This window comes from Brassica napus, chromosome C8 (assembly GCF_020379485.1).
Source record: "Brassica napus cultivar Da-Ae chromosome C8, Da-Ae, whole genome shotgun sequence".
In the NCBI taxonomy this organism is placed as follows: Eukaryota; Viridiplantae; Streptophyta; class Magnoliopsida; order Brassicales; family Brassicaceae; genus Brassica; species Brassica napus.
The window spans coordinates 4337863-4409951 of record NC_063451.1 but is presented as its reverse complement, the minus strand read 5'-3'; the positions used below and the strand labels follow the sequence as shown (position 1 = coordinate 4409951).

Here is a 72089-nt window from a genome sequence, read left to right as displayed (position 1 = left end):
GTAACACAACAGCTCCGTAGGGTCGAACTTCCTTAACAGTGAAGGGTCCGAACCATCTAGACTTCAGCTTGCCTGGGAACAACCTCAACCTTGAATTGAAAAGCAAGACCTTATCGTTTGGTTCGAAATGTCTGGCAATGATGCGCTTGTCATGGTAGGCCTTGGTCTTCTCCTTGTAAATTTTGGAGCTTTCATAGGCGAGGTGCCTTATCTCTTCCAGCTCATGGATTTGGATCATGCGTTGCTCGGTTGCTGGCTTGATGTCGAAATTCAGTAACTTGACTGCCCATGCAGCTTTGTATTCGAGCTCGACAGGGAGGTGACATGCTTTACCGTAAACCAGGTGATAGGGAGTTGTTCCCAGCGGCGTTTTGTAGGCTGTTCTGTAGGCCCATAATGCATCGTCCAGCTTAAGTGACCAATCCTTTCGTGAAGTGTTGACGGTTTTCTGGAGAATGCTCTTGATCTCCCTATTGGAAATCTCAACCTGTCCACTCGTATGCGGATGATAAGCGGTTGCCACCTTGTGCTTCACTCCATTCTTTTTCAAGAGGCCCTGAAATGCCTTGTTGATGAAGTGTGTTCCACCATCGCTAATGACGACTCGAGGCACTCCAAACCTCGGAAAGATGATGGAGCTGAACATCTTAGTCGCCACTTTTGCATCATTAGTAGGGCTTGCTATCGCTTCTACCCACTTAGATACATAGTCAACGGCGACGAGGATGTACTCGTTCTTGAAGGACGAAGGGAATGGTCCCATGAAATCGACTCCCCAACAGTCGAACACCTCAACCTCTAAAATGTAATTCTGAGGCATCTCATTCCTCTTGCTGATGTTCCCAAGTCGTTGGCATGCATCGCACCTGGCTATGTAGGCTTGAGCATCCCTGAACATAGTTGGCCACCAGAAACCTGCTTGAAGGATTTTGGAAACCGGTTTGAATGTAGCGAAGTGGCCTGCGTAAGATGAACCATGGCAGTGATGTAGGATTCCTGGAATATCTGCCTCTAGAACACACCTTCTGAACAAGCCATCCTTGCCATGTCTGTACAAAAATGGTTCATCCCAAACATAACGCCTCGCGTCACATTCTGTACTGTCGTTTCCAGTGAACTTAAGGGGTTGCTTTTCAGCAGCAAGAAAATTTGCAATCTCAACAAACCACGGGAGGTGAGAGTACTGCTTTTGGATCTCGGCGACTGGATGTTCCGCGACGTGATAACAATCGGATCTCCTTCCCAGAGGTTGTTCCGCGATGCTAGAGCAGTCAGATGTGATTCGCAGAGGTTGTTCCGTGAAACGCAGACCAATCGCATTGACGTGTTCCACTGGGTGTTCTTCATCAAGAGTTGTGTCATCATCGATCTTCATTCTGGACAGATGGTCTGCAACCCCATTCTCGACTCCTCTCTTATCCTTTATCTCAAGATCGAATTCTTGGAGGAGAAGAATCCACCTTAACAACCTCAGTTTCACATCTTTCTTTGTGAGCAGATACTTAAGAGCAGCATGGTCTGTGTGCACAATCACCTTAGATCCCACCAGGTAGGATCTGAACTTCTCGAATGCAAAAACAATAGCTAGGAGTTCTTTCTCTGTTGTGGCGTATCTACACTGAGCTTCATCCATAGTTTTACTCGCGTAATAGATCACATGAAGTTTCTTATCCTTGCGTTGCCCAAGTACTGCTCCAACTGCAAAGTCGCTTGCATCAGTCATGATTTCGAAGAGGAGATCCCAGTTTGGCGGTTGCACAACAGGTGCGCTGACTAGAGCTCCTTTGATGGTGTGGAACGCAGCTAGACACTCACTGTCGAAATCGAACTTGATCTCCTTGCAGAGCAGTCTGGTGAGTGGTCTCGCTATCCTTGAGAAGTCCTGGATAAACCGTCTGTAAAACCCAGCGTGACCCAAGAAACTCCTGATAGCTTTCACATTTGTTGGTGGTTGCAAACTTATCATCACCTCGATCTTTGCCTTATCCACCTCAATTCCTTTCTCGGAGATCTTTTGCCCCAGAACAATCCCATCTGTGACCATGAAGTGGCACTTCTCCCAGTTGAGCACGAGATGTTTCTCCTCACACCTTTTTAGTACCATGCACAAATTTGACAAACAGACATTAAAGGAGCTTCCATAGACGCTGAAATCGTCCATGAAAACTTCCATAATGTCTTCGATCAGGTCAGTAAAGACTGACATCATGCAACGCTGAAATATTGTTGGCGCATTGCACATGCCGAATGGCATTCTCCTGTAAGCGTACGTTCCGTAGGGGTAGGTGAACGTCGTCTTCTCCTGATCGTCTGGATGGATAGGGATCTGAAAGAAACCTGAATAACCATCTAAAAAGCAGTAATATGGGTGGTTAGCCAATCTCTCAAGCATTTGATCAATAAAAGGGAGTGGGAAGTGATCCTTTCTAGTTGCTGCATTTAATTTCCTGAAATCAATGCACATGCGATGTCCTGTCACTGTCCTAGTAGGGATCAATTCATTCTTTTCATTCGTGATAACAGTGATCCCACCTTTCTTAGGTACTACATGAACAGGGCTGACCCATTTACTATCAGATATGGTTTAGATTACACCTGCTTCAAGAAGTTTCATAATCTCTTTCGTAACGACAACTTTTAGATTCAGGTTTAACCTCCTCTGATGTTCGACAAAAGTCATTGATTCATCTTCTAGGTGTATTCTATGCATGCATAAATCAGGTGAAATGCCAGGTATGTCAGCTAGCGAATATCCTATTGCCTTACGATATTTCCTAAGCTCACACAAAAGCAATACAGTTTCCACATTATTTAGCTCAGCATTGACAATGACAGGATATGTGAAATTCGGACCTAAGAAAGCATACCTGAGCCCCTTGGGAAGGGGTTTTAGCTCAACCTTGGGAGCTTTAAGCTCGTTCCAGGGATCCTCTGGTTGGTTCGACAGAACAGGCGAGTCAGGTGTAGGGGTCGCTCTAGATGGAGTGGTTTCGACCCTGTTGCTTGCCTCCTCCAGACTTAGACTCGCTACCATTCTTCCCATACTCCTTGCGGAATCAAGCATCTTGGCATACCAGTCTGCATCAATGTTTACGACACTCTGCTCGGCCTCAGCTCTTACTAGTGCAAGCTCAAGTGGGTCTTCTGTAAGAATCTCCTCGATCATTCTTTCGCAAGGTTGCAGCGGGTCAATCCCTTCATCAACCTCAAAGGTCTGCCCATCTAACATCGACTTTTTTAGTAGTTCATCCATCTCGAATTGCATGACTATGTCCCCAAGATTCAGATCAATCTTCCCTTGTCGCACATCAATGATGGCTCCAACAGTACATAGGAATGGTCTTCCAAAGATGAGAGGATCCTTAGGCTCTTCTTCCAGCTCCAGAACAACGAAGTCTGCTGGAACAGAGGTGTTTCCGACTTTTACTTGGAGATCCTCTAGAATACCAACTGGGGATTTGATTGATCTATCCGCGAACACTAAGGACATCTTAGTTGGTTTGAAATGCGTGTATCCTAGACGTCGTGCTACAGAGTAAGGCATGAGGTTCACACTGGATCCAAGATCAACCAAGGAGCATGCAAAAACTGTCTTCCCTATCTGGATAGAGAGGAAGAACTTGCCAGGGTCTCCTCGCTTCTTTATCTGCCTGTTCTGAAGCACTGCGCTGCACTCCTGGGAAACTGTCATGAATTCGCTCTCCTCTGATATTTTTCCTGAGATCAATCCCTTCATAAAGCTGCGCATGGAGGGCTTCATCTGGATCGCATCCATCAAGGGGAGTCGGACGGTTAGGTCCTCCAGCATCTTCCTGCACTTCATCTCCTCTCTGTCCTTACGAGTGGCCTTTGCTGGAACAGGGTAAGGGACTTTAGGAATGTATTCGCGAGGAGGAACAACCTCTGGGATCAGGCGAACAGCTTCAGCTGGTTGTTCTGGCCCTGGCGAACTTGTTCCAACTGCAGGTTCCATATTCCTCTCACTGCCGGGGTATAGGCTGGTAGTTGTTCCGACTCTTCCAGCTTCCCTTTCTCAGCCGTGGTGAACCTCCTCTTCTCCGGCTCGGAAAGTTGTTTTCCGCTCCTCAGTTGAACTGCGTTGCACTCCTTAGGATTTTTGTCTGTTTTACCAGGTAGAGTACCTTGCTGCCTCTTGACGCTCTCAGCAGTCTGAGCTATCTGAATGTCCATCTGTCTCATATGGCTCGCGACATTATCGTACTTGGTGCTCAAATGTCCGAACATATGGTTCATTCTGGTATTGATCTCGGTAGTAACCTGGTTCAGAGCTTTCCCTTGGAGCTGTTGTCCTTGGAGCAGTTGCTGCAACATGACCTTTGTCTCATCTTGCGGAGCAACGATAGGTGAGGAGGTAGCTGGTTGAGGGTTCTGGTGTTTCTGCATCTGGGGTGTGGTGTTCTGCGGTTGGCTTAGAACATAAGCCTGGGGTTGGTAGTTCTTTTGATACCCGGCATACTGACCTTGGTTACTCTGTGCAGGATCAGTTGGTTTATCTTGCTTAGGCCAGAAAAGCTCTTGGTTGTTCCGCACGTTAGGGTTTGGGTGGTAGTTTTTGAGCTGCCATCCTTGCCCATTCACGTAGCTCACCTCTTGCTGATCGTCTCCTGATAATTCAGCTTCAAACGCCAGGTCACCGGCACTCTTCGCAGGAGTTGCTTCTTCCATTATGAACACTTGGCTTTAGTTTCCCTTAAGCAGTTGGTCCACCTTCGCTGCGAGATCATCTATGCTGTTCTCACTCTTCGAGCGGTCATGCTCCTTGTTCATGTTCAGTGAACTTGATGCCACGTTCTCAATCAACGCAAACGCACCAGGTGTGGTTTGAGTCTTGAAGTCTCCATTACTAGAAGAGTCAAGGGTGTTTCGGAACTCATAACTCACTCCATCGTAGACCACCTCCAATATATAATCATCATCAAACCCATGGTGTGGGCACTCTCTCTGGTATTCCTTATACCTTTCCCAAGCTTCATGAAAAGGTTCATAAGACTTCTGCTTGAAGTTGGAGATTCTGTGCCGTAGAGCCGCGGTTTTGGACTTTGTGTAGAAGTGGCTCAGGAATGCTGATTGAACCTGGTCCCATGAGGTGAGAGAACCGGTTGGGAGAGATTACAACCAGCGAGAAGCTTTCCCTTCAAGAGAGAATGGGAACAACGTGCATTTGACATAATCTGGTGGCACTCCATTAGAGCAAGAGAAATTGCAGATCCTCTCAAAGGCCTCTATGTGGTCCATTGGAATGTCTGAAGTGAGGCCGCTGAACGTGCTCTTCTGTACCAGACCTATTAGTCCAGGTTTGATCTCATAATCTTGTCGAGTACAAGGTGGAGGGTTGATGGGGGAGCGGTTAGTAGCGAAGTTCCGCTGAAGGTTTCGCTCCCCAATAAAAGCACCATGCTCTTCTCGTGCGGAATTCACGGCTGCTTGTTCCTGAGCAGCTTGTTGCTGATTTTGGATGGTCTGCTGCATCTGCAACATCTGCTGTTGCTGAGTCTGCATTTGTTGTTGAATGAGTGCCAATGCAGCCATGAGGTCATCCATATTTCCGTGATCACCCATGTTGGTGTCGGTTGTTCTTGGCTGTTGACGGTTCTGTCTTTCTAATCTTGCGAGTTCGTTGTTGGTCAATTGATGTAGTGGTCCATGTGCGTTGCTCCGAGTATGTCTACTGGTCATGCACTTGGATCATCTGTTCCAACAAAGAAATAAAGCAAGTTAGATATCTCAGACTAAATATTAAACCGGAAAATAAAGGTAAAAGCTTAGTCCCCGTCGCAACGGCGCCAAAACTTGATACACTAAAAATGAATCCTTGCTACTGTCAAGGTAACAATGGTAATTGTAATATTTGAAATTCAATCCAGAGGACCAGTTTACTCTTTACTCTTATGAGTTCAATAATAAGCTGAGAAACAAGTGGGGTTTTGAGAATTAATTGTGACGCAAGTAACTAGAATACCTAGATGGTTCAAATTCGATTTAAATGAAGCCGGCTTAGGGTTATTAATCGGGTGTCAATGCAAAACTGAACAACTATTCAAGTGCAATGAGGTGCAGTCTAGAACTCAGATCACTCGGCTAGAACAATCCACTATCGTGGTCTTGCTCCCTTTGCAGATTGGTCTTGAATCCTAAGTTCTCACTTGGAACAAGACGCGATAACAAGCCTTAGAGACAAGATCTGATTAGTTCACTTAATACCCTAATATCTACTCTCGCTGATTAGGGATACAAAGCTCATTCAATATATGTCAATTTATCTCCTAAGCGGTTAGCTAGGTGATCAAATCAGAAATCGAACATTAAGTTATCAATTCAATGTAAGCAGTAAGAATAATATGAATGAAGAACAGTTAAGATCACTTATTTGTGTTCAGTTCATGCGGCTAACACCCTACAACCCTAAGCAAGCTTAGCCTACTACTCAATCATAAAGCAGGATGACACAGACATGGTTTCTGAATAATACTGCATATAAAATAAAGTAGAAAGACAAGGGTTCAGGATGATCTTCTCGTGAGGATGAAGCCTTCTCCCTTACAAGTTGCTTAATCCAAAGAAAATAGTTCTAGGTCTCTTGCAAAAACTAGCGTAAGAAAAAGAAATGATAGCATAGGCCTTTTTATATGGAGGCGCTGGTGGTAAAGAGATAAGAGAGAGTGGAATCTAGGGCACACTTCCGGAATAGGAAGTTTCCTTAATGATCGGGAATAGTCAGACGCTTGTTCTCTTCGGGAACAACCTTCGGGTTGTTCTAGATGGCTGTTCCGCATCGTATCCTTCAAAACGACATCTGACTTCCTGAATCTCTCTTCTTTGCTCTTTCACCTGCTCCAAACCTGGAATGATATCTATTAAACACGAATTAGGACTGAGAATTAGCTCAAAGCACACATATAATGGTATTAAAAACACCGTATATCAAGGTGCAAACTCAAGGAACGCGAACGAGATGCTGGCTACTGCCTCCTCTTCGTCGAAAACCTTAAAGGATTCGCGCTCGAATGGTTTTCTCGCCTAAAACGAAATTCCATCGGAAGTTTCCACCAATTTGCGTCAGAGTTTCTCAAGCAGTATTCCATGTTCATGGACAGAGAAACCTCGGACGTCAATCTCTGGAGCCTGTCTCAAAGAGAAGACGAGCCACTTCGCGAGTTCATGAACAGATTCAAGCTAGTAATGGCAAGAGTCACCGGGATCAGCGACAAAGTGGCGATCGATGCTCTGAAGAAAACTCTCTGGTAGTCGAAATTCCGACAATGGGTATCCCTCGAAAAACCGAGAACGATTCAGGATGCTCTTGATAAGGCAACGGACTTCATCGTAATGGAAGAGGAGATGAAAATCCTCTCCCAGAAGTACAACCCGCAGAAGACGCCCACGAAAAAGAAAAGCTCTCGAAACGACAAGTATGTCCACCACGAGGGAGAAAACATCCAGGGCGAGCACAACTACACTATCAATTCCGAACAAGGGAAGACCTCCGGAAACACCTGGTCCTGGAACCAGTATAAGGATAACACCTACTGCGAGTTCCACCAGACCAAAGGTCATTCCACTACGAACTGCAAAGTTCTCGGTGCAAGGCTAGCCGCAAAACTCCTCGCTGGCGACCTATCGAAGGTCACTAGCATAAAATACCTCATCCTGGATTCCGACCGCCCTCCCAGGACTGATAAAGAGTCTCCCGAGAGGGACACACGCGCAAATCAGTCTGGCGAAAAACGCGGAAGAAGGCAGGATGACCTTGGAGACAATAGTACCCGCCGGAGGATAAACATGATCATTGGATAATCGCAATTCTACCGCGACTCTGTGTCATCCATCTAGGCCTACGGAAGAAAGGCGGAAACAAGTTCTAATTGGACGACTCGGCCCCTGACCGACAACGCTCCAAATGATACGATCGTTTTCGAGGAGGAGGAAACCGTCGGACTCGATAAACCTCACTGTGACCCGCTGGTAATCGACTTGGTGATTCGAGACCTCGAAGTGGGAAGAATCCTCATCGACACAGGCAGCACGGTCAACGTCATTTTCCGCGACACTCTCCGGAGAATGAACATCGAACTCAGGGAAATCATCCCGGAACCAAAACCACTGACCGGTTTTTCGGGCACAACATCAATGACCCTCAGATCGATCGAACTTCCGGTCATGGCAAGGGAAGTCACGAAAATCGTTGACTTCGCCATGGTCGATAACCCGGCCATCTATAATGTTGTCATGGAAATCCCATGGATCAACGCAATGAAGGCGGTACCGTCGAGTTACCACCTTAGCATCAAGTTCCCAACACCAAACGGAACATCAGTAATCTGGGGATGCCAGAAACAATCTAGGCTCTGCTTTTTGGCCGAGCATAAGCTACGACAAACTCGGAACACCCCTGCGGTTAGCCCGAAGCGAGTCAAGAAAACTTAAAGTACTCCCGAAGGTTCCACAAAGAGCGATTCAGAATCACTCACCCAGGCAACGGCTCCGGACAGCGACGCGGAAAACCCGACTCACGAAATGGCCGCTGATTTAACTAAAGCCTCAACGGCCGAAGTAACAAAAATGGCCCTATCCAACGAGTAGGAACGCCCGCAACAATAAAGCAGAACTACAAGATGGCTTGATCCTCGAAAGAGGTACGTAGGCAGCTTGTCCCATTGACAAGTTCAGCTACCCCCCTCTCCAAAAAGGGGGGGGGGGGGGGGGGGGCGAGTGGGTACGTATACTCGTATACTCCCACAAAGTTCGGAATATCCACACATGTACTCGATATTTTCGAAACATTTCCAATAAAACTCATTTTATTTTGGTCTCCCGATTCACTTGCAATAAGCCACAACAATCGGAGATTAACCTGAGAAACACCCAAGACAAGGGTCTCCAAACACGCATACCTTTCAAGTAGTCCTTGGAAGGGAACTAACTTAAACAACAATCACTGCGTATCAATGGTCAAGCAAGACCAAATACATCTTCTCTAAAAATGAAGATCGTAACTTTCTCACTACAAAGGATATACCTTTCGGAAAAAGCGAGACGTCGTAAATATTTTCGAGAGATATTATCCAAGTCCGTCCGCGACTCTAAAAATTGCCCGTCGATTGGCCCCGACAGACAAACCCAAAACGTTCTCAAAAAAGAACTCGTAGTCTAACCTTTCGTAAAAGTAAAGGTTCTCTTACATCCGAAGAGGATACCATAGCGCGCTATACAAGAAATCCAAAATTTTGGTCAGCACTCCAGACGGTCTCTGGAGAGTGCTCGGTTCGTTCCATACAAGTCATATAAGCCGACGCCAAGTTGCAGACTTTAAATCGGAAAGAACCAGGTGGAAATCGCCCACAGGCAAAACGAGAGCCGATCAGTCGTCACACAGCCTTAGGGCCGAGAGTAAACCTAGGTCTTGCCCTAAACCCAGTCCTACTGGTCCACTAACATCTCAAGACATGATACGAGATCTTAAAAACATGTCCCATCGTCTATATCTAATACGCTCACGAAATTTGGCAAAACTCCTAAACGTTTCCGAACGCCCTCGTTCAGTAAGAACAAACGAACAAGACGATATATTAAGAATTAAGATACGAAGTGACTACTCGTATCTTTCCCTCACACTTGGCAGAAGTATAAACTAAAACGCACAGAATGACAATCATTCATCATATATATAGAGGCCGCAAAAAAGGGCTAGGACCCAAAGCCACCAAACAGCCGGTCTCAAACACATAGTTCACATAGCCTCGCAAGGCCATAACACACAGAAATCAAATACGGGCACACTCGGCCTAGATACATCAAACCTCGAAATAATCCCAACAATCCTCAAAGCTCGAAGTCGAGGAACCCGGACATGGAGATCCCGAACGAGTTCACGGGCTGGTCCACCTCTCCATCCGCGACTCCGGCACCTTCATCACCGACACCGGTTCCCGCTTCCGCCGTGTCCTCCGAGACCTCGATGGAGTCCCAAAGCTGTTGGACCCTTCCTTTGATCGGAGGAACCAAGGATTCGGCATGGGCACACCCGTTCATAAGACCCGACATCTCGGCGACCTCGGCAGGAAAAGAGAAGTCCTCGTTCTGCGACTCGTAGAGGGTAGCAACCGAGCCACGGCACTCGCGAAATTCGCCCACGAATTTCTGAGCATCCTTAAAGCTATCGAATTCGGTGGCAAACAAAGCAGCCCTCCGCTTCATTTCGGCGACAATCGCTCTCTTTCCTCTCCTCGCCGCACGGACAAGGGCCCGAGAATGGAGCTCAGCCTGTCTCCGGTTCTGTTCTTCGACCTCCTTCCGAAACCGAAAGAGTTCTCTTTCAGCCTCCTCGGCTTTGAAGTGAGAGATACGCGACTCCCGGAAACTTCCGTCGAGCGCCGCATTGAACACCCTCATCCCCTGCACGAACTTAAGATCAGAAAGGGAAACAAAAAAAATATATAGATCAAAGTTCAAAGGATAAACCTCGTTGATTAAGCTGGATCCTTCGGCGACTACTTTCCTCCTCGACTCTTCGTCCAGCGATTTATGAGTAGTAAAACCGGGAGGGAGGTCGGCAAAAAAGTTGCTGGGAAGGGGAACCTAGTTGGTTCCACTCCTTTCCCCTGGGAAGAAACCATGGTTCCATTCTGGCAGCGGAAGGTTTCCCAAGACGTTCTCGGAGACAACTCCCTTGCCTTTCCGAGACCTAATTCTCTGCCTCTGAGCAGGCAAGACATCAATGACCGGTTCTACGCCACACGGAACGTACAGAGGCTGAGAGACGGCTCAAGATCGATGGAGCTCCACCACGCTTCAAATCCACTCGACGGTGAAGGAATTCCAGAAGAACGGCCTGCTGCGGAGAAGATCTCGCTTGGCAAAAAGATCGGCAGGAGTCGGCGGAAGGATCTTGTTCACTGCAAGATAAAAAAAAATCATCTTCGCATGTTTTCAAGGTATCAAAACGAAAAATATAGCTATTCGTATTACCACGGGTGAAGTTCCACTCCCGACGGAATAGGTGGAGGTAGCTCTCCTCGACTGACTCCCCATCTATCCGGACAAGAAAAAGTGTTCGAACCATGCCTTAGGATGTGAAGTGTGCCCTTGAATTATAGCCATACCCTTCTTTGGCGCCATGCAGTATTAGCCATCGATCCCCGTTCCTCTCGTAAACCGAAATCCCTCGAAGTCGCCAGGGTTAAGGTCCATTCCTAGCTCGTAACTAAAGATCAACACGCCGAGCCAATGCTGCAAGGCCGGAACGCTTAGCTGGCTGATTGAAAGCCCAAAGTGGCGAAGCGCGCGGACGATGGTACCAGGGATCGGAAACCACATACGGCAATACACCAGGAAGGCCTCGTAGCAAGTAAAGAAACCTTCCGGAGGGTTCTTCGCACTCTCGTTGCCACTCGGGATCCGAAATTTGACTCCACTTGGGATCTGGTAAAAGTCCCTAAGAGTCGTGAGGTAGTCGGGAGAGACCATGCTCGGTGTAAGGAGTGCGTTTGGCGACCTCACGGGCCTCTTATGAATCGGAATGTCTTGCGAAGGCGGAGGCGAGCCGCAAAGAGATTTGTAGTACGCATCCTTTGCTTCTTCCTCAACTTCGAACTCTTCTTTCGGGGCGATCACCTCATTGGCAGAAGAGTCACCCGAAGATGAGTGTGAGGAAGAATTCCTCTTTGAAGATCCTTTTCTTGAAGACATTTTCTTTGAGCAAAGAGAGATCTTGGAGAAAAAATTTATATCTTGGAGAAATCTTTTCTTAAGGGAAGAAGTGAGTAAAGAATTTGAAAAACTTACTTCCCTTACTTATATAATTTTTTTCTTTTTTACTATTCACCTTCGATCTTTCGAAAAACGATTACGTCTAGCTAGCTGGGGGCTAAATGTTGGGGTCAAAACTTCAAAAGCCGAGAAAACGAACAGCCGAAACGGATTTCCTGGCTCAGCCGCGACACGAGCCAGCTCGCCCGGCGAGCACGGCCGTGTTGCCGGTCGAGTCACCGGCGAGCTCGGCCGTGACACAGGCCAGCTCGCCCGGCGAGCACGGACGTGTTGCCGGACGACTCGCCGGCGAGCTCGGCCATGACACGGGCCAGCTCGCTCGGCGAGCACGACCGTGTTGCCGGTCGGCTCTCTGGCGAGCTCGATCGTGCCATGGATCGGCTCACCCGGCGAACGCGGCCAATTCTCCGTGGACCATTCCGAACCCGGTCCCATCCCATAACCATGCATCTTCGTCCGAAGTTTCCGTAACTCAGTCTTCGGGTCCATGGATACGTCACCAATGTTCCGTCTAAAAAACATCGTCGAAAGTATTCGGGAAGTTGGGAAGGTTATGTCTCTCGAACAGTTTCCTATTCTTCGTAGTAGAGCAGGTTACGGTTAACTTAACACCAACTGCCTCGGCTATGTAAAGAAACAGGGTTCCGTTGGAAGAACCATGCCTATACCAACGGCTACTTCGCGAGTAAAATCGTAAAAACGCTTAAGTCTCGATACGGCCCAAAGAGGGTCCGAATTGCGGACAACGGACCATCTTTGGTCCCAAAAGACTTGAACCCAAAAACTGGTATGACGGTTAATCGCATCCGCAGGAAGAGATAAATGTCAAATTTCCGAAGATAATCACAAAGAAGAAGGAAATATGGAAAAGCCCGCTTAGCGACAAATCCGGCCCGAGAAGAGGTAAACCGACCCAAGGAGGAGTACATAAGGAGGACCTAGGACGAAGAGAAAAAAGGAGAGAGCATTCTAAGAGCAAACTTAATACTTAGAGCAATTTAGGCATTTTTCCGTTTTTACTACCGAGCTGCGACTCGACTAGGTTAGAACTTAGGTGGCTGTACTAGCGAACATACCGACAGCTCTCGTGGCCTAGGATCTTACCTGTTGTTCACGCTCAAACGCGAATTCGGAAATAAGACCTCTTTGTTCTCTTTTCGCTCTTTTACGATTTATTACTTTCGAATCTTTCATATTGATTGTGTTGTGCGTGGCCCAGCAGATAAGCGGAACCTTTAGGGAAGGCTAGGTTAACTTGGCTTTCCTCCGATTAACAAAACTCGACGGTGTGAATTTCGGTTCCCACAGTTCCCATACCGCCTATAGGCTCCAGTCATGATCCCATGATCTAGAGAAGGACCTCTGGGTCCCAAATAAGACCTCATGGTCTAGGAGAACCTCTGGGCTCCCCCACGACCTCCGGGTTCCCAGATGACCTCTGGGTCCTTGTGCGACTTCCGGGCCCCTGGGTAATCGCCGGATCTTTGCACAACCTCCGGGATACAAGAGAGATCTCCAGACTCCAAGAGTTCATATTCTAGAAAGCTTGAATCCCCCGGGTTCATAGCCCATCTCTCAGGCCATAGCCGTAACCTCAGGGTTCCCAGGCTATCTCCTGAACCCTGGGTAATCTCCAGGTCCAGGACAACCCCGATACAAAGGCTCAGTTCAACAAACAGCTAAAAAATATGGATAAAATAATAAAGGCCGCAAAGGACCGAAGGTTCAAACAAAAGCCATACCCATTATTCGGAAAAAGGAAAAACAGAAGAAACAAATACATGAATTCAGGTCGGAGATCCTCTCGGCTTGACAGACGAATCCACATCCATATTAGAAACCCGCGGAATGGGAGGTTGATCCTCGAAAGTAGGAGGGGGAGCACCTTTGTTCCTGGCCTCCTCTTGAACAACAACCTTGTATTGCTCTAGCGCTGTGACTAAATCCCATCGAGCACTCTGTTTCCTTAACCATTCCCTCATCAACTCCCAGCGGACAACGACCCTCGCTCCGTTCACGGCCATCAACATCTCAAACTTAAAGGTCTCTGCCGCCGCCTTGAGGGCGTCAATCTCTTCTTCCAGCTATTGATTCTTTTGGCTCGTAGCCAATGCGTCGGCTGAAGATGCCTCGGCCACCTTCTCCAGATCTTTCACCTTGTCCTTAAGATCACGGATCTCCAATTCCCGGGCCGCACGCTGATCCCTCTCTCCTGACACCTGGCTCTTCAGGTCCTCAATCTCCTCTCGGAGGGTCGGCAAGCCTTCACTGAATAGTCGCTCTCCAAGATGGTACAACTGAGATACGGTCTGCACAAAACACGGATCTCGATCAAGCCACCAAACTGAAAGGGAAAGCGGGCATGCAGTAAACTTACCCAGAGAAGCCCTCCTTGAAGAACTTGGACCACCTCCGAGGGATCCCCTATAGACAAGACGGTACCGTCCTGAGGGAACACATTCAAGTTTACATTGGACAAAGTCACAGCTAAACTCCCTGCAGAACGAGCCATGTCAGCCGACTGCTGCGCCGATCGAGTCGTCATACCGCCGCTTTTGGGTCTCTTTTCTGGAAGTGATGGAGAAGGCCCCAACTTAACCACTGTCGAACGACGGCTACCGGTAATCACCACCTCATCTCTGGAGGCGCTCCTACTACTGGACCCCTTCTTCGCAGACATCACCTTCGCTGCTTCCTGGTAGGCCGTAAAAGGATCATTGGCGACGCCTCCTGCCATATTTCCTGGATAGAAACAATCACCAGGCATTAAATAAAATAAAGAAGACAGGGCAAGGGGACACTCACTCCAAAGGCTGGTACGTCGCAGTACCGTCTCACTAACCAAGAAGTTCACCTGGCGACGATCTATAGGAAGCTGTCGTGCCCGGATAACAGCTCTCTCTCCTTCTGCGGGAGCAGGGTGAGTCCTGGCTGCATAAAAACACAGGGTCAAAAAGATGATCAACCACCAAAAGGATTAACCGAATCCTACCTATAAAATTTCATCGATAAGAAGATCCGGGAAACCTCATAAAAGTGTATCTCTCCGGCCACTTTTTGTTAAAAACTGGCCCTTTCCGGTCACTTTTTGGAAGCTCCTCCACGATCGGCAAGCCGCTGCGAGGATGAAGATGAAATAGCCTCTCTCCTCCATTAAGGGGAGCAAGATGATACGCAAACATGACCTCATTGATACCAAGAGATAAATATTCCAAGTCGCCCAGATGGACTCTCCAAGCTGGAGGGTTCAGCTGAGAAGGCGAGATCTCGAAAAGGTTGCATAAACCAACAATCAGAGCAGGAAATCCCCCCCCCCCTGAGGCCGGAGTCAAAGAAAGCTTCGTAGACGGCGATCTCCCCTGGGATGTAGCCGGAAGCAAGTTCTTCTGGAGTAGGGACTCGGAGGATAACAGAAGAAGGAAGCGAATACCTACTCCGCTGTTGGGGTCAAAAACGGTTACGACAAAGTTAACATTCAAAACGTCCGAAGAAGAAAATGAGAACTTTCTTCGACAAATACTTTTTCGAAATAGATTCTTTCTTACGAAAAGCTTTGCGGAGGAAACACGAGACATCGGACAAGAGCTCGAAAAAGGTCGCTACGCAACGACCGAACGCGTGTTCCGCTCGGTCGCTACGTAGCGACCGAGCGTCCGTTCCTCTCAATCGCTACGAAGCGACCGAGCTCGAGCCAAAACATCGATACGACATTAGTCCATGCATTCTCGTCTACCCTTCGATGCTATCTCCCGAAGACCGTAGCGAACTCATTTCATGTTTCTCGCCATTCTAAGTCATCGATCAAACATTACCGTAAAAACCGCGGAAAGTTTGCTCTTTATCGAAAGAAGCCATAATAAACACTTCGAGTCAGAAGACGGCCCAAAGGGACCTAAGCCATGACTCGAGGCCCAACTTACGATTTCTTAACCAACAGCCCGTAAGCCGCATGACGGTTTACGCTTGGTTCACAGGGAAAGATAAATGTCAAGTTTCCGCGGATAAATACGAAATTTTGAAGATAATTACAAAGATCGGAAAAAAATGGAATATCTCCATTTTTACGCTATGACGGCTTAAGGGCAGAAGAGGAAAATCGCAAACCGACCTAGGAGCCTGTGTATAAAGAGTCCTAGGCGAGAAGCATCGAAAGGGACTTGGACAGAGCAAACTTAGCACTTAGAGCAATTAGGCAACTTTCCGTTTTTGTTATTTCGAGCTGCGACTCAATTAGGTTTAGCCGTCTTAGGGTTTTTAGAACTAGGAATCTCGCCGACAGCTCTCGAGCCCAGGCTTATACCTTGTTGTAAACGCTCATACGCAAACTCGGAATAAGACTTCTCTTTGCTCTCTTTTTACGATTTCTTATACTTTATCCTTGTTATCTCGTGTTCTGATTGCTTGGGTGTGGTATCAGCATATATCCGGGACCTCTGGGAAATTAGGGTTTTCCTAGTTTCCTAATTTAAACGGAAATCGACAGTGCGAATTTCGGTTCCCACATCCGCCATTCCGCCAGCTCGTCCTCACCAACCGACGAGGCAGGACCCACCAATGGGGAGCCGCGTAAACACAACATAGCGGTAGGGTTGCCATCAGATCGCAGTCACATCCTTTGCATGGCTCCGAAGAGCTATCTGATCGGGAAACCGGAGAATTCATCCTTCTCTTCAACCTGGCCCTATCAGCCGCCGTAGGAACAGAAGAATCCATCCTTCTCTTCAACGTAGACATGATTCTGATAGTTCCTATCCAATAGATCGCGGCAATAAGAAAGCTAACACGTGAAAACCTAACAAGCTAAGAGGCTCGACCTACCTAACAGGAATCCGAAGAACTAGAAGAAGGGCAAAAGAAAATGTTACATGAATTCGGGGTATCAATGACGAAAGAGAAAGGAATAAAGAAAGAAGAAGGAAAGGGAAATACTATAAAGAAGAAGGGGTTGGGAGGATTCCCGAGGAAGCCGCAAGCCTATTAACTTTCGGATTTCGAGGGAGATTTGAAATTCAAATCATTTCCTTATCAACAAAATTACAATCTCAGCGGATCTCCTTCATTTAAGGGAATAAAATATCCAAAGTCAGGCGAGAATTGGCGTGAGTTATCCCAGACGCCAAAAATGGAAACCCCATGGGATCCATAACTTCAACCGGAACCTCTCCACAAAATTCACGCTAGCATCAAGCCTGCTTCAACGCTTCACAAATGCATAAGCTCCTCTTCATAAATCTCCAGAGCTCCAGGCTCCACCATCTCCAAGACGCCATCAGAAGCCCAGAGCTTATAAGGGAATCGGTCCTCCCCCGAGTTCAGAGTGTGGTTCCGGCCTGAGTGGAACCCGGGATAGCAGGATTACTGGAGCGATGTCCTGCCTAAGGGAAGCCTGCTGAGAATGAGCAACTCCGGTTGACTTGAGTAGAGTTCGATGACGAAATCGAGCAATAAGGGGCAAACTATTGGGAAAAAATACTCAGGTATAGAATTCCTCCAGACCCCAGGCAGGACACCGGCCTCCGGGTCCCCGCTACGAAGTATTCCGGGTCCGGTCCCAGGGACCGCCTTATTTCTGAATATGGAATAGTTTAACCTACTCCAACCGACTAAGGCCCGCCTTAAGATGAATGTATAAAGGGAACCTAAACCCTCAAGCAAGGGATCGACACTTCAAGACTTAGAGATTAGAGCTAGGCGGCTAGAACTAGAGTTCATACTCAAATCATTGTAGTTACATCTTGTTCTATCTAATAAAACATCTCTTCAAATCTATTTCTCTCAAACACACACGAAATCGAAGCCTTGTCCATCGTTCCGTGGTACTCACAAAGATCCTGCACAAAAATTCCCTAACACCTGCTGCTGGCAAATTTTTCTACGAACTTGTCGCTGAGGATAGCGAAAGAGGCTATGGACCTGGAGGGTAGGTTGATGTACCATTGCAGGGCCGGTTCGGTCAGGGTTGAGCTTAACCCTTTGCACATGGTAGCTTCACGCGACTCCTTTGGGAGTGCTACAGCAAGCATCCTTTGTCTGTATTGGGCGACATGATCGTCTGGATCGCTGGTGCCATCATACGCCTTTATGCTGGGGAAGGAGAACTTCCTGGGCATCTCGATTAAGGTGATCTCATCCGTGAAAGGAGTGTCGGCATAAGAGTCGGGGTTGCTCTTCCGGGTGGGGGGAGCTACTACTAGGAGCCTATGTACTGTGGACTACATGGCGTCGACCCTCTTGGAGAACATCTGCTCCAGGTAAGCAACCATGGGAGACTCCGCTTTTGCTACTCCCTCAGTTGCTTCCTTATCGGGTTCCGGCTCAGATTCGCTGTCTTCTACGTCGTAGGTCTGAGCACCCTTAGCCTTTTCGCGTGTCGCTGCGTCTCCTTGTGGGAGATTCACACCCGTTCCAGAGATGGGTGTCTCCCGAGTCGGAACTGGGCCGAATCTGGGCCCGAAATTGACGCTTCTTGTTACCTGCCGTGTTGAGGGCTTGGTTCTCGTCTCGGAGGTTTAGATTCTCAGATCAAGCTGGCTGAGCTTTGCGGCGCTCTGCTCCATTTGCTTGGAGTGTTCGTCGAGCTTCTCCTTCAAGCTCTGGACTTCTGAAGAGAGCTCGGGATTCTCCGTAACTTCTACTCGAACTCTGTTTAGCTCGGTTACTTGGCTTTGGATACCGTCGAGTTGCCTTTGGAGCTCGGCTTCTCTCGGAGTAGCTTCGGGTAGCTCGTCCTGCTCATCCACCGCCATTATCACGTAGTTTAGATTTTTCCCCTCCTTCTAGCGCCAAACTGTTAGAGGATTTTTGTGTAGGATCTTTGTGAGTACCACAGAACGATGGACAAGGCTGGTATTATTATCGATTTGCAAGTAAGAAGCTAGAAAGAGACGTTTTATTAGATCAAAGAGCTGGAACTACAACAGTTTTGAGGAAGAACCCTAGTTCTAGCCGCCTAGCTCTAATCTCTAAGTCTTGAAGTGTCGATCCATTGCTTTAGGGTTTAGGCTCCCCTTATATAGTTGTTTTAGGTCGGCCTTAGTCGGTGGAGTAGGTTAAACTCTTCCATATTCGGGAATATGGAAGGTTCACTCTATTGGAAGTTTTCCTTATCCCGAAGGAAGGGGGTGGTCCCTGGGACCGGACCCGGAATACTTTCTAGTGGGGACCCGGGGCATCTCCTAGCGGGGACCCAGAGGTCAATGTCCTGCCTGGGGTCTGGAGGAATTCTATACCTGAGTATTTTTCCCCAACAGTCTGCATAAAGGGTGATGCTTCTTCTCATACCCCAGATACTTGTACTGCTTCTGTAGCTATACACGGCCTTTGTTCAGGCAGGACTTCAGTTTGCATTTCTTGAGGCTCTCTGGTGTTGGGGAAAATATCCCATGAAGAGATTACTCCAGCTTCTGGCTTCCAAGTTCCTGCCTCCAGGTCTCGGGTTCCTACCCCCGGGTCTGGTCCCTTACCCCGGGTCTGGGTCCCTGCCTCCAGCCTCCGGCTTCCAGGCCGAGTGATTTATCATGCCTTAGGATAAATGGAAATCTTCCTTTAATAAGATAACCAGCTTGGACAAGAGGGAATCTCTCTAAATCTGAGATGTCCTTGGCCAGATTATCTAAGGATATAATGACACGACCTCCACTATATATATAGGTTTCTAAACCTAAAGAAAGAGGCCCAAGACGTCCTTGGCCAGAGCTCACAATTCCACAGCCGCCAAGGCAAGATTCAATACCTAGAAGACCTTCTTCTTCGACACGCCTATGATAGGCTGACTCCGGCGGTTAGTACCGACCATGGGAAGATATATGCTCATTGCAGCACGTCTACAACTCTACTTACTGGCTCAGGCCACGATCTCCAGCTCATCAGCAGGGTCCCTCCATGCTCACTGAAGCACATTGACACATCATGCTCACTGCAACATATCGACAGGTCTACCATCTGTTCCGGCCATGTGCCCTCTAGAACAGATGATTCCTACCCACTAGAGCTACGTGCTCCCAAGGCTACGTGCCCATTAGGCCATTTTTCCACTAGAGCCCCGTTCTCTCAATGCTACATGCCTCTATTAGGCTACACGCCTCAATCTAGGCTCCGCGCCTCCATTTAACATGAACTACGAACGGCTTGATCCCTCACTGAAGGGTACGTAGGCAATCCCCACTGAAGGATGCAGCTATAAACCCAAACACCTTCCACGGTTCCACACCTAGACGCTCAGGGACCGCCCCTAATGGTCGGAACCATCAACTACAGATCAAAAGGCACCCAAGGATCGCCCCTAATGGTCGGAACCATCAACTTCAAATCAAGAGGCACTCAAGGACCGACTCTGGTAGTCGGAACCATCGATCATAGATCAAGAAGACCATGGGACTTTCACTATCGGTAGGCGGCCCCCGCCTAACGACCAATCTCCCCTGCTGCTACTAAGGCACCGAGGACATATACTGGCCCATACCCGTATGGCAGTATCCTAAGAGCAGGATCTCCTGGTTTATCAACTATCAAAGCAGAAGAATACATTCAACGACATGTCTCCTTCCTCCTATCATTCCGTAGAGCTGAGCACGGATCGCTTGTCCATAAAAATACCTTAACATCTGGTTCCATGAATCGTGTGCAAGAGTGTATGGGTCAGGACCCATGAATTCTAAGAGGGAGAATCTTGGCGAGGCTAAGGATTAGGGGGATGAGGAGGTTTAATAAGATCCGGAGGCCGAAACTGAGGATCCTCATGCTTGATTTTACTAGCCTTGCTTGCGCCTCTTGAGCTTTTAAAAGCTGTAATGGACTTTCATTCAGGTCTTCGTGCCGGTCACTTTATTGCGTTTAGCATACTTGATGCTCCTTGAGGTTTTGATGTTGTAGGTGTATCTTCTTGCCTCGTCCCGGGATTGTACCTTGACTTTTGGCAGGGGGGACGTTCAGCTGGTTCGTCTTGGTGCCTGGAGATAACCTAGTTGATTCTTGGTACCGGAGTAGATCTCTTGGACATGTTGTTTGCGGCAAACAGTAGTTTCCATGCCGAATAAAGAAGGTGGAAACATTAGTTAATTCTTGGCCAATCTCAACTATGTAACATTGCAATCTGCCCCCGGAGGTAGGCCACTATCAATGCTGGGATGACCTTGCGTCTTGCTTTCATGGAACCTGGAGGATCTTGGGCATGCTCTCCCAAAATCTGAAGGTTTAGAGATACACCATGTTGAAACCCATAAGTTCGAGGATGTGATTCTTCTTAAATCAGAGGTTATATAGACTTTTGTCTAGGAACCTGGAGGCTGGATGAACTTTCGTCAAAGAACCCGTTGGTTGTATGGACCTTCGTCCTGGAACCCTTAGGTCATAAGGATTTTCGTCCAGGAACCTGATGGTTGTGTGGACCTTCAAGAGGACCTTCTCGTATATCGTTTCGACTCGAAGTCGCCTCCGCCGGGTAGACTCTCGTTGATTGCTACGTAGGCTTTTTGGAGCAATTTTGTTGGGGTCAAAACCGGTCACGACAGGATTAACATTCAAAGACCTTCAGAAAAATAAAACAGCCTTCGAAAATCAGCGATAAACTTAACCAAAACATCCCCGGATTCGCACGATCAATCATAAAGACGTTAAGAACAATAACGGGATACGATCAAAGTTTCAAGATAAAACGTAACAACCGGGCCGAACCTAGGAAGATTAACCCGTGCGCCACAGGGCGACCATTGACTCGCCGCCCTCACGGTCGCTGGAGGCGACCGAGCACGCCATCCTCGTGGTCGCCACGGGCTACCGGCGTCGCCTCCCTCGAGGTCACCACGGGTGACCGGAACACGCCATCCTCGCTATCGCCATAGACGACCAGCATCACCTCCCTCGCGGTCGCCACGAGCGACCGGCACGCGTCTCCTTTGCGGTCGCCACGGGCGACCGGCACGTGTCTCCTTCGCGGTCGCCACGGGCGACCGGCACGCGTCTCCTTCGCGGTCGTCACGGGCGACCGGCGTCGCCTCCCTCGCGGTCGCCACGGGCGACCGGCACACGTCTTCCTCGCGGTCGTCATGAACGACCAGTTCCTCGCCTCTTCGGGTCGCCACGAGGCGATCAGCTCCTCGCTCTTTCGGGCCGGCATGGAACGGGTGGTGCAACGCTTACGGATAACCCCCCAGTCATGTTCAAACATCCCGTTGATGTTACCATTGGAAAGTTACGATAAAACCACTAACGTACATCTTTCTACGAATTCAAACGGACCATACGAAACGATAATGGTTAAATTAAATCGTGTGGGCCGCATAGCCGGTTTGAGTATTCAAAAAATATGACGCCGTATCATGAACGCCTTCTCTGGAAATCATCCGTAATCAAACCAACAAAGGTCCAAACCTCGGAAGCAAGCCCATCTGCAAGGAAAAGAGCCCAATGATATCGTGGCGGTTTAACTTCCATCTGCGGGAAAGGATAAATGTTAAGTCTTGGATATGATAAAGATGGAGCGAAAAAAGGAATATTCCCGAGAAGAGATAACTACGGCCCGAGGATAGAAAAGGAAAGCGCGAGCCGAATTAGGAGGGATATATAAGAAGAACCAAGAGAAGCTTCAAGCCAGAGAGAATAGGTTACTTTCCGTTTTTCAGAATCGAGCTGCGTCTCAACTAGGATTTTTATAGTCTTAGGTTATCGAAACTAGGAACGAGACGACAATTCTCGAAGCCTAGACTATTTTCTGATTCGTATTCTTTACTTCGTTTCTGTGTTATGATCGCTTGGTGTGTGGTGCAGCAGATATCCTAGATCTCTGGGAAAGTTTAGTTTACTTAACATTCCTTATTTTATGGAAATCGACGGTGTGAATTTTAGTTCCCACAGTTTGGGGCTAGAAGGAGGGGGATATCGGATCAATCTTACTCTCATCCGCAAACGCCCGATCAGACATGGCTACAGACAATCGACAAACTCATGCCGACGATGGAGATACGCACGACAACGTCGACAAAACCCCAGCAGCGAACGTATCCGCGGTTAACGCTAACGCTAACGCCGCTGCGTTCGAAGAGATGTTCACCACCTTCAAGAAGAAGTCGGAAGAATAGGAGAAACTCATAGCTTCTCTCGCTAAACAGGACGAAACCCTAACTGCGAGAACCAAGGTTGTTATCCCTCGCGGAGCCACACTCGATTTTGCGACTTCTTCGGGCAGGATTGCGAAAACGCGAGACAAATCGTCAGGACAAGCTCCAGACGAAACCGCACCCGCAGCAGCGCAGAAAGATTCAGAAAACCCTCCACCTCGTGGCCAAGAGGCCGAAGACGACGAAATCAAATGGGTCGACCTAGATCCCAGCGATCATTCCAGTCCATCAGAGGGAGAAACCAATGTACATTCGAGAAGAACTAGGAGCCGAGCAGCTCGAGATGATTCCTCCTTCGACAAACCAATGACAGAGGGAGAAGAAAATATCTTCTGGGTTGAGCAGGAAGAGTTGGCCGAAAAAAAAGCGCGAATTACCCACAGCAAACGTCGGCAAGCTCGGAAGAGTCCAAATGACGAAAACGAGATGCATGACTTCCGCGAGTATATCGCAAAAACTGCGGCCGAAGTGAAAGCAGTAAAATTGATAAATTCACCATGCGACGAGCATCGCTCCTGAGATCGACAGACTTCTCGATGAAGCGCGTAGAACACCATTCACCGCCCGCATCACGGATACTAGCGTCTCCGACCCTGGAAAAGTCAAAATCCATGTGTACGACGGCACCAACGATCCTAAGATGCACCTGCAATCTTTCGAAATCGCAATGGGAAGATGCAAACTGAAGGAGCGCAAAAGAGACGCTGGCTATTGCCTCCGCTTCGTTAAATATTTGCGAGGGGCTGCGCTCGAATGGTTTTCTCGCCAGAAAAAAAACTCTATCGGAAGCTTTCGGCAGTTAGCATCCGAATTCCTCAAGCAGTACTCCATTTTTATGGATAGAGAGACCTCCGACGTAGATCTCTGGAGCCTGTCACAACGAGAAGACGAGCCATTGCGAGAGTTTATGACCAGATTCAAGCTTGTGATGGCCGGAATTAGCGACAAAGTAGCAGTCGATGCACTTAGAAAAACCCTCTAGTACATGTCAAAGTTCCGACAATGGATTTCTTTGGAAAAACCGCGTACGATCCAAGACGCCCTCCACAAAGCAACGGATTTCATCATAGTGGAAGAAGAGATGAAATTCCTCTCGCAAAAGCACAATCCGCAAAAATCATCCTCAAAGAAGAAGCCCGCTCGTAACGACAAGTATGTCTGATAGACCATGGATTTGACCCATTTTCGTCCATGGTTTATAGGTGTTTTTACTATCTATTATTATATAAGTGATTTGGAGATAAGTGATGATTTTGGAGCATTTGGGAGATATTTGGAGCAAGCACCCGAGATGACCATCGAGCTCGACCATCGGTCGATATTGGAGGAGGAATATCGATCGATGTTCACACTTGAACATCGATCGATAGCGTAGCGCGCCAAAAGCACGTTTGGTCACAGCCGACTTGAAGCCCAAGTCTTCACCAATTTACAAGATTAAACCTGACGAGTTTTAACCTAACTATATAAGCTTTGCCACCATGTTAGAGGAAAAGTGTGCTTTTCTGTGTTTTTAGTTTTATTACTTTCAGCAAAAGGTTTTAGGATTGTGATTGGAACTCCATTGATATCTATTTTACTATTCTATGAAGTTTTCTAACCTAATTGCTTTGATGAATTGCTTGGCCATGTCTGAGTAGTTCCACTGTTAGATTTAAGGTTAAAATTGGTTATGAGAGATTAGCCCCAACTATAGATTGCTGAGTTGTGGTAATTGTCATTAGGATTGTTCATTAATGCCTGTTTCTCGATTAGCTACCTAGAACTTGCCCTAGGATTGATTGATAAAAGCCAGAGCTTCATTCTCATCCTGAAAACATTCTAACTGAGCTAAGTTTCTTGCTAAGAGTAAGGCGAGAGCTGATCTAGTGAGCTTAGTAAGCTTTATTCAACCTGCGCATAAAGCTTAACTAGAAGCGCGTCGATCGATATTCATATTGGATAATCGATCGACGGAGCGAAAGGTGTATCGATCGATACCCCTATAGGATTATCGATCGACTCTGCTTTTGATCGAACACATTTGTTTGGGTCATTAGATCTAGTTAATGTACGAGTTCAACATGCGATAGCTGATGGACTTGTTGAATCGACAGTTGAGCTTTACATTATCATGCATGCAACTCATTAGACATCTGTAGGATTATAATTCCAAGTTTCCTGAATAGAAACCCTAAGTCTAGCTATTTTCTTTTAAGCACCAAAACCTCAACCAATCAATCGAGCAATTTCTTGCTCAACCAAAACTGCAAATTTACATTTTAAATTTTAAAAACTTCGTACTTAACAAATCATATTAGATCCCTTAGTTTCCCTAGCTCTCTGTGAATTTGATCCCTAAATACTACAACTCGACCTTTTATTTGAGAGAGTATAAATCACTCCTTAGGGTAATTTGAATGATATCAAATTTGGCGCCATTGCCAGGGAGCTTTGATCGCCTATTGATTTAATTTTTTGTTAAGTTTATGACATAAAATTTTTTCTTTGATTTTCAGGTACATGCCAAGCAGTACTAGAAGCAACAAGGAAACTCAACTACTGCTCTCACCAGATCCTGCAAGCTTGGAGCGTTCAATCCGCAAAGAAGCACGCTCCTCATCAATCGATAACACCACTTGTTCATCGATTGATTTCTGTCAACCACCATCGAATCAGACACTAGTCCCGTCGACCGATACTCGCTAACCACTATCGACCGAAGACACTCATATTCCATCGACCGACATCGATCGATACTTCAATCCGAACATCGATCGATACTGAGCTGCGAGACAAGGTTGCTACTCTGATACTTGTACGAGATGACAGAGGAAACCTGCATGACTAGGAGGGTCATCGGCGTAATGCAGCAGGTCAGAGGATAGTTTCTCAGGGGGCTGCAATCCCTGAGTCCGATACTGACGCTACAGGAGCCACTCTACCTGTAGATGAGGCTGCTCGAACCAGAACAATGGCTGACTACAACCGTCCAGATCAGTTCTACCCCAACTGATCAACCATTCGTTCTTCCACTATTCAGAGGGATGAAGCCACAGTACTACACACTCGTGGGACAGACACCCTACTATGGGTTATCTCACGAGCATCCTATGGACCATCTGGAGAGGTTCGAGGATCTTATATCTGCTATTAAAGCCGAGGGAGTCTCTGAAGACTACCTACTATGCAAGCTCTTCAAGTACTCACTTGCTGGAAATGCTTCGCATTGGCTTAAACAGTTACCACCAGGATCTCTGACATCCTGGGGCGCCATCAAGAATGCATTCTTATGCAATTTCTTCTATGAAGCGCGTGCTGAAAACTTGAGGAGCAAGATTGCTACATTCACTCAGGAGCCTGCAGAGTCATTCAAAAGCTCCTGGATTTGATTCAAGTCTTAACAATGAGACTGTCCACACCATGGATTCAATGAAGTACAGCTGCTCAGTACTTTCTACAGACGCATCGCGGTGCAGTACTAGATGGCTCTTGATGCTTCCAGCAATGGGAACTTCAACACCAGGAATCCAGAGGAGGCAGTGAAGGTTATTGAGAACCTAGCATCTAGCAGCAGCACTAAGAACACTGACTTTGAGAGGAAGAAATCTGCCACCATCCTTGGGAATGATTAGATGGATGAGGTGAAGGCAAAGCTGGACAGTGTTCACAAGCTTCTCAGGAAACAGGTCTGCATGGTTGAAGAAGCAGAGGTTGTGGGCACAGAGGGTAGAGCAGAGGAAGCAGATGTGAACTTCATCAGTGGAACTGGATTCCAAGGTTCGGGGAACCAGGGAGGAAACAGAAACTCCTATGGAAATAGGGGTAACTTCAACCAGAGTTCGCAGCACCAGAAACCCTACAACAACAACTACATCAACAACTACAGCAACGACATGGGTTATGGAAGCTCCTACTACCAGAAGCCACCACCGCCAACTCAAGAGAGCAAGATTGAGGAGATGCTTGATAGAGTCCTAGAGGGACAGCAGGGCATGATGGTGGACTTCAATGGGAAGATTGATTCTGTCTACACCAACCTGAACACAAAGTTTAAAACTTTGAGCACTCATGTGAAGAAGCTAGAGATGCAGGTTGTTCAGAAAGAAGAAGCTGTTAAGAGGCAGGGAGCCTTAACAAAAGGGGTAGAAGATGATGTGATGAGACACCATGCGATGCCATCATTGGGAATGATTTCTGGCAAGTGGTGAAGGAAGAGAAGCTACAAGAAGGAGATTTCGAAGTAGAAAGTCTGATGAGTTTCGGCGGATCACATTGGTGTCGATCGACGACAAGCCACAAACATCAATCGACAGAGGTCATCCAAAATCGATCGACGTCCTCTCCTGGACATCGCTCGACAACACCTACGGAATCAACCGCATCTTGCAAAGCCGTGAGGATCATAACTCACGAGGAGTTCGCAGCAAAACACCCACATCTGCCCAGCCATGTCTACGTATACATCGATCGACATTGTGACCCCACCATCGATTGACAACAGGAGACCATCATCGATCGACAACCTCAATCGCCTATCGATCGACGAGCACCTATTACGTACCGAGTGCGGATGCCAAAGATAGATGTTATACGTCTTAATGCGCTCAGGCCCAAACCCAAACCTTCAGAAATCATACCGGAGACCGTCAGGACACCTTCAGATGATGGAGTGGATCCTATGGAAGTTGATAGGGTTCCTAAGGGAAGAACCCTAAGGAAAAGAAAGGAAAAAGTGGCGAAACATCTGAAGAGGGGGGCTAATGAAAAGGAAAAGGAAAATTTCCGGAAAAGAGTCTTCATGATTCCTCTAGATAAGCGATTCGATGAAGCATATTATATCCAAAGATTGTGGATGTTCTTCAGAGAAACTAGAGAGACAGAAGAAGACATTAGAAGAATGTTCTGTGAAGCTAGAGAAAAGATGAGGATGAGGATTACATTGAAGAAGATGAGTGATCCTGGGCAATTTGCAATACCTTGCACGGTCAAGGGTATTAAATTCCGACATGCATTGTGCGACACATGAGCATAAGTCAGCATCCTACCTATGGTAATGGCAGACCATATGGGTCTGCAAGTGGAGCCTTCACAGGGATTATTCACTTTTGTGGATTATTCCCAGAGGAACTCAGGAGGAATTGTGAGAGACCTAGAGGTGCAGATTGGTAAAGCCCTAGTTCAAGTAGATTTCCACGTCTTGGACATCAAGCTGAACTGGAACTTTTCTCTATTACTTGGGAGAGCCTTCTTGTCAACAGTGGGAGCAGTGTGCAACTTGCAAACCAACCAGTTGTGTCTAACACTCATCGATCCTAATGCCCACTATGACCCCATCTCAGTCAAGAAGCCACAGACGACCTCCAGAAGAATCAATGATCCAGGAATCATTGCAGTTTGCCACTGTGGAGGCGAGTACGAGACAGAATACTCAGCATCGATAGAAACTCACACTGCAACATCGATCGACAGTGCCCATCAGAAATCGACCGACACCCCAAAGGAAGAATCGGTCGACAGTAGTCAAGGAGAATGGGAAAACGACTACTATATTTCCACTATGGCAACACACACCATGCATACAGAGGAGTATGATGAAGATTATGAGGAAGAATGAGCTATAGAGCAAAGAGCGACTCTTGACGAGGAAGATAGACTTCTCAATCATTCCTCTTGGAAAAAGAAGTCGCCATCGATCGACAGATACGGTTCAACATCGATCGACACTCAACCTCACCAACCAAACCACCTTCGAGAATCGACCGACAACGCCTACTTTCCATCGATCGACAACGCCTACTTTCCATCAATCGACATTAACGTCGATGCTACCAGAGAAGGAGATTACTCAATTGGCAGTTGGGAAGATAATCGCTATAACGAGAGCTACGCAGTAGAGACAGCATACTGTGATTAAGGAGATGATGAACTTAATGAGGGTTTCACATACGAGGAGCTTCTCACCATGCAAAGACGCGATGAAACATATCAGAATCGAGTAGCAGCTGATTGGGAAAGAACACGTTTCAGCCATCCGATCGATAGGGAGAGCCGTCCATCGATTGACACCAATCATTCACAATCGATCGACATCAACAATACAACATCGATCCGTCCAAAACCAAAAACCACTATAAGCGAAAAAAATAAATCTGATAACCAGTTTCTAACTCCAGGCGAATTTGGTATTTTCAGGGACCCAGATGGCTACGCAAGAGCAATAGACGGATGTACACTGCATGTATCTCGAGAGAACATCACATACATCCTTCAGATAGCTAATGGAGCAGACAACCTGTTCATACATCAACGCAACATTCCAGAACACCAACAGGAAGAGTCCTATGACACAGATAGCAGCATAGACAAAAGCTTCAAACAAAGGACTCGCCATCCAACTCAACCATCGATCGACATTGACGTCCCAACATCGGTCGACAGAAGGCCAGAATTTGGCAGAAGAGCTTCCGATCTTTTGGGTACAAGGAGATTCTACTGGGAAGAGAATGATGAGTATGGAATATACAGAGATGATCAGGGATACGCCAGAGATCTAGATGGACACACCATTCGTGTTCACAACAGAGATATCAGAAGACTTCTGGAACGAGCTTCAAGAGATGAGCCAAGCTACATATGTCTTCCTGAATATGCTAGCTCATCCACACAGACCAAGCTGGTACCAGAGATCTACACCAAGGACGAGATCAATGAGATGTTCTATGGAGTCTGTGGAGAACACGAGAAGAACAAAGAAGCCTTCCAGATGAAACTTGATGGTGTCTACTATCCACTGAATGATTGTATCAGCTGGCTGACAAATTGCATGGAGGAGATGAAGCAAGACATAACCAGAATTCATAGTGCGACCGACGTTGCTCGACCTACATCGATCGACAACCGCATACCAGCATCGGTCGAAGACAATCCACCAAACCCACATTCGATAAAGTCTCAACCAGATTTTCACACCAGGGCAGGGATAGATCAGATAGTAGAAGGGATCTACAAAGCTCTGTAATCTACAGAAGAGAGGCTTGATGGGAGATGTGATGACATCTATTTCCCAATGGATCTTAGCATTAGTGCTTTGAACTCAAAGATAGAAGCTATCCAAGGGGAATTGGTGGAGATTCAGAGTTACATTTCCCGTCGACCAGAAACATCACCATCGATCGACAGACGCAATAACAAATCGACCAACATTCATCAACATATATCGGTCGACAAAGATTCATACCGAGGGAGGCTAGTACAAAAGATAATATCGACATGTCAGATACACACAACCATGGAGAGGAGATCTCAGCTGATACATACGCCAAACATATGAGACTTCAGTTCAATCTGGAGAGTCTTGGAGATAGATAGCAGAAGATAGAAGATGCAACTACAATAATGAAAAACAAATGGCGCAGAGGAGATGAAGCAATGAGAGACTTCACTGGTACATGGTTCAACAAGCGCAACGAAGATATGGAGACTTGTTTCCCAACAAGTGCCAACTTTCAACATCACTAGCCCAATCACCTCCAAAGTCAAGCTAAATGACTATAACAAAGCGCTGAGTGGGAGGCAACCCACTATTAGGTAATATTTATTTATTTTTTATTAACATATTATTTATGTTGGATTTTATTTATTGCAGGTCATAAAAAAAAAACAGATCCGAGTCGACGATTACCCTTAGTATCGACCGATGAGACACTGTCGACATCGATCGACAGGAAAACACCTGCATCGACCCATATCAACATCCTTACATCGGTCGACATCCATTCTGGTATGGTATATCGTTCATACTCGTTACATTGAGTACCTATGATTTATTATCACCATAACTCCGACTGAATTTACACTAGGGACAGTGTAGTTTATGGCTGGGGGAGGTTTACTGATATTAGTTTATTTATGAATTATAAAAATATATTTTCAAACTGATATATGGTCTTTTATACATCTTGTATATATGCTTTTAAATTGGTTTTCAAGTCTTTATCGAGTCTTTCTAGTCCTTTTGGAGTCATTACAGGTCTGGAGTTGCATTGGATGGGCGATGGACCAGCTAGAACAAAAGAGGCAGAAAACAATGCAATTTGGTGGTTTTCACGCAGAACAGTCTTGATGACTGTTCTGGATAGCGGAGCAACCCGAGTGACTGTTCCGAGTGAGTGTTCTAGCGGCAGAGATTTTTAAGGAAACTACAATCATTACGGGATTTGCCCTAATTATCCCTATTTTCTCTCCCAGCCGCCTGTGGCTTTGATATATCATATTTTCTGTTTCTCTTTATCATTCTACGCTATTCTAGACAGAAGAAAACCATTGGAGACTTTTGTGCTTTTGGATTGTAAAGGGAGAAGGCTCCATCTCTCTCACCATAGAGAAGATTATCCTGAACCCTCTTTCTATCTCTTTTATTATGCAGTTTCATTCAGGATCTATGTCTTTGATTGCTTGCATCATGATTGAGTAGTGATCTAGCTCGCCTAGGGTTTTTAGGGTGTTGAAATATGAGATAAACATAGATAAGCTATTCTTGATTATTCTTCATCCATACTATTCTTAAGGCTTCCATTAATCTGATCACTTGATGTTAGATCCTAAGTTTATCGCCTAGCTAACCGCTTAGGAGATAGCTTGAGATGTATTGAATGAGCTTAGTATCCCTAATCAGCGAAAGTAGATATTAGGGTAGTAAGTGAACTGATCGGACCTGATCTCTAAGGCTTGCAGTCGTTTCTCATCTGAACGACAGTTAGATGATGGGATCGACCAGCAAAGAGATCACCACCACGACAGTGGGGTGTTCCAGCTGAGTGATCCGAGTTCTAGAAAGCACTGCATCGCGCTTGAATAATTGTTTGGCTCTCGCTCAACACCCAATGAAATACCCTAGGCTAGCTTCTTGTTAAATTGAATCAAACTCTAGTTTACTTGTTTTCCGCGTCACCAATTGAATTGAAAACCATTTTCTTCTTAGCTTGACATTGAAATTTATAAGAGTAAAGTGTAGACTGGTCCTCTGGATTGAATCTAAAGTACTATAATCACAACTGTTAACTTGGCAGTAGCAAAGATTCATATTTAGTGTATCAAGTTTTGGCGCCGTTGCGACGGGGACCTGATTTTTTTTTACCTCTACTTTTCAGTTTCACTTTAAGTCTAAGATATCTAACTCGCCTCTGTTTCTTTGTCACAGCTAATGATCCAGGTGCATGACCAGTAGACATACTCGGAGCAACGCACAAGGACCATTGCATCAGCTCACCAACGAAGAACTAGCGAGATTAGAACGTCAGAACCGTCAACAACCAAGGCAAACTGACACCACTATGGGTGATCACGCCAATCAGGATGATCTCGCTGCGGCTATGGCACTCATGCAGCAGCAGATGCAACAAATGCAGCAGACCATCCAAGCTCAGCAGGATGCTGCTGAACAGGCTGCTCTCGCGCAGCAGGAGCAACAGGCGCAGACTGTTCCAATCGGGCAGAGAAACCTTCCGCGTAACATCCCTACTACGCGCTCTGCCATTGTTCCTCCACTCTGCACCAGGCAGGACTTCGAGATCAAGCCTGCTTTGATTGGTCTAGTACAGAGAAAGGTGTTCTCTGGTCTCTCTACAGAAATTCCAATGGAGCATATTGAGAGCTTCGAAAAAGTCTGTAGTTTCACTCGCGTGAATGGTGTTCCACCAGACTACATCACGTGCATGTTATTCCCATTCTCTCTTGATGGAAAAGCTGCACGGTGGTTGAACTCTCTCCCTACCGGCTCTCTCACTTCATGGGAACAGGTCCGATCAGCGTTCCTCAGCCATTTCTACTCTAAGGCGAGAACAGCTGCATTGAGGAACAAGATCACCTCCTTCAGACAGCTCACTGATGAGCCTTTCTGCGACACATGGGAGCGCTTCAATGACTATCGCAGAGAATGTCCTCACCATGGATTTGATGATGATTACCTCCTGGACATTTTCTATGATGGAGTGGACTGGAAATACCAAGGTGCTCTGAACTCTGCGAGCAATGGAGACTTCATGACTCAAACCACTGATGGAGCGTTTAAGCTGATTGAGAACATGGCTGCTAGCTCAGCTAATAAGAAAGAGGAGAGTGATTGCTCCATGAAAGGGAACAGTTCTGACACCCAGAAAATAGATGAGCTGACTGCCAAGGTTGATCAGCTACTGAAAAACAACCAAGGGCACGTCTTCAGCATGGAGCAAGCTACGGCCGGACATATTCAGAACCAGAACAAGCGACAACCGCAGAGCAATCAGCAAGCTGTTCCAGCTAACGAGAACAGTCAACCAGATGAGCTGCAAAGTCTGGGTATGATGATGCAACAGCTGTTGCAGGGTCAGCAGGTTCAGGCCAAGGTGTTGAATCAGGTAACCACAGAAATTGACACCAGGATGGGCAACATGTTCACTGAGCTGAATAACAAGTATGACAATCTTGCGATCCATATGAGAAAGATCGATGTTCAGCTTGCTCAAACAGCTGAGAGTGTCAAGAGGCAACAAGAGACGCTCCCTGGAAGAACTGATAAAAATCCAAGGACTGAGCACTGTAATGCAGTAGAGCAGCCGTTTGCTGAGACTATTCTAGTCGCAGAAGAGAACACAGAGCAGTCTGCTAGCTCTGAAGTGATTGCTTCTAGCGAACCTGCTGAAACTCCACCAGTCCGAGTCTATGTTCCTAAGGTTCCCTATCCAATTCCACCTAGACATCTGATGGATCCCATTGGTGAAGAGCAGCTGATAGGTTTTAACAAGATGGTGAGAAGGCTTCCTAAAGAACTTGCATTCGAAGATGCTCTGCAGATTCGTCCATTGCTCCAGTTCTTTAAAAACTGTAGAGAGACTCAAGAAGAGATCAAGGTCCTCTATACCAGAGCACTGTCTACGCCAGCACTGAAGGTATTGCCTAAGGTTGATGATCCTGGAAAGTTTGTTTTCCCATGTTCCATCGCAGGAACAACCTTCAAGGACGCTCTTTGTGACTCTGGTTCTTGTGTGAATCTCATCTCAAAGGCTATTGTAGACGATTTGGGTATTGCTGATGTTGAGCGTTCTCAGCTGACCCTGACCTTTGCAAACTCTTCCAGAGCAGTCCCATATGGAACCATCCGCAGCCTTCATGTTCAAGTAGGGGAATGCATTGTTCCTGCTGAGTTTCAAGTTGTTGAGATGAACAAGGATCATGAGATGCCTTTGATATTTGGAAGGACATTCATGGCTACTGTTGGAGCAACCATCGATATGCCCAACAAGAGAGTCTGCTTCTCCAACATCAACAAGAAAATTTTCTACAAGGCTGTACCCACCAGATCTTCCTCATCACACGCCTCTTGCATCTCAGTGTTTGATGTAGAAAAGCTGAAGGTTGTTCCAGAGAAGGAGCATGGTGATAAGGGTGAGAGCAGACTGTTCTTTGATGAAGATCCTAGCACTGATCCTACTAAATTCAGAGGGAATTCAAGGGTGAAACAGAAAGTCCAGAAGAAAAGGGTCAAGGGAGATCCTACAATGACTTTGATACCTCTCAAGTGTGATGGGAACTCCATTGAGTATGAGGTAAAGTGCAAGGGTACCTCTAAACCTTTCTCTAAAGTCAGAGCTATTCTCACACATGAGCTGAAGGAGAAAGGAAAAGCAGCTGTGAAAGGGTTGCTGAGCAGAGTTCTGAAGTTGAACATGTCTGATTGTGGAGCTTGTTTTGGAACAAGTCCTCATGATCAACCCGACTGATCCCTGTCACCAAGTCAAGCTAGTGACTTAAACCAAGCGCTTGGTGGGAGGCAACCCACTGGTAAGTGTAAATATAACTTGCTTTTGTTTTTGGTTGCTTATTTTCGTTTTAGTTTATTGAGTTTCAGGTCAAAAAGCATAAAAATTCGAGATACTTCAAAAATTCTGGGTTGCAGAAACGGAACAACCTACCCCCTGAAAAGAGCGGTTGTTCCAGGCGACCATCTGACGACAGAACACCCAGAATTTTCATAGAGCGCCTGCTCCACTCAGGTAAGTATCTCGACCCAAAAAAAAAAATGTTTATTCTTGTTTTCACCTTCTCTCTGATTTATTTTCACACCAGGGACGTTGTGAAGTAAGTCTGGGGGAGGGTTTTCGTCGTTTACTAACTCGTTTCTTTCTTTTGTTTTTCTTTTGGGTCAATTTGAGTCAGTTTTTATTGAGTCAGTCAAAATTTGTGGGAATTAGGACCTTATTCCGTGTTGATCACTGACCACCTCGTGCTTTAGTTATCTTATTCAGTGACCTTAGCAGTGGCGAAAGACACACATGTGGACCTGGAACACCCTGACATATCTCACTTGATTCTCCAGAAGTTCTCAGCCGATCAGGTTACACTGGGTAGACTTAACTCCACCTTACTTGAACCTAATCTTGACTGAAATTCTTCTTGTTATGGGCATTAGATCAGGGAAACGAGAACACACTCAGGACTTCTTATCCTTTTTATCCATCTTGCTGATCCTGAGTGGCTAGCTCATCTTTAGCTAGTTCCCACCCTGCACCTTAGCCTTTATTCCACCTTCATGCATTTGTTTTTCAGTGTCATATGTGCAGATATGTGCAAAAAGGTCGGAGAGGAAAGGATCAACGCAGCCTCCTACTCGTTACTGCTGCAGAAATTATGTCAGAAAGGAGAACAAGCAGATTAAGGGAGCAACCGCTCTATAACCAATGAACTGTGCAAGAGCAGGGGTGGAGAACCAGAATGGTCGCGAAATCAGAACCACCAGTGGCACTCAGAACGATCATGTATTACCTCCTTCTTCGTCACATCACCATATCAACATTCAAAAAAAAAAAAAAAAAAAAAAAAAGAACGAGATTAATGTGATGGAGAAGGGGAAGAAAGAAAAGAAACATGGAGCCACTGGAAAGGTCGAGCAAGAAGTTGGTACCAAGTATTGAAGAGTGTGTAGAGGAAAGTGAAAAGCAGAACAATCAGTTGCCTGTTCCGTCATCAGAACAGTCGCACCAGATATAGCAAAAACGAGTAGAGGCTGTGGACATCAATGGATCTATCCTCTCTTGCCATTTTGTGTGATATCTTGCATCCTCTTCAATGAAATGGTAGCCCCTAAACACTCTTAACTCCACCATTAAATAGCCTGTTCCACACCTAGACCGTCTACCCTGAATGATGCCTGTGATGAAAAGCTCACGCTACTCTTAAATGAATGTAGGGAGTTCTGTCTCGATAGTGTTGCTTTTTCAGGTTTGAGATGAAGAGTATGGAGCCGATTTTTGAACAGCAGTCAGTGGGGTTCCGGTAAGGGTGTGTTGTCCTAGTTTTACTGCTTGTATGGTTCAGAGATTCGTGGTTAAAGTATGGTTGCTGAGAATAGGAGAGTTCCCACACTTTCAAACCTTTCTCCCTGTTCTTGATACTTGACATTGTTTGAGGACAAACAAGGATCTAAGTCTGGGGGAATTGATATATGGTGTTTTATACATCTTGTATATATGCTTTTAAATTGGTTTTCAAGTCTTTATCGAGTCTTTCTAGTCCTTTTGGAGTCATTACAGGTCTGGAGTTGCATTGGATGGGAGATGGACCAGCTGGAACAAAAGAGACAGAAAACAATGCAATTTGGTGGTTTTCACGCAGAACAGTCTTGATGACTGTTCTGGATAGCGGAGCAACCCGAGTGACTGTTCCGAGTGAGTGTTCTAGCGGCAGAGATTTTTAAGGAAACTACAATCATTACGGGATTTGCCCTAATTATCCCTATTTTCTCTCCCAGCCGCCTGTGGCTTTGATATATCATATTTTCTGTTTCTCTTTATCATTCTACGCTATTCTAGACAGAAGAAAACCATTGGAGACTTTTGTGCTTTTGGATTGTAAAGGGAGAAGGCTCCATCTCTCTCACCATAGAGAAGATTATCCTGAACCCTCTTTCTATCTCTTTTATTATGCAGTTTCATTCAGGATCTATGTCTTTGATTGCTTGCATCATGATTGAGTAGTGATCTAGCTCGCCTAGGGTTTTTAGGGTGTTGAAATATGAGCTAAACATAGATAAGCTATTCTTGATTATTCTTCATCCATACTATTCTTAAGGCTTCCATTAATCTGATCACTTGATGTTAGATCCTAAGTTTATCGCCTAGCTAACCGCTTAGGAGATAGCTTGACATGTATTGAATGAGCTTAGTATCCCTAATCAGCGAAAGTAGATATTAGGGTAGTAAGTGAACTGATCGGACCTGATCTCTAAGGCTTGCAGTCGTTTCTCATCTCAACGATAGTTAGATGATGGGATCGACCAGCAAAGAGATCACCACCACGACAGTGGGGTGTTCCACCTGAGTGATCCGAGTTCTAGAAAGCACTGCATCGCGCTTGAATAATTGTTTGGCTCTCGCTCAACACCCAATGAAATACCCTAGGCTAGCTTCTTGTTAAATTGAATCAAACTCTAGTTTACTTGTTTTCCGCGTCACCAATTGAATTGAAAACCATTTTCTTCTTAGCTTGTCATTGAAATTTATAAGAGTAAAGTGTAGACTGGTCCTCTGGATTGAATCTAAAGTACTATAATCACAACTGTTAACTTGGCAGTAGCAAAGATTCATATTTAGTGTATCACAAACATAAAGATACTAAAGTGGATCAACCTGTCAACTATGTTACACTTGCTGAGATTGTTTGAAGGAACCAAAGCTGACTTTCAACACTAAACTTGACACAACTGCTTGTCTTGGGGCTTGGTATACATGGGATCGGATTCTTCAAACAAGTCTGGAAGGTAAATCCTTGTGTAGATAGATTTATCACCCTCTCTCTTTATTTTCAAAATAAAAAAATGAAAAATAAATAATAATAATAATAATAATAATATTTATATTTATATATTAGAGATTTATTTAGGAATGAATTCAAACATGACTTGGTGGCTACAACCATTAAGGCTTGCTTCATATGAATTCTATAGGTAAAAGATTAGAACATGACTTGGTGGCTACAACCATTAAGGCTTGCTTCACAAATAATCTTAGGAAATATGTCAAAAAGAAGTGAACAGGACTTGGTGGCAATCACCATTAAGGCTTGATTCGTGGAAGTCTAACCAATCTTGGTCAATGATCTTTCAAATATAAGCAGACTTTGACTAGGAGAGAAATTAGTAGAGAGAGAGGATAGAAACTAATGTTTACCTGCAGGTTCAGATACTTGTTTGAAATTCCTTGCATCCTGTGATGGATACTCCCAAGGTAAAACGTACACTTTCATTTATGCTAAGAAATGATGTTGGTAGAGGGGAATGTCAGACAAGATTTGCTAAGTTGTTGGCTAGATGAATTTGGTTGCTAGGCTAGGATATGGTATTAAGTGCTTTTGTGATTAGGACCTCTTAGATGTGGATTGCGATATTGTAGAGGTGATGATTCTAAGTTTTAAATCATGTGAGTCCCTGCTGTTTTCAAACCTCTTTCAGAGAAACTGCCTGTTTGTTTTGCTTGAGGACTAGCAAAAGGGTAAGTCTGGGGGAGTTGATAGACCATGGATTTGACCCATTTTTGTCCATGGTTTATAGGTGTTTTTACTATCTATTATTATATTATAGAGTCTATTTATTATATTTATAAGATCAGGAGTGATTTGGAGATAAGTGGTGATTTTGGAGCATTTTGGAGATATTTAGAGCAAGCACCCGAGATGACCATCGAGCTCGACCATCGGTCGATATTGGAGGAGAAATATCGATCGATGTTCACACTTGAACATCGATCAATAGCGTAGCGCGTAAAACGCCCGTTTGGTCACAGCCGACTTGACGCCCAAGTCTTCACCAATTTACAAGATTACCCCTGACGAATTTTAACCTAACTATATAAGCTTTGCCACCATGTTAGAGGCGAAGTGTGCTTTTCTGTGTTTTTAGTTTTATTTCTTTCAGCAAAAGGTTTTAGGATTGTGATGGCTTGGAGAGAAGATCCAAAGTTATAATTTGTGATTGGAACTCCATTAATAAATATTTTACTATTCTATGAAATTTTCTAACCTAATTGCTTTCATGAATTGTTTGGCCATGTCTGAGTAGTTCCACTGTTAGATTTAGGGTTTAAATAGGTTATGAGGGATTAGCCCCAACTATAGATTGCTGAGTTGTGGTAATTGTCATTAGGATTGTTCATTAATGCATGTTTCTAGATTAGCTACCTAGAACTTGCCCTAGGATTGATAGATAAAAGTGAGAGCTTCATTCTCATCCTGAAAACATTCTAACTGAGCTAAGTTTCTTCCTAAGAGTAAGGCGAGAGCTGATCTAGTGAGCTTAGTAAGCTTTATTCAACCTGCGCATAAAGCTTAACTAGAAGCGCATCGATCGATATTCATATTGGATAATCGATCGACGGAGCGAAAGGTGTATCGATCGATACCCCTATAGGATTATCGATCGACACTGCTATTGATCGAACACATTTCTTTGGGTCATTAGATCTAGTTCATAGACGAGTTCAAACATGCGATAGCTGATGGACTTGTTGAATTGACAGTTGAGCTTTATCTTATCATCATGCAACTCATTGGGCATCTGTAGGATTATAATTCTAAGTTTACTGAATAGAAACCCTAAGTCTAGCTATTTCCTTTTAAGCACCAAAACCTCAACCAATCAATCGAGCAATTTCTTGCTCAACAAAAACTGCAAATTTACATTTTAATTCTTAAAAACTTCCTACTTAACAAATCATATTAGATCCATTAGGTTCCCTAGCTCCATGTGAATTCGATCCCTAAGTACTACAACTCGACCTCTTATTTGAGAGAGTATAAATCACTCCTTAGGGTAATTTGAGTGATATCAATGTCCATCACGAAGGGGAAGACGTCCAAGGCAAGCACAATTACGCGATCAATTCAGAACAGGGAAAGACATCCGGAAATACCTAGACCAGGAACCAGTATAAGGACAATACCTTCTGCAAATTCCATCAGACAAAGGGGCACTCGACCGCGAACTGCAAAGTTCTCGGCGCTAGACTAGCCGCAAAACTACTCGCGGGCGAACTATCCAAGGTGACAGGCATAAAGGACCTCCTTCTGGACTCTGCCCGGTCGCCAAGGGCAGACAGAGATAGAAATCCCGCAACGGAAAATGAGTTGCGAGAAAAACAGTCGGGAGAAAAGCGCGGAAGAAGGCTGGACGACAAAGGTAACGACCCTAACCGTCGAAGGGTGAACATGATCATTGGAGAATCGCAGTTCTATCATGACTCGGTCTCGTCCATCAAAGCTTATCAGCGGAAGGCTGAGACAAGTGCCAACTATTCAGTCCGGTCTCCACCTTGCGATGCCCCGAACAGCGGAATTACCTTCGAAGACGCAGAGGCAGATGGGATAGACCAACCGCACTGCGATCCGCTCGTCATCAACCTTGTCATCCGAGATATCGAAGTCGCAAGAATCCTCGTTGACACAGGGAGTACGGTTAACGTCAACTTCCATGATACTCTCAAAAGGATGAATATAGAGCTGGGAGAAGTCGTACCAATCCCAAAGCCGCTGACCGGTTACTCAGGTGTAACGTCTATGACCCTGGGATCAATAAAACTCCCAGTCATGGCAAAATAGGTTACTAAAATCGTTGACTTCACGGTAGTCGACAACCCAGCCATCTACAACATGATAATGGGAACACCTTGGATCAATGCCATGAAAGCAGTCCTATCGACTTATCATCTGGGCATAAAATTTCAGACTCCCAACGGAATCGCCGCAATTTGGGGATGTCAGAAGCAGTAGAGACTCTGCTTCTTGGCAAAACATTAATTGCGACAGATCACGACGACCTCTATGGTCAAACCAAAACGCGAAAAGATAGCTCAAGCCAAGCTTGAAAACTCTTCTGTCAAGGACAATTCGAAACCATCCGCCGAAGCAACGACTGCGGACGACAACCATTTCTCCAAGTCCAACGCTCCCTCTCCCGCGGAGGAAACAACTCCAGAAATGGCCGCCGATCCCGAAATAGTCGCTACGGCTAAAACGGACGACGCAGCCTCACTCAGTGAGTAAAACACTCACGGAAAAACCCTGAACCACGAGATGGCTTGATCCTCGAAAGAGGTACGTAGGCAGCTCGTCGAAAGACGAGTTCAGCTATCCCCCTCTAAAAAAATGGGGGGGAGGGGGGGGGTAGTGGGTACGTATACTCATATACTCCCACAAATTCGAAACACCCACAGTTGTATTCAAATTTTTTGAAACTTTTGCGATAAATCGTTTTATAAAAAAATCTTCGATTATCTCACGTTTGTCAGCCGAAAATTAATTTCCTAACAAGCATCCGCATCTAAAAACATCGTACTGACACGCCCAAGTCACGGCTAAAACGTAATCTATCTTTTCGAAAGAAAAAAAAAGTCATGAGTTTTCAGAGAAAGCGAGACGTCGCGATACTCCGAAACATAATATATCATCAAACAGTCCACCTGCGACTATAAACTAACAACATCACCCTAAGTCTGTCGATTGGCCCCAATCGACTAATCAGAACGTTCTGCAATAAAATTTATAATCATACACCTTTGAAAATAAGGCCTTTCCACATCCATCAAGGATAAACAATAAGCGCGCTATACAAAAATCCAAAATTTTGGTTAGCACCTCAGACAGTCTCTGAGAGTAGCTCGATTCGTATAAAGCAAAGCCATATAAGCCGATATGAACTCACAGACCTTTAATCAATACGAATCAGGTTGAAATTGCGAACAGGTAAAACGAATGCCGACCAGTCGTCGCAAAGCCTTAGCCCAAGAGTAAACCTAGGTCATGCCCTAAACCCAGTCAAGCCGGTCTGAAGTATCTTCATACATGATACGTCAGGACTAAATGCTCAAGAAACTTCGAAACAGAAAATCCATCTCAAAAAGAGACAAAGCACAACGCTAAGGAGTCGGATAGGAAAGTTATTACTCTTAAAAGCTCATAAAACGATAAAAATATATAGATAAAAGCCGCGTAGCGGCAGGGATTTAAAGCCACCAACGGCCAGTCCTGACAAATTTCAAACGGCCACACTCGACCAAACAACACGAAAACATGAAATGGCCACATCCGGCCTAAATAGATATAACCATAAGATAAGGGAACACATGCATAGTTCCCTAAGGATCGACCTCGAAATTTCCCGACATGGACGCTCCAAAGGTGCTCTCAGGCTGATCAACTTCCTTGCCTTCGCCCGCAAAATTCGTCGCGGCTTCCTCCGTGCCAGGCGAGACCGGGATAGGATCCCAAAGCTCATGAATCCTCCCTTCGATCAGAGGGACCAACGAATCAGCATGTGCGCGATCTCCCATGAAATCCATCATACTCTTCAGCTCGCTATCAAAGGTGTAGTCGCTCTCTCGGGTCCGCCATAAAGTACCAACCAAACAATGGCACTCGCGAAAATCGCGGACTAACTCCTGAGCTTCCTTAAGCTGCTGGTACGCGGCCTTGAGTTGAGAAGCACGGGCCCCAACCATCGCAGCATAGTTACTCCTTCCCTTACGCTCTGCTTGGCGGAGGGCTTTGGCGTGATCCGCGGCTAACCGCTCATTCCGCGCAGAAGCCTCACTACGCAAAAGAGCAAGCTGTCTCTCCGCTTCCTCGGCTTTGAAACGGAAGACTCGTGCTTCTTGACAGCTAGCCTCAAGAGCCGAGTTAAGCATGTTGACGCCCTGCGTTAAATCCCACAAAGTTAGGAAAGAGGGATGTATATTTTTTTTAAACATATATATAAAAGCAGCCAAAAGAGCGGACCTCATTCCGAAACGAAGCCTGTGAGGGAAAGGCGCCTCCAACGGCGGAGTTATCTTGTTGCATACAGCAGCCCAGTACCTTTCAGCTTCTTCAGGGTCAACGGAATGAGAGATAAATTCCTCCTTGGGAGTAATAAGCACCTCGTCATCCTCACCAATGTTCTTGAACTTGGAGGGACGAGGACCAACCCTTTTGGAATTCTTCTTTCTAGAAGACATGTCTCTTTAAAAAAAAACTTAAAGAAGATATGAGAGGGAAGGGAGAGAGATTTCTACCTTAGAAAACTTTTATGGTACAAAAGTGAGGAATATGAAAAACTTACTCCACGTTCTTATAAAAAAAAGAAGTTACTCTTCACCTTCGAACTTTTTGATGTCAATCCTGCCAAACTGATCCCACTTGCCTAACCACTAATTAGAACCGAACAATGAAGGATTCACGAATCTAACGAGCTGGGGGGCTAACTGTTGGGGTCAAAATCGGTCACGACAGGATAACATTCAAAGACCTTTGGAAAAATAAAACAGCCTTCGAAAATCTGCGATAAACTTAACCAAAACATCCCCCGATTCGTACGATCGATCATAAAGACGTTCAGAACAAGATCGGGATACGATCAAAGTTTCAAGATAATAGGTAAAACCAGGCCCGAGCCTATGAAGATTAACCCGTGCACCACAGGGCGACCATTGACTCACCGCCCTCACGGTCGCCGCGGGCAACCGAGCACGCCATCCTCGCGGTCGCCACGGGCGACCGGCGTCGCCTCCCATGCGGTCGCCACGGGCGACCGGCACACGCCATCCTCGTGGTCGCCAAGGGCGACCAGCGTCGCCTCCCTCTCGGTCACCACGGGAGACCGGCACGTGTATCCTTCACGGTCGCCACGGGCGACTGGCGTCGCCTCCCTCGCGGTCACCACGGGCGACCGACACGCATCTTCCTCGCGGTCACCATGGGCGACCAGTTCCTCGCCTCTCCGGGTCGCCACGAGGCGATCAGCTCCTCGCTCTTCCGGGCCGGAATGGAACGGTCGGATAACCCGCCAGTCATGTTCAAACGTCCCGTTGATGTTACCGTTGGAAAGTTATGATAAAACCACTAAAGTACGTCTTTCTACGAATTCAAACGGACCATGCGAAACGATAATGGTCAAATTAAATCGCGTGGGCCGCATAGCCGGTTTGAGTGTTCAAAAAAGACGACGCCGTATCAAGAATGCGTTCTCGGGAAATCATCCGTAAGCAAACCAACAAAGGTCCAAAGCTCGGTAGCAAGCCCATCTGCAAGGAAAAGAACCCAAGGATATGTGGCGGTTTAATTTCCATCTGCGGGAAAGGATAAATGTTAAGTCTTGGAGATGAAGATAAAGATGGAGCAAAAAAAGGAATATTCCCGAGAAGAGATAACTACGGCCCGAGGATAGAAAAGGAAAGCGCGAGCCGACTTAGGTGGGATATATAAGAAGAACCGAGAGAGGCTTCAAGCGAGAGAGAAAAAAACTTAGCATCTAGAGCAATAGGTTACTTTCCGTTTATCAGAATCAAGCTGCGTCTCAACTAAGGTTTTTATAGTCGTAGGTTATCGAAACTAGGAAGAAGCCGACAATTCTCGAAGCCTAGACTACTTGTTGTTTCACGCTTTAACTTGACATTCGGAATAAGACATCTTTTGCTCCTTTCTGATTCGTATTCTTTACTTTGTTTCTGTATTCAAATCGCTTGGTGTGTGGTGAAGCAGATATCCGAGATTTCTGGGAAAGTTAAGTTCACTTAATATTCCTTATTTGACGGAAATCGACACTGTGAATTTCGGTTCCCTCAAATGTCTTCCTTTATCAAAACCAGGGAGCATCTTCCAATTCATCGTCCAGCTACCCTTGTGAAGACTTAAAGACGGAACCAGATGTGTTAGGTTCGTGAACTTGGAGTATAGGGATGCATCACATTCCACCTTCCATAGATGGGTTACTCGTGAATTTTTCCCAAGAGATAGCATGTCATTCTTATGGACCCGTAGATTCAATAGCTGGATCCTGGGATCGAACGGAACAATGGTATTGCTTCAGAATCCAAAGATGTTGTTGGGACCCAGAGGTGTCATTTGGATCTGAAGGTCGTTTTTGGAGCCCCGAGGCTGCCCTAGACCCGGAGGTCACATTTAGAACCCGGAGGTTGAGTAAGGACCCGGAGGTCGTTTGGGAACCCGGAGGTTCCTTCAGACCCTGAGGCACAAAATTATATACGGCGAGATTCTGCCTTGCATTCAGAAGTGGGAGCACAATGATGGGCGATGGAGAATATGCTTCAGCACTCGACATGCCAGAGCTTTGGGACGGATCGCAAGGATTTGATCGCCAAGATTAAAGAGCCCCATGCTTGGCCAAGCTTTGCAACAGAATTGGAGAGGATAGAGATTCTGCATACATGCTTTCCGGACTTCAAGCTCATTCATATTCCACGAGCGAAAAATCAGATTTCAGATTCTTTAGCTAGGATTGCGAGGTCTTTCCATAGAGAACTATTGGTTTTTCTATTCCGGTATGGTTACCCATACCACCACAAGTTTCAATAATAGAATATCCGTTTTCTGTCAAAAAAACTAATAATAATGAAAGCGCAATAATATTTAAGAGATAGAAACAAACAATAGTAACTAGACAAAACATATCAAACATTACATAAGTTCAAAAATATAACACTTTCTTCTCATTAACTTACAACATTTAGCTAAAAGAGAAGACTTCTCAAAAAAACTTAGTTAAAGTCACAAAAGATCAAACATTACATAAGTTCAAACATCACAAAATATCAAACATTACATAAGTTCAAACAGTTTCATCTCATTAACTTTTTCTTCTCTCAGAAGACTTCTTAATAATTCTTATATAAGTTCAATTGTAAGTACTTCCGGTAAGTCTTCTAGGATAAGTATGTTAGTTTTACAATTGACCGAATTGTGTTAGAAATTTGATATTTTCTAGAAGATTTACACGGAAGTCTACCACAAGAAAAATAAAAAATATTTCATTTTTGCTAGCAGACTTCCATCTAAGTCGTCTCAGGTTACTTTTGCAATTAAAAAATAAAACTTAAATATTTAATTTTAAATAGGGAAGTCTTCTGCCGGAAAGTCTTCTGTAATAACCAAAGGTATGACCGAGATCTCGGAATAAAACCCTGGAAGACTTCCGTGTAAACACTACAAGAAAAAAGACTTTTATTAACAGACGGAAAACGCTATCTAACGATACGATAGTGGTTTATGAAGCATTGTATCATCACCTGTGATAGTAGATCAGACACATTAAATAGCGTTTTTTGCAGTGCTATCATATGATGATATACTATAGCGCTTTTTTATATGCAATTAAATATTATTTAATAGCGTTTGTTTTTTTGTTATTACAGAACAAAAATTAAATAAAAATAAATCAATCAAAAATAATTAATAATCACAAATCAAATTGACAAATTAATAATAAATTTAATTTATAATAAAATCGGTTTACCAAATAATATTGGTTTTATCTAAAACCGGTTTATATCTAAACCAACCCTAATCTAAAACGTAGAAGCAAAAATGCTAGCCGCCCATCATCAACAACATCTAAACCTAACTAAACCACCGTGTCTTCCACATCACAAAAGCCGCCGTGAGGTCCTTGTCATCCTCTTCCATTCGTCGCCGCCACCGTCCATGTCACCACGCGAGCTTCACGTCGCCGTCTTCCAGTCACACAACGGTTCTGCTACCTTCTCCTCCATCAAGCTCCTCTGCCTTGTCCACCTTCTTGTAACAAGAACAAACTCAAAACACAAAGAGAGAGAGAGAGTGAAAGAGAGAGAGAGAGATGACCAGTGTGGTGACCAGCGGTGGTGGTGGTACGGTGAAGAGAGAGACCGGCGAATACTGATCTGAGAAGTGGCTAGAAGGATGACGGCGGCGAGTATAGTTGGCTGACGACGGCGACGAGGTTAAGATCCGTGACGACGGTGCCAGTATGGTGTGCTTAAAACCAGTCTTCTCCGACGAATCTTCTTTTCTTCTCTGACCAACGAATCTTCTTCTTCTCAGACCCTTTTTCTTCTCTCACATCTTAGATTTACAAACCAAATATACTAAAGCATAAGAGATGCATGACGATGTAAGAATCTCTCTCGTTTACAATACAGAAAGTGAGAGAGATGAAGATCTGGGACTGTGAGGAACTCGCAAAGGAAAGAGAGGAGGAGAAGGAGGCGTCACGGAGAAGAGAGAAAGTGAAGAAGCAAAAAAATTAATTTTAGACCATTGGATCAAAAATAATCAATGGTCAAGAGTTGTTATATTTGTATTAAAAAAAACTAACCAAAGAGAAAAAAGTTAGAAGATTAACCAAAAGATGGATTTGTAGCCCTTGGATTAAAAACATTGACAATCAATGGTTAATGATTTTGTTTTCTTATGGTTAATGATATATTTTATATTAAACTGTATATTTGATAAAAAGTTAAAAAATTTAAACTTAGATTTACTGATTATATGTAGATTTTTGGATGTGTGGTGTAAATATGAAGTTTAGAGTTTATGGTGTAAAATATAATGAATTTAGGGTTTGGAATATAATGTTTTGGGTTTAAATTTAAGATTTAAGATTAGATTTTGATATTAAATTCAAGATTTAAAGTTAAATAATAATAAAGTTTAGAGTTTTAAGATTTTTAGTTAGAGTTTATGGCATATGATTAATTATATTTTATTTAAAGTTTGAGGTTTAGTGTTCTATGTATAAGTTAAAGTATGTGGTTTAGGATATATGGTTAAAGTTTAAAAATAAGTATATATGGTTTGAGATTAAGTTTGAAAATATTTAATTTTATAATTTTATATTAAGTTTTGAAGTTTAAAATTTAAAATATTATCAAGTTTATTAATGTATTATAATTTAAAGGTTATGTTTAAATTTAGGGTTTAGGGATTCAAAAATCCAAACATAGCGTTTTCAATTAAGTTATGCTATTAAACATAAGTGTTACATGTAAAACCATATTCTATCATAGAGTTTCCAAATATATCATTCTATTATAGGGTTTCTAAATATACAAACGATATCTAAAACTAAGGGATATGCCAACCATAGCAGAAAGGAAAAAAAAACGCTATACTGGACTGCTATCAAAACTCATTTTTCTTGTAGTCATATCGTATCTCGAAAGACTTACATGAAAGTCTTCTAAATAAAATAACTATATAAATTTTATTTTTCAATTACAAAAATAACCTGAGACGACTTTCACCGACATTGAGAATATTTCCAGTGACAGTTGAGAAGACTTCCCCAGAAGTATTATGTGGAAGTCTTCCACCAGAAGATTTCCATGCAAGTATTCTAGAAAGAGTTAAATTTCTGACATAATTCGTTCAATTGCAAGACTTGCTCTTCTCTGGTATTTTCGAGATTTTTTTAACAAGAAAAGGTTGGAAGATTTCTAGGAAAATCGTCTCTAAGAATTAGACATAAAGTCAATTGCAAAATTAACCTCTACATTGACCAGAAAACTTCCGTATAAGTCTTATATGACCAGAAGACTTATACGGAAGTCTTCTGGCGAATAGATCTGGAAAGAATTTTGATTTCAAACATTCAATGAGTGAGATAACTTTCTTAACTTTTCCAAGCACGTAGAAGTTCAACATGAAAGCAACCCACTTGTTAATGACCAAGAATCTTGAGCTTGAATGGCTATATGAACCTTTAAAAGATTAGAATCCAAATCTTGAGGTTTTTTATGAATAAAAAGAGAAAGTGAAAGATATGTTGTTTTAGTACATAAGAAATGAAATATAAAGAGTGAAAATCGATTTTTAGATGCATTAAGAGCTTCAAATTGGTTGTTCATGATGGTTGGTGTATTTATGACAATGACAATATTATAAATATTTGAGGAGGATGATGATGGTTGAGTAAATGCTAATTTTCGAAAAAATAGAAAAACAAATAATCGCATTTTTATGAATAATCCAAATTTTTAAGGTGAATATGGTAAATGAAAGTTCCAAAAAAATTATGAATTAATTTTGTGTTTGACTTTGAATTTTAAATCTTTTTTGAAACAAACCATTTTTTTTTGTCAAAAACTCAAAAACATTATGAATAGTTCCAGTGGTGGAGTGCTATACTTTTACCATTAAACCTACAGCTCGTTGGTTAAAATTTATTTACTTTAAATATATTTCACTTAACGTATGTGCGTTACTCCAAATCAAACTATTTTCTCACCAAAACTTTTTATTCATCCATGACATCACTACATAAAGAATTTATCATGCATACCCTAAGAATATTGAGAATGTTGTTAAATCTTTGAATAATCATCTTCAAAAAACGAAAAATTCCTCAAACATCAACGAATAAACTTTCTGAAAAACGTTTTACGTAAGTTTCAAAACTTAAGGCCAAACTAAGAAAATTCTGATTTTTTCAAAAATACTTTTCCTCATATTAACTTAATATATAATATACATCGTTCATATTTTTGAAATATGATTATTCATACTTTTCTAATCATATTAATTTGCTTGATATAGAAAAACCCTGAATTAAGTGATACCATTTTAGAATTGTAACAAAACTTGAAGCTGACGAGGAAATAGAAGTTCTACAACCCAGTTGGACCAAACTTCAAGCCTTAAGCCTTTACTTAGGAAGTTAATGCACCACAAAAGATTTTTCATCTTATATGACAATTAATCTCAGGACAGGTAGCACTAACAAGGAATCTGGTACGCCGTAATATGCGATGTGATAACTACTGTCCAAGATGTGGAGAGCCAGAATAAACTGTTACTCATGTGATCTTCGAATGCCTACCGGCTTTACAAGCATGGACATTATCATCAACACCGTCAAGCTCTCAGACTTTTCCTGTATCGAGTATATACGCCAATATGGACTATCTTTTTTGAAGGAAGAATAGTATTATGAAGCCAAAAGATGATAGAGATCCTTATCTTTGAATAATCTGGTATATTTGAAAGGTTAGGAATGATAAGCTATTTAGAGTTATAGACAGAGACCCATTGGAACTAGTCAGGTATGCATAGAGTAAATGCCAAACTTGGTATAATGCAAAAGATACCATACATGTTCCTCCACAGGCACAAACTTGAAGAAGCACAAGCCTTAAGCTTGGGTAATATTTGTATGGTGGATAATTCATGGACCTCTACAGCTCAATTTAATGGATTTGGATGGGTTTGAAAAGATAGCATGGGGAAGATTCAACTTATGGGGACACGAAACATGAGGAGGCGTGATACAGCATTACACTTAGAACTGGAAGCGTTAAATTGGGCAATGGAGAGCATGATATAACATTCGACCTGTTAGAGATTCGGGACAGATTGCAATGATAACGGACCCATAAGATTCGCCAAACTTCTCAACTGAGCTGGAGGTCATTCAAACTCTTCTGTTGTGTTTTTCGGACGTCAAGATCAGCTATTTCCCAAGGGCACAAAATGAGATTATTGATTCATTAGCTAGGAATGCCCGTTCTTTTCATAGATCTCTTTGTTTTAGTGGTTGTTTTATTCCGGTCTGGTTACCAATACCACTTCAAGTTTGAGTAATAGAATAGCCGATTGTTGCAGAAAAAAAAAAAAAAAACTGGAAGCTAAGAAGAAAAATCTAAATTAATTGCTTTCATATAATCACTGAATTAGACTTTCTTATATTCCATTAAACTAATTAGCTTTTATTTTCGTCCACTAAATAACAGGAAAATATTCCATCTTGAAACACCACACCTCAAATAATGTGCGTTCCCCTGCCTTGCTGATTTGATTTCGTTTCCTCCTCCCACAAAATCTGAACTCTAATTTTGGTAACCAAAATCGATAAAATGAAAATATATAAAAAAGTTTGGCGAAGACAAAAGAAAAGGTAAACGGAACATCTACGACGGTGAGTTTAGTCAGGTTTCTCCGATTAAGATTAACGTTGGATTGATTTTTTAGAAGATTGTTTATTGTCAACTATGTTCCCACATAGAATACTCTTGAGTAAATCTTAGGCTTCGCTACTTTTCTTTAAGGCCCTTTGGTTGTCAATAATCTTAGTCTGAGTTCTAATTTGAAATTTCGGTTCACGTTTTTGCAGTAGTTAATTGAATCAACAATGTTGCTTACTAATGTTATTTCAGGGGAGAAGCATAACGATGAAGCCTTCTATGATGGAAAGTCTATTAGGTCTTCTTCGTATTCGTGTCAAGCGCGGTGTCAATCTCGCCGTCCGTGATCTCAACAGTAGCGATCCTTACGTCGTCGTCAAAATGGGTAAACAGGTAACCAACCTAAAACTTATTAATATACTCAAGTGTATTCCTATCTTATATATTTACGAGGATTAAAGGTTAAAGGTGACCGATGAAACAAATGAGAATTTTCTTTTCATGACTAAACGAATGAGAAAATTGAATGGCCAGAAATTGAAGACTCGAGTTATTTACAATGATGTGAATCCTGAGTGGAATGAAGATTTGACTCTCTCAGTAACAGATCCCAATCTCAAAGTCCTCTTGGTAAGCAGCGTCCATAAAATTACTCTCGTTTAGGCATATGTTATATAATAACCCATGATCGTTTGTCTTTTTTTTCTCCAAGACGGTATATGATCACGATACATTCACCAAAGACGACAAAATGGGAGATGCAGAATTCGAGATTAAGCCCTACATCAATGCATTGACTATGCACTTGCAAGATCTTCCATGTGGGACCATAGTGACCACAGTCCAGCCTAGCCGAGACAATTGCTTAGCGGAGGGTTCTCGGATCATCTGGTCTGATGGTAAGCTTATTCAGGAAATAGTCCTTAGACTGAAACATGTTGAGTGCGGTGAGGTTGAGGTTCAACTTCAATGGATCGATCTTCCTGGCTCCAAGGGTCTATGATTTCTTTATTTGTTATTTGTAATTTACCGTCATGTTATGGACACTATATAGACTTTAAGTTAAACCTTACAAACTGATGTTGTATATATGTTATTGAACATGATGAGTATATATTATTCACTTTATTCTTCTCCTTTTTTTGCTTTATTAAATGAAATGTGTTAATACTCAATCGTTAATGGAGTAAGTATTATGATGTTGTAGAATGAGAGTGTCAATGAGTGTCAAGAGTGTTAATACTCAAGTTTATGTTTGTTGGTGTGATATCTCCAGACCTGAAAAGGTGAAAATCACAAATGGATCCGTAGACTTGATTGTCTTGAATTGGTTGTTCATGTATATTTCAGATACTGAATCTGTTTTCATACCCTTGACTTTCGACTGTAAAGAGAATAAAGTTTAAATCTTTTAGATGGATGCTGGTGGAACATTTTGGCAGAAAGTGTAATTGGATGTGCAGAAGTGTACATGTGTATTCATTCGTAGATTTGTTGTCACTTGGCTCCACTTTCTCCAATATATCTAATGAGTTGGATAAGTTGAGTTCATTTTTTTAGATGTACTAAATTTAAAATGTATGTTTGCTATTGAAATCTCAGCATATTGCTGCATGTACAAAACTAGTATTTTATGAATATAATTTAACATTTATTCAAAAAAAAAAAAGTACCCTACCATACATCTTAAATTAAGGACGAATTATTTACTAATAACTAGGGATTGTCACCCCGCGCAAGCACGGGGTCTGGGCAGTTTCGTTGAGGTTAATATATTTGGGTAACATTGTATCATGTACTTGAATCATGTCAGTTTGCAATTAGAAGTTCGATAATGTTAGACATATTCCTCTTTTCTTTCTATTTCTCAAAAATGGTCATAGTTATTAAGCATTTGAATATGCAAATCTTTTTGTCAAGTATGACCGACGCTTAAAGCTGAACAATCGGTATTTTGTTTTTGAATAACATTTAGCTTCTTGAATGTGCTCATTTCTCCATCGTCACCCAAGGGCTCACAATGTTTTATAGCTCATCTTCTTTCACAGTGCTCATCGAAGAACACATTGTCTGTGCCTTGTATTTAATCCGAGTTGGAACCCTGCTGATCTGTTCCTGTTTAACAGGGAAAGAGAGGACAGTATATTAAAATATGGGAAGGTGGCACTGTTAAATGAATCCATCCCTTAAAGATGTAAGAGATTATACGTTTAGGTTAACTTAGGATTCAAGTTAGCTTTGACGAAGTAATGACACAATCAATTTAACGAGTTCCCGACCTCTAACCGGTACGTCTCGTGGGAGAACTCCCGCTCCCAAACTCCACTAGATCAAAGAGACTCTAGCAACACGAAATTAGTGTTCTAGATAGTTTGTTACACAAGTATCAAATACTACTCACAAGAGAATACAACAAAGCACTTAGATCAAATAGACTTAAGCCTAAGCTATTGATCTTGTGTTAATGTCTCCTTTCCCTTGCACTTCACCTTGATCTGATTACTCGTACGCTCCGTAGCTATCTGCTAGTGTTCTTGGGCGTTAACCTAATAAGCATACTAACATCTTCTTTTATATGTTTCGTATGTGATCAGGTGTTACCGGCTGGAGTGGACCTGTGCCGGCTGGAGTGGGCCTGTGAGTACTCGGCCCATGAAGATCTGCTGTTGCTGCCCATCAGAGTCGTCTGCGAGAATCCAAACTCAACAAATCTCCACCAGTTTGGTTTGACCCCAACACTTGCCCATTCGGCAAACCCTTGTGCCAACAGCCTCCTCCTCTTGTCTCTTTGTCTTTTGTGGTCGAAATAATCAGTCTTGACTCTCTCTGCGTCTCTCTTCCTCGCGAACCTCCATCACCGAAATGATCTCGGCTCCGTCTCGTGAGAGATCTCGGTCAGTTCAGTCGTGCTGACTTCACTCTGTTTCTCCTTTATCTCCAGGTACATCTAATCTCGTTGTTTATTTTGAGATTAGGATCATCTGCAAAGAAAGCTGAGAACTTTCTAGTGTATTTCACTGACCCTTAACTTCTTTGTTCCTTGCATGTCTTCTCCGGTGATTCTACGCCTCCTCTGACATGACTCGAGCTCTGACTCGAGCTCCACCGTCACGCTCCACCTCTTTTGTGAACCGAGGTATGAACTGATACATCTTTATCCTCCTCTGCATGTCTTTGATCTACTCCAATCTAACACTCTTGACGTTTCAGGGATCGATTTCAACTCTATGTTTAGTTCCTTCCTTATGATCTTGATGAAACTGTAGTTTGATCTGAGTAACTCGCCTTAGCTCGGTGAGCTTTCAACACACTTTGCTTTCCTTCAAATCAGCTTCTCAGAGCCCTTTGATCTTGTAACATACTCGAGTTGGTTACTGACACATATTCTTTGTAGCTTGTTTTAGGTATGTCTGTTCTTATAGATGGTTGGTGATGCTTTCTGATTTCGTGGAACTTAGATTGACTCAATGTGATCGTTGACTCCTCCTTGCTATCAAACCCGTGACTGCTTGACATTTCCACATTCCTCAACCCGAGTCGAGAACCCTTCTCGACCCTGTATGTGCTCCCGGTAACTCCTCCTACTCTTATCACGGTGCTTCTTATTACTGTTTGACTCATCTACACAGACACTCACATACGTAAATGCTCGTGTTATGCGAGGATGGAGCCAATAGAAATAGAATCACCTGGAGCCTTCTCCACCTTATCAGTGGACATTCAAAAGCTCACAGCAAAGCTGAAACTTCTGACAAGGTTCCGTCTTCGTTAGGAAATCAGCCGAGTTAACATTAGCATGAATCTTGTTGAGAACAATATCCCCTGCTTCCACTAGGTCTTTGATGAAATTGAATTTGGTAGCTATATGCTTTGTCGTCTCGTGATTGACTGGATTTCTTGCTAGGGCTAGAGCACTTTCTGAATCACAATAGAGTTTGATACCTTGTTGCTTGAATCCTAACTCGGAGCATATTTCTTTTAGCCACATTGCTTCTTTAGCTGCTTCATTCATAGCCATGTATTCGGCTTCTGTAGTGGATAGTGCAACAACTGATTGTAGACCTGATTTCCATGACACTGTATTGCCTGCAAACTTGAATGCATAGCCTGTTACTGAACGTCTCCTGTCCAGGTCTGTTGCATAATCTGAGTCTGAATAACCTTCTACTTGTAGTGTAGAATGCTTCTTGAATGTTAAATCTGAATTCATTGCTCCCTGTAAGTATCTTAGATCCCACTTGACTGCTGACCAATGGTCCCTTCCTGGTTTACTCATGAAGCGACAAACATAGCCTGCTGCAAATCCTAGATCGGGCCTCGACCCGACCATTGCATACATTAGGCTTCCTACGACAATGGTATAAGGAATCTTTTCCGTATTCGCTGCCTCTTCTTTCCATTCTTTTTCTGTTAGACTCTGAAGCTTGAACTGAGACGAGGTGGGAGTGACTACAGCCTTGGCGTCCTGAATTCCGAACGTTCTTAGCACTTTTTCAATATATTTTCTTTGGGACAGAATCAATGTTCCTTTCTTTCTATCTCTGGCAATGTCCATTCCCAATATTCTGGATGCTTTTCCCATGTCTTTCATCTCAAATTCTCCACTCAGCTGCTCTTTAAGATCCTTGATCACTTAGTTGTTTCCTGAAGCAATCAACATGTCATCGACATAGAGAAGTAGATAGATGGCTTTGTCGGTTTGAACATCCCTCATGTAGACACATAGGTCTTTGCTACAACGCTCACATAGCTGATCCTTCATGAAACTATTGAACCTGTGGTTCCATCTCCTTGGAGACTGCTTCAAACCATACAGAGACTTTATCAGCAAGCACACTTTGTTCTCTGCTCCTAGTTTTATAAATCCCTCAAGATGTTCCATTAAGATTCTTTGCTCTAAACTCCCATGTAAGAAAGTTGTTTTCACATCCATATGTTCTAGTTCTAAGTCTAGATTCACCACAATGCTAAACATAAGCCTGATGGAGACATGTTTTACAACTAGCGAAAAGATCTCATTATATTCAACTCCTTCTCTCTGAGAATATCTTTTATCAACTAATCTGCCCTTGTATCGTTCATCCTCAACATCGGGATACCCGGCTTTAGCTTAAACAACCATCTGCATCCAACAAGCTTTGCCTTAGCCGGTCGATCAATGAGATCCCAGGTTCTGTTTTTTCTGTGGGATTCCATCTCCTCTTCAGCAACTTGTTTCCATAGCTTCTTCTCTCGACTTCTCATGGCTTCAGCAAAAGACTTTGGTTCCTCTACTTCCATATATCCAATAACATTGAGCGCGTAAGCTACAAAGTTTCCATCCTCATACTGAGATGGTGGTCTCACGTTATGTCTTCTTTCTCTATCGCGTGCCAAGATGTAGGTGTCTAGAATTTCAGTGTCGCCACTCTCACTCGCAACTTCCTCAGCATGCTCCTGGTCACTTGAACTGGTAGAGCTGTCCGATGATGAATCTTCTCCACCTTGATCAGGTGCATCTTCGGATTCAGAAGAAGGAGAAGGTCCCCTGATCAGTTCATCACTGAATGACACTCTCTTCTTAGCTCGTTTTTCACGATTCTTCTCTTTCTCCTGTCACTTCCGTGCTCTCCTTTTCTTTGGCAAGTGTATGCTTATATAGGTCATCCTCATTGAAGACAACGTTTCTACTCGTTCTGCACCTTCCTCTGTCTTGTATCCACACTCGATATCTTTTTGTGCCCATAGGATATCCCACGAATACTCCCTTGAGAGCTCTAGGTCTAGTTTTCTCCTCTGTCACATGAACATATGCGGAGCATCCAAACGTCCTAAGATGTCCCAAATCAGGTTTGAACCCTGACCAAACTTCCTCAGGTAGCTTAAACTCCAGAGTTGAATTAGGTGACCTGTTAATCAAATAGATTGCAGTGGATGCAGCCTCTGCCCAGAAGCTTTGGTCCAAGCCAGATTCGGCCAACATACATCACACTTTATCCATAATAGTTCTGTTCATCCTCTCTGAAATCCCGTTCTGCTGTGGGGTGTAAGTGCAGGTTTTGTGCCTTTTAATTCCAGCCTTCTTGCAGTAATCATCAAACTGTCTATTACAAAATTCCAATCCATTGTCAGTTCTCAGACATTTGATCTTCTTTTCTGCTTTATTTTCAACTTCAGCCTTCCATTCTCTGAACTTAGAAAATACCTCATATTTAGTCTTCAAAAAATAAATCCAGACTTTCTTTGAAAAATCATCAATAAAAGTCACAAAATACTTATTTCCAGCAAGACTATCCGGTGTAGAAGGAGAACCCCATATATCAGAGTGAACATACTCTAATATTCCTTTCGTTACATGCTTAGCTCTAGGAAAGCTTTGCTTGTGCGACTTCCCAATTATGCAGTGCTCACAAAAATCTAATTTCTTAACCTCCTTGTCAGTGATAAATCCATTCTTGACAAGTTCAGACATGTTGTTAAGACTCATATGACTGAGGCGTGAATGCCAAACATTAGTCATATTTCTCTCAACTCTAGATAGGTTAGCCTCTCCTCTTAAGACTGGTCCCTGAAGATAATATAACCCCTGATGATATTTCCCTGAGATAACCTTCTTATCATCCTTGTAGAAATTAACCATAAGATGCTTTCCTTCATAACGGCAACGTGATGTTTCCAACACTACATAAAAGATTAAATTTCTGCTCATACCTGGTATGTATCTAACTCCTGTTAAGATAACCGTAGAATCATCAAGATTCAAAATTTTAATCTTCCCAATTCCTTGAATGTTGCTGTGTGTGTTATTTGCCATTAACACTTTCCCACCTTTGAACTCTTCTACATTAAATGGAATGAGCAGCCTGAGTCCATTACCCATTCTTCCTTGGTGTCTTGGGTACTAACCTTTAGAATCATTGGCTCCTTTGATTCCTCTGCTATGTTAGCTGAGTCTTGTGGTTTAAATGGCTTCTTATCAGGGCACTCACACTTCCAGTGGCCCTCTTTTCCACATATGAAACATCCTTTGTTGTTTTTATTGTTCCTAGGGTGTGACTTAGACCTTGCATTGAGGCTTTTGGATCTTTCTTTATAGGATTTTCCATTCCCCTTTCCTGATCTCTGATCTGATCTACCTATATCGACCATTAAGCCTTCTCCACCCGATCTTGTAAACTTGCCACTCTCGATCAACTCCCTTTCTTTGGACCTAGCTGCCCCAGTAACCTCATTGAGGCTCAATGTGTCTCTTCCATACTTGAGAGTCTCCTTGAGTTGATCATATTTGTTAGGCAAAGAACTTTGCAGTAAGATGGCTTGAACCTCCTCTGAAACTTCCACTTGCAGGTTACTCAGATCTGCCACTAGTTTCAGAAAGTCATCCACATTCTCATCTATAGTTTTAGAATCAGATATCTTGAAAGTGTAGAATTTGAGCTTTAGATATATCTGGTTGGGTAAAGAAGTCTCTGTGTACAGCTTATCAAGTGTACTCCACATTGCAGCAGCAGTCTCACAATGTTTGATTTTTTTTAAGACTTTGTTACCAACATTCAGCAAAATCATATCCTTAGCTTTCTCTGATTTTTCGAACTTTACAGGGTCCATAGCAGGTGTGGGCTCAACGATTCCAGCTAGTCCCTTCCCAGTGTCCCTTGCTGCTGATTCATGATCCTCCTTAATGTCAGAACCGTCCTTTAACAACTTCTCATCAGTGAGAATGAACTTCAGACCGAGCACCCCGAAGTGTGCAAGCATCCGCACTTTCCATAAGGCAAAATCACCAGTACCATCGAACCGATCCACCTCTATACATGTGGTAGACATCACGCATAACTCGGGCACTGTCTTTGTGTCCTAAGTAACCTTAATAACCTTGTGCTCTAATACCACTTGTAAGAGATTATACGTTTAGGTTAACTTACGATTCAAGTTAGCTTTGACCTATATCTAAAACTGAAAGTAATGACACAATCAATTTAACGAGTTCCCGGCCTCTAACCGATACAACTCGTGGGAGAACTCCTGCTCCCAAACTTCACTAGATTAAAGAGACTCTAGCAACACCAAATTAGTGTTCTAGATAGTTTGTTACACAAGTATCAAATAATCCTCACAAGAGAATACAACAAAGCCCTTAGATCAAATAGACTTAAGCCTAAGCTATTGATCTTGTGTTGTTGTCTCCTTTCCCTTGCACTTCACCTTGATCTGATTACTCGTTGTTGCTGTACGCTATGTGGCTATCTGCTAGTGTTCTTCAGCGTTAAACTAATCAGCATACTAACATCTCCTTTTATATGTTTCGTATGTGATCAGGTGTTACCGGCTGGAGTGGGCCTGCGAGTACTCGGCCCATGAAGATCTGCTGTTGCTGGCCCATTAGAGTCTTCTGCGAGAACCCAAACTCAACAAAAGAATCTAAGCTATCTAGGGGTGATCTCACCTCTTTAACCTTGTGATGGAAGATGTTTGAGTCTTCATGTTACCATGTTCATTCTTCTTTCAAGTGTTCTGTTCCTTGTTCTTTGGGATCTCTTCCTCCGCATAACTGCATCCATTCGCAAAATATTAAATGATAAATGTTTCAAAAATTTGTTTATATGAAAACAAACAAATACTTTTTCTTTTCATTAAGAAGATCACAGGCAAGACCATATACTGAATCTTTTGGCAGCTTAGTGAAATGTCAGAAAACATGTTACCTAGCATCAATAAGAGACTTTAACTACAGGAAAATAAATGCTGCAAAAAATGTACTGAGATCACCTCCAAACCCGTGATCAGAAGCGGAAGCAGAAGCTGATTTAGTTAAACCTAGCGAACACGTCAAACCCGTGCGTAACGCTCCCTGGAAAGTTCATCGATTGACAACTCATTAGTTGTATCGATCAACGGGCTGAAAGGTGTATTGATCGACACCCCATTGTTGGAATCGATCGGCACTTTATCAAGACCAACAAGCGACAGCTGAGGTCCTAGATTCGGCGATAGATAGTCTAAAAATACGGAAGTTGATCGACTATTCTTATTGTTTGAGTTATAGAATATCCATTATATGCTTAGTATATATATCTCTATAATCATGATTGACTGAATAAAAACATAAGTCTAACGCTTTCCATATCTGTCTTAAAACCCTAATCAATCAATTGAACAATCACTTGTTCACAACCCGGCTATTTACATTTAAACATGTTTGCCTAGCTTAACCACATAACTAGTGGATCTATTGTGTGCCTTAGCTCCCTGTGAATCTGATCCCTAAGTATTGCAACTCGACGTCTTAGTTGAAAGAGTACAAATCACTTATAGGGTAATTTTAGTGATATCAAATTTGGCGCCATTGTCGGGGAGCTTCGAACGCCATTAGATCAAATTTTGTTAGGTTTTGTTACTTGTAAAAATTGATAAAAAAATGTCTTGTCTTTTCAGGTGCATGCCTAACAGTACTAGAAGCAACAAGGAACAAACAATGCTCTTTTTTTAGATCCTCCACACTTAGAATGCTCAATCCGCAGAGAAAAACACACTGCATCGATCGACAACAGCACCCATTCGTCGACCGACACTCGCCTTCCACCGTCGACCGAGACTACTCTTTCGTCGACCGCCCATACCCACCCGACATCGATCGACATTCCACCTCCGACATCGATCGATACTGAGCCGCGAGATATGGTTTCGACTACAGTTCTAATTCAGGAAGCAACTGGAAACCCGCATGACCAGTAGGGTCATCTGCGTAATGCAGCATGTCAGAATATAGATGATAAGGGGGCTGTAATCCCTTATACTGATGCTGATATTGTAGCTGCTCAAGCTGTAGACGAGGCTGCTAGACCGAGGACATTAGCTGATTACAACATGCCAGATCAGTACTACGAGAACAGATCTGCCATCCGTCCTCCAGCCATCCAGAGGTAAGACTTTCACTTGAAGCCTCAGTATTTCACATTCGTGGGACAGACACTCTACTGTGGGTTATCACACGAGCATCCTATGGACTATCTGGAAAGGTTCGAGGATCTAGTTTCTGCTATTAAAGCTAATGGAGTCCCTGAAGACTATATCTTTTGCAAGTTCTTCAAGTACTCAATTGCTAGAGAAGCTTTGCACTGGTTTAAGCAGTTACAGCGAGGATCTCTTACATCCTGGGACGACATCAAGAATGCATTCTTGTGTCACTTCTTTGATGAGGCACGCGCTGAAGACTTGAGGAGCGAGATTGCTACATTCACAAAGGATCCTACAGAGTCATTCAGAAGGTACTGGATCAGATTCAAGGCATATCAGAGAGACTGTTCACATCATGGATTCAATGAAGTCCAGCTGTTCAGCACTTTCTTCAGAGGCATCGCGTTGGCATATCAGATGTCTCTAGACTCAGCAAGTGATGGAAACTTCAACACTAGGAATCCATAAGAGAATGTGAGACTTATCGAGAACTTGGCATCCAACAACAACACCAAGAACACTGATTTCGAGAGAAAAAAATCAACCACTGCCCTAGGAAAGGAGCAGCTGGACGATGTCAAGGCTAAGCTGGATAGTATGCACAAGCTTCTCAAGAAGCAAGTCAGTTTTGCAGAAGATGTAGAGGCTGCAGATGTCGACAGTGACATAGATGGAAAGGAGGATGTTAAATTCGTTAGTGGTTCAGGTTTTCAGAATCAGAGGTCTGGGAACCAGAGTGAATACAAAAACTCTTTGGGCAATTGACAGAAGAGTGGATACAACCAAAGTTCACAGTACCAGAAACCTTTCAGCAGAAACTACAACAGCAACAACAACGTAGCTTATGGAAATTCTTTCTACCAGAACCAACCACAACAGACTCGAGAGAGCAAGATAGAGTCCATGCTTTATCAAGTTCTTGCGGCTCAGTAGAAGTTGATGGTGAACTTCAATGGAAAGATAGATGATGTCTACACAGAGCTAAACTCAAAGTTAGAGTCTCTGAACGACCATGTGAGGAAGTTGGAGACACATGTAGTTCAGACATGAGAGACTATTAAGAGGCATGAGGCCTTCATCAAGGGTAAAGGTGATGATTCACTGAAGCACCACGTGAATGCCATCATAGATGATGATTTCTGGCAAGTGGTAAAGGAGGAGAAGCTTCAGGAAGGAGACTTCCAAGTCGAAAGCTCCATGAGTTTCGGCGGATCACACTGGTGTCGACTGACACCAAGAGATGAATATTGACCGATGGAGATAGACGAGAATCGATTGATATCACCTACGCCACATCGATCGACAGAGGAAGTTGCATCATGCACAACAGTAAGGATTCCAACTCACGAGGAGTTTGCAGCAAAACACCCTCATCCACCCAAACCCTTACACATAAAGAATTCGAACATCTATCGGCATCATGGGCCAGCTACCGATCGACTAGCTCCATCGACGATCGACAAGACGCATCCACCCTCAATCGACGACCACCTCTTACCTATCGGGTGCAGCTACAAAAGATAGATGTAGCATGCCTGAATGCTATCTGAAACCCATCTCAACCTCCATAAAACATTGCAGATAACTTCAATCAACATCTTAAAAATGCACCAGAGTCTATGAAAGTTGATCAGACTTCTGAGAAGAGAACCTTGAGGAGAAGGAAGGAAAAGGTTCCCAAGCATCGAAAGAGAGGAGTTAATGAAAAAGAGATGGATAGCTTCACCAAAAGAGTTCCCATAATACCCTTGGACAAGCCGTTTGAGGAGTCTTACTTTACCCACAAGTTGTGGATGTTCTTCAGAGAGACCAAGGAAACTGAACAAGACATACAAAGAATCTTCAATCAGATCAGAGAGAAGATGAAGCAGATGATTACACTGAAGAAGAAGAAGAGTGATCTTGGGAAATTTGAAGTGGCATGTTTAGTTAAGGGCATTGAGTTTTCATGTGCGCTGTGTGATACAGGTTCATCAGTCAGCATACTACCCAAGGTAATGGCAGACCATCTGGTTCTGAAGATAGAGCCTTAGGAAGATTCATTCACTTTTGTGGATCATTCTACGAGGTCAGGAGGAATCATCACAGACCTTGAGGTGCAGATTGGTAATACACTAGTTCCAGTTGACTTCCATGTCCTGGAAAACAAGCAAAACAAGAATCATTCTCTCCTACTTGGGAGAGCTTTCATTGCCACTGTAGGAGCAGTTTGCAACATGCAGACTAATCAGTTGTGTCTAACACTGATAAACCCTGATGTCCACTATGATCCAGTCAGAATTGTCAAGCCACAGACGTCCAACATTGGAGTTATCACCGGATTCATAGCAGCATGCCACTGCCATTTTGAGGATGAAGACGAGATAGAGCATTCATGATCAATCGATAGCCGGACTCGACCATCGATTGACATTTTCATACATCCACCGATCGACAACCATCCCGGGGAATCGATCGACAGTAGTCCTGCGAATGAGACTTTTGCCTTACCAGAACACTGCTATCCGAGCTTTGCAGTTAGTACCCAGCCATAGACACCGATTGTTTACCATCATGGTGACACGATCAGCAAACAAGGTGACTATTCTATTGGCTGTTGGGCAGACGAGAGCCATCATGAGAGCTTTGCAGTAGAACCTGCATTCCCTGAGATGCAATCTGATGAGTATGACGAGGAATACCTCAGAGAGAAGAACATTGAGTAATGTGCTCTTACCATGGATGATAGAGGAGTTCTCCGTACATCGCTTGCAGATGCGAAGTCAACATCGATCGACAGCAACAAAAAGCCATCGATCGATGCTCATCACACACCAGATTCCGAGGTACATATAAAAGATAATACAGATTATGGTTATCTAACTCCGGATGAATTTGGTATTTTCATTGATCCAGAAGGCCAAGCACGAGCTATGGATGGACACATTCTTAACATATCCAAGGAGGAAATAACTGAAATCATTGCCATGAATGGGTCCAGAAACTTCATGGACACGCAGACTAGAGTTGAGGATCCACCATCGGTCGACAAAAACGCTGCACCATCGATCGATGATCAGTACGACGTCAAACGAGGAGTACTTCATCAGAACAGGAAACGAAAACCTCGCTGGGAATACACAGAGACACCCATACCTACCGTGCCAGACGAAACCAGTTACAACAAAGCAGATATTGAAAAGATGGTAGCAGAGATCTACAGAGTTCTTCGGACTTCAGATGATTATCATTCAAAGAGGCTCGATGACATCTACTACCCATTCGACAACAGTATCAGCTGCTTGACCACACACACATATGAGATGAAGCATGACATAGCCATGGTTCAGACACATCATGTAGTCGGCGCAAGAGAATCGAAATCGATCAACGATCACACTCAGCCATCGATCGACGCCCGCACTAGAACATCGATCGACGCTCGACTTGCATCATTCGAAGATATGCTACAATCATTTACCTACAGGCTTGATGGTATCTACCACCCGCTCCGTGATGACATAGATTCATAGACTACACGCCAGGACGCGTTGCAGCAAGAGATGGACACGATTCAGAGACAGTTAAATGATATCACTCAAATTACCCTAAGGAGTGATTTATACTCTTTCAAATAAGATGTCGAGTTATAGTACTTAGGGATCGAATTCACAGGGAGCTAGGGAACCAAATAAATCTAATCAGATTGATTTAGCTAGGTTGATTTAATGATTTTAAATGTAAAGTTGCAAGTTTGTGAGCAAAGTAATTGCTCGATTGATTTGATTGGGGTTTGATGGAAGGATGGTTGCTAGACTTAGGGTTTCTATTCATATAATCATGATTATAATCCTACAGATACCTAACAATTTGTATGCATGATATTATAGAGCTCAACACTTATAAACAAACATTAGACTTTCGCTATCTAGGTTTGTCTATTGACCAGTATCGATCGATGATTCTATAGGAATATCGATCGATACACTTGTTGAAACGTCGACCGATTATTCGATTAGAATATCGATCGACGCTTTTGGTCAAGCGTTAATGCACAGGCTGAATGTGCTCACTAAGCTTCCCAGATCAGCTCTCGCTTACTCTAACAATTTTAGCTCAATTAGGATGGATTCAGGGTGAGATGCAAGTGATGTTCTTTACCTCAAACTCCTAGATCAAGTTCTAGGTAGCTAAGGTAGAAACATGCTTTAATGACAATCCTATTGATGAATATCAAAACTTAGCAATCTATAGTTGGGGCTAATCCCTCATAACCTATTTAAACCCTAAACTAACAGGTGGATCTATTCAAGCATGAAGTTTGTCACATAAATCATAGATGAGTAGATATAAAATTGCAATAGATATAAGCAATGATTAAACCAATGAAGTTCCAGGAGGACTCTGAATGAGTTCCTTGCTTCTCTCCTAACTAAGAATAATGAATAAAAGAAAGCTTAGCCATCAACAATTGCTTAGAAAACACATAAATAGGGTTTTAGGTCGTCCAAGGGATTCTGGTAATTTGTGGTTGCTTCTGGGCTTCAGCGGTCATAAAATATGATCAGCCCATATTCTGGCATCACCGTCGATCGACACCAATGTTGTTTCATCGATCGACAGTCCTTTATCTCTTCGACAGCTTCCTCTCGCGAGGCAGACTGACTACTCTTCAGTAACACGGGAATAACTTCTGCTACAGGATGTGGATTGACCCCAAACCGGTGGAATTGGAAAGCTAAATCAAATCTCTATTTTGTGTCAAAATATGGGTTTAATCTAACGGTGGGAAGGTCTCCATCAATAGCCAAACATGTGACGCGTCTGTGCAGTTCTGCACCTCAAAAGGCTCTAAAATCACCATATTTCTCCAGAACGTGCATGAACTTGTAAATAATCTAAAAAGACTTCAAAACATAATAATTATATCTTAAAACACTTATATACCATGGCTAAAAGTGGGTAAAATCCATGGTATATCAACTCCCCCAGACTTACCCTTTTACTTGTCCTCAAGCAAAACAGACGGGCAGTCTCTCTCAAAGAGGTTTGAAAACAGCAGGGACTCACATAATTTAAAACTTCAAATCATCACCTTTGCAATATTGCAATCGACATCTAAGAAGTCCTAATCACAAAAGCACATTATACCATATTCTAGCTTAGCAACCATATTCACCTAGCTAACAACTTAACAAATCATGTCTGGCATTCCCCTCTACCAACCTCATTTCTTAACATAAATAAAAGTGCACGCTAATGGAGTCCCTGAAGACTATCTCTTTTGCAAGTTCTTCAAGTACTCACTTGCTAGAGAATCTTCGCACTGGCTTAAGCAGTTACAGCGAGGATCTCTTACATCCTGGGACGACATCAAGAACGCATTCTTGTGTCACTTCTTTGATGAGGCATGCGCTGAAGACTTGAGGAGCGAGATTGTTACATTCACACAGGAGCCTACAGAGTCATTCAGAAGCTATTGGATCAGATTCAAGGCATATCAGAGAGACTGTCCACATCATGGATTCAATGAAGTCCAACTGTTCAGCACTTTCTTCAGAGGCATCGCGTTGGCATATCAGATGTCTCTAGACTCAACAAGTGATGGAAACTTCAACACTAGGAATCCATAAGAGGCTGTGAGACTTATCGAGAACGTGGTATCCAGCAACAGCACCAAGAACACTGATTTCGAGAAAAAAAATAGACCACTGCCCTAGGAAAGGAGCTGCTGGACGATGTCAAGGCTAAGCTGGATAGTATGCACAAGCTTCTCAAGAAGCAAGTCAGTTTTGCAGAAGATGTAGAGGCTGCAGATGTCGACAGTGACATAGATGGAGAGGAGGATGTTAACTTCGTTAGTGGCTTAGGTTTTCAGAATCAGAGGTCTGGGAACCAGAGTGAATACAAAAACTCTTTGGGCAATTGACAGAAGAGTGGATACAACCAAAGTTCACAGTACCAGAAACCTTTCAGCAGAAACTACAACAGCAGCAACAACATAGCTTATGGAAATTCTTTCTACCAGAACCAACCACAACAGACTCGAGAGAGCAAGATAGAGTCCATGCTTTATCAAGTTCTTGAGGCTCAGCAGAAGTTGATGGTGAACTTCAATGGAAAGATAGATGATGTCTACACAGAGCTAAACTCAAAGTTAGAGTCTCTGAACGACCATGTGAGGAAGTTGGAGACACATGTAGTTCAGACATGAGAGACTGTTAAGAGGCATGAGGCCTTCATCAAGGGTAAAGGTGATGATTCACTGAAGCACCACGTGAATGCCATCATAGATGATGATTTCTGGCAAGTGGTAAAGGAGGAGAAGCTTCGGGAGGGAGACTTCCAAGTCGAAAGCTCCATGAGTTTCGGCGGATCACACTGGTGTCGACTGACACCAAGAGATGAATATTGACCGATGGAGACAGACGAGAATCGATCGATATCACCTACTCCACATCAATCGACAGAGGAAGTTGCATCATGCGCAACAGTAAGGATTCCAACTCACGAGGAGTTTGCAGCAAAACACCCTCATCCACCCAAACCCTTACGCATAAAAAATTCTAACATCTATCGGCATCATGAGCCAGCTACCGATCGACTGGCTCCATTGACGATCGACAAGACGCATCCACCCTCAATCGACGACCACCTCTGACCTACCGGGTGCAGCTACAAAAGATAGATGTAGCACGCCTGAATGCTATCTGAAACCCATCTCAACCTCCATAAAACATTGCAGATAACTTCAATCAACATCCTAAAAATGCACCAGAGTCTATGCAAGTTGATCAGACTTCTGAGAAGAGAACCTTGAGGAGAAGGAAGGAAAAGGTTCCCAAGCATCGAAAGAGAGGAGTTAATGAAAAAGAGATGGATAGCTTCGCCAAAAGAGTTCCCAGAATACCCTTGGACAAGCCGTTTGAGGAGTCTTACTTTACCCACAAGTTGTGGATGTTCTTCAGAGAAACCAACGAAACTGAACAAGACATACAAAGGATCTTCAATCAGATCAGCGAGAAGATGAAGCAGAGGATTACACTGAAGAAGAAGAAGAGTGATCTTGGGAAATTTGAAGTGGCATGTTTAGTTAAGGGCATTGAGTTTCCATGTGCGCTGTGTGATACAGGTTCATCAATCAGCATACTACCCAAGGTAATGGCAGACCATCTGGTTCTAAAGATAGAGAATTAGGAAGATTCATTCACTTTTGTGGATCATTCTACGAGGTCAGGAGGAATCATCAGAGACCTTGAGGTGCAGATTGGTAATACACTAGTTCCAGTTGACTTCCATGTCCTGGAAAACAAGCAAAACAAGAATCATTCTCTCCTACTTGGGATAGCTTTCATTGCTATTGTAGGAGCAGTTTGCAACAAGCAGACTAATCAGTTGTGTCTAACACTGATAAACCATGATGTCCACTATGATCCAGTCAGAATTGTCAAGCCACAGACGTCCAACACTGGAGTTAACACCGGATTCATAGCAGCATTCCACTGCGATTTTTAGGATGAATACGAGATATAGCATTCATGATCAATCGATAGCCGGACTCGACCATCGATTGACATTTTCATTCATCCACCGATCGACAACCATCCCGGGGAATCGATCGACTGTAGTCCTGCGAACGAGACTTTCGCCTTACCAGAACACTGCTATCCGAGCTTTGCAGTTAGTACCCAGCCATAGACACCGATTGTTTACCATCATGGTGACACGATCAGCAAACGGGGCGACTATTCTATTGGCAGTTGGGCAGACGAGAGCCATCATGAGAGCTTTGCAGTAGACACTGCATTCCCTGAGATGCAATCTGATGAGTATGACGACGACTACCTCAGAGAGAAGAACATTGAGTAATGTGCTCTTACCATGGATGATAGAGGAGTTCTCCGTACATCGCTTGCAGATGCGAAGTCAACATCGATCGACAGCAACAAAAAGCCATCGATCGATGCTCATCACACACTAGATTCCGAGGTACATATAAAAGATAATACAGATTATGGTTATTTTCATGGATCCAGAAGGCCAAGCACGAGCTATGGATGGACGCATTCTTAACATATCCAAGGAGGACATAACTGAAATCATTGCCATGAATGGGTCCAGAAACTTCATGGACATGCAGACTAGAGTTGAGGATCCACCATCGGTCGACAAATACGCTGCACCATCGATCAATGATCAGTACGACGTCAGACGAGGAGCACTTCATCAGAACAGGAAACGGAAACCTCGCTGGGAATACACAGAGACACCCATACCTACCGTGCCAGACGAAACAAGTTACAACAAAGCAGATATTGATGAGATGGTAGCAGAGATCTACAGAGTTCTTCGGACTTCAGATGATTATCATTCAAAGAGGCTCGATGACATCTACTACCCATTCGACAACAGTATCAGCTGCTTGAGCACACAGACATATGAGATGAAGCATGACATAGCCATGATTCAGACACATCATGTAGTCGGCGTAAGAGAATCGAAATCGATCGATGATCACACTCAGCCATCGATCGACGCCCGCACTAGAACATCGATCGACGCTTGACTTGCATCATTCAAAGATAGGCTACAATCATTTACCTAAAGGTTGATGGTATCTACCACCCGCTCCGTGATGACATAGATTCATTGACTACACGCCAGGACGCGTTGCAGCAAGAGATTGACACGATTCAGAGACAGTTAAATGATATCACTCAAATTACCCTAAGGAGTGATTTATACTCTTTCAAATAAGAGGTCGAGTTGTAGTACTTAAGGATCGAATTCACAGGGAGCTAGGGAACCAAATAAATATAATTAGATTGATTTAGCTAGGTTGATTTAATGATTTTAAATGTAAAGTTGCAAGTTTGTGAGCAAAGTAATTGCTCGATTGATTTGATTGGGGTTTGATGGAAGGATGGTTGCTAGACTTAGGGTTTCTATTCATGTAATAATGATTATAATCCTACAGATACCTAACAAGTTGTATGCATGATATTATAGAGCTCAACACTTATAAACAAACATTAGACTTTCGCTTTCTAGGTTTGTCTATTGACCAGTATTGATCGATGATTCTATAGGAATATCGATCGATACACTTGTTGAACCGTCGACCGATTATTCTATTAGAATATTGATCGACGTTTTTGGTCAATGTGGGAACCGAAATTCGCACTGTCGATTTCCGTTTAAATAAGGAAACTAGGAAAACCCTAATTTCCCAGAGGACCCGGATATCTGCTAATTACAACACGTCAAGCAATCAGAACACGAGAATAACAACGATAAGAATAAGAAATCGAAAAAGAGAGCAAAGTAGATCTTATTCTGAATCTGCGTATGAGCGTTTACAACAAGGTATAAGCCTGGGCTCGAGAGCTGTCGGCGAGATTCCTAGTTCTAGCAACACTAAGACGGCTAAACCTAATTGAGTCGCAGCTCGAAATAACAAAAACGGAAAATTGCCTAAATTGCTCTAAGTGCTAAGTTTGCTCTGAAAAATGCTCTCCCCATGCTCCTCGCCTAGGACTCCTTATATACTAGCTCCAAGGTTGGTTTACGCTTTTACTCTTCTGCCCTTAAGCCGTCATAGCATAAAAATGAAGATATTCCATTTTTCCCGATCTTCCAATTATCTTCAAAACTTCCGTATTTATCCGCGGAAACTTGACATTTATCCTTCCTTGTAGACCAAGCGTAAACCGGGACGATCGCTCGGTCGCTACGTAGCGACCGAACTTTGGCTCGAGCTTGGTCGCTACGTAGCGACCGAGCGGGACGATCGCTCGGTCGCTACGTAGAGACCGAGCTTTGGCTCGAGCTCGGTCGCTACGTAGCGAACGAGCGGGATGAGCGCTCGGTCGCTACGTAGCGACCGAGCCTTGGCTTAAGCTCGGTCGCTACGTAGTGACCGAGCGGGACGATCGCTCGGTTGCTAAGTAGTGACCGAGCCTTGGCTTGAGCTCGGTCGCTACATAGCGACCAAGCGGGAAAATCGCTCGGTCACTACATAGCGACCGAGCTTGGCCGAGCTCGGTCGCTACGTAGCGACCGAGCAGGACGATCGCTCGGTTGCTACGTAGCGACCGAGCTGGACGTTCGCTTGGTCCCTACGTAACGACCAAGCTTTGGCTCGAGCTCGGTCGCTACGTAGCGACCGAGCCTTGGCTTGAGCTCGGTCGCTACGTAGCGACCGAGCTTTGGCTTGAGCTCGGTCGCTACGTAGCGAGCGAGCGGGACGAGCGCTCGGTCGCTACGTAGCGACCGAGCTGGGGCTCGAGCTCTGTCGCTATGTAGCGACCGAGCGGGACGAGCGCTCGGTCGCTACGTAGCGACCGAGCTGGGGCTCGAGCTCTGTCGCTACGTAGCGACCGAGCTTTGGCTCGAGCTCGGTCGCTACGTAGTGACCGAGCGGGACGAAGCTCGGTTGCTACGTAGAGACCAAGCCTTGGCTTGAGCTCGGTCGCTACGTAGCGACCGAGAGGGACGATCGCTCGGTCGCTACGTAGCGACCGAGCCTTGGCTTGAGCTCGGTCCCTACGTAGCGACCGAGCGGGACGATCGATCGGTCGCTACGTAGCGACCGAGCTTGGCCGAGCTCGGTCGCTACGTAGAGACCGAGCGGGACGATCACTCGGTCGCTACGTAGCGACTGAGCTTTTGCTTGAGCTCGGTCGCTACGTAGCGACCGAACGGGACGATCGCTCGGTCGCTACGTAGCGACCGAGCGGGATAAGCGCTCGGTCGCTACGTAGCGACCGAGCGGGACGAGCGCTTGGTAGCTACGTAGCTACCGAGCTTGGGCTCGAGCTCGGTCGCTACGTTGCGACCGAGCGGGACGGACGTTCGGTCGCTGCGTAACGACCTGTTTCGAGCTTTCGTCGGACATCTCGATTCTTTCTTCCGTAAGGTTTTTCGTAAGGAAGAATCTATTTCGAAAAGTACTCTTCGGAGAAATTCTTATTTTCTTCCTCAGATGTTTTGAATGTTAAATTTGTCGTAACCGTTTTTGACCCCAACAGTTAGCCCCCCAGCCCGATAGAGTTGTGACTCTAGCGGGCGGATAGATGACTTTGACAAGGTTAAGTGTATTGGACGAAATTCACATTTTAAACTCCGCGGAAAAAAGTTGTCGAGACAATATTCTGAATCCATACTTCTATAAGTAGTGGGCTCTTGTCATTCATTTTCTTCACACCTTCCCTTCTTCATTCCTTCAAACTCATTCAAAAATTAAAAAACTCTCTAGTTTCATAACTTTCCTTTCAACATGTCTTCCTCCCAAGGTGATAAGAACGATTCCGACGTCGAGATGGGCGAGGCCACTTCTCCGGCTCCGGTTCTAACTTCTCCGGCGGAAGCGCCGGCTTGTGTGGTCGGTCATCTTTCTTTCCGAGAGGAACTAGTTCGTCGTCAAGCCGAGAAAGAACTAGCTCAAGCTGGCTCTGAGTTTCCATCTTCTTCCGCGCAGGTCGTTGTCTCGTGTCATGGGACCGAAGTCATGGCTCTTCTCCCGCAAGCCCTACCTGCAGGATCTTCCACGACTCCGATC

At 44.0% G+C, this 72089-nt stretch overlaps 1 protein-coding gene, 1 long non-coding RNA gene and 2 other non-coding genes across 4 annotated transcripts; 2 read left to right on the top strand and 2 right to left on the bottom strand.

Moving 5' to 3' along the window:
- The first annotated feature begins 4939 nt into the window (after positions 1 to 4939).
- LOC125592167 lies at positions 4940 to 5046 on the top strand. The gene has a single exon (XR_007328014.1). It is a non-coding gene; the product is annotated as a small nucleolar RNA R71 (small nucleolar RNA).
- A 27682-nt stretch (positions 5047 to 32728) lies between these two features.
- LOC125592159 lies at positions 32729 to 32835 on the bottom strand. Its single transcript, XR_007328007.1, has one exon. It is a non-coding gene; the product is annotated as a small nucleolar RNA R71 (small nucleolar RNA).
- Positions 32836 to 46109: 13274 nt separating this feature from the next.
- LOC111208552 lies at positions 46110 to 47233 on the bottom strand. Its single transcript, XR_002660440.2, has 2 exons — positions 46539 to 47233; positions 46110 to 46469 (listed from the first exon to the last, which is right to left on the bottom strand). It is a non-coding gene; the product is annotated as an uncharacterized LOC111208552 (long non-coding RNA).
- Positions 47234 to 50482: 3249 nt separating this feature from the next.
- LOC106423756 (protein C2-DOMAIN ABA-RELATED 5) lies at positions 50483 to 51750 on the top strand. Its single transcript, XM_013864517.3, has 4 exons — positions 50483 to 50628; positions 50867 to 51007; positions 51149 to 51244; positions 51327 to 51750. Exons 2-4 carry the CDS (start codon positions 50882 to 50884, stop codon positions 51615 to 51617), a joined length of 513 nt encoding a protein of 170 aa, XP_013719971.1. The 5' UTR covers positions 50483 to 50628; positions 50867 to 50881; the 3' UTR covers positions 51618 to 51750.
- Positions 51751 to 72089: the final 20339 nt, after the last annotated feature.

Coding starts and splice junctions, on each gene's coding strand:
- LOC106423756 (XM_013864517.3), top strand. CDS start 50,882: ATGAAGCCTTCTATGATGGAAAGTCTATTAGGTCTTCTTCGTATTCGT. Junction 51,008..51,148: donor TCGTCAAAATGGGTAAACAG/GTAACCAACCTA, acceptor TTGAATGGCCAG/AAATTGAAGACTCGAGTTAT. Junction 51,245..51,326: donor CCAATCTCAAAGTCCTCTTG/GTAAGCAGCGTC, acceptor TTTTTCTCCAAG/ACGGTATATGATCACGATAC.